This window comes from Lolium rigidum, chromosome 6, assembly GCF_022539505.1.
Source record: "Lolium rigidum isolate FL_2022 chromosome 6, APGP_CSIRO_Lrig_0.1, whole genome shotgun sequence".
Classification (NCBI taxonomy): Eukaryota; Viridiplantae; Streptophyta; class Magnoliopsida; order Poales; family Poaceae; genus Lolium; species Lolium rigidum.
Window position 1 is genome coordinate 216,251,385 of NC_061513.1, and position 72,089 is coordinate 216,323,473.

General features: G+C 44.4%; 2 protein-coding genes across 3 annotated transcripts; both read left to right on the top strand.

Annotated features, from left to right (window-relative positions):
• Window positions 1-5,052: 5,052 nt before the first annotated feature.
• Window positions 5,053-14,045, top strand: LOC124668589. The gene is made up of 4 exons (XM_047205699.1): window positions 5,053-5,157; window positions 5,239-5,319; window positions 13,155-13,396; window positions 13,608-14,045. Exons 3-4 carry the CDS (start codon window positions 13,249-13,251, stop codon window positions 13,760-13,762), a joined length of 303 nt encoding a protein of 100 aa, XP_047061655.1. The 5' UTR covers window positions 5,053-5,157; window positions 5,239-5,319; window positions 13,155-13,248; the 3' UTR covers window positions 13,763-14,045.
• Window positions 14,046-16,371: 2,326 nt separating this feature from the next.
• On the top strand, window positions 16,372-23,270 carry LOC124660544 (5'-nucleotidase domain-containing protein 4-like). Of its 2 annotated transcripts, XM_047198368.1 has the most exons (17): window positions 16,372-16,702; window positions 16,902-16,999; window positions 17,776-17,895; window positions 18,107-18,196; window positions 18,281-18,396; window positions 18,473-18,572; window positions 19,229-19,300; window positions 19,373-19,420; window positions 19,493-19,570; window positions 19,665-19,784; window positions 19,887-19,992; window positions 20,441-20,604; window positions 21,020-21,154; window positions 21,401-21,531; window positions 21,849-21,911; window positions 21,998-22,076; window positions 22,771-23,270. In XM_047198368.1, exons 1-17 carry the CDS (start codon window positions 16,387-16,389, stop codon window positions 22,810-22,812), a joined length of 1,878 nt encoding a protein of 625 aa, XP_047054324.1. In that variant the 5' UTR covers window positions 16,372-16,386; the 3' UTR covers window positions 22,813-23,270. The 2 variants fall into 2 exon arrangements, with proteins under 2 accessions (XP_047054324.1, XP_047054323.1); XM_047198367.1 differs by lacking the exon at window positions 22,771-23,270 and having other exon boundaries at window positions 21,998-22,739.
• Window positions 23,271-72,089: the final 48,819 nt, after the last annotated feature.

Here is a 72,089-nt window from a genome sequence, read left to right on the forward strand (position 1 = left end):
TTTTGGCCACAAGATGGCGAAAGGTCCTATTGACCACCAGTTGGCCGAAAGGCCTTATTGGCCACTAGTTGGCCGAAAGGTTGCATGATCAATGCAACACGGCGATGCTCAGCCTACACAGGCTCATTTTCTCATCATATCTCGCCATGCCCGTCATTTCTTGTCGCATTGAGCCTAATTCTCCCGCCATTTCTCTATGTGTTCTCTATAAAAGGAGGCGTCGATATTGTTTGTTACACAAGTGCTCATACCTTTTCTCTTCCTTCCTGTCCGCCGAGCATGATGCGCGGCAGCATGCACCGAGGGAGGTTCACCGGAAGCGCGGTACGCAAGACAATTCGGCGGGCTCTTTTGTAGACCTGAAACCCGCCTCGCCCGGGAGGGACCCCGTCAGGGCGCGCGGTGGCTATGGGCTGCCCTAGGTCGGCCTGACCGCCCCTAGCTAGGACCTCATGGATTTGCAGCCTCCAATCCTGAAGAACAACGAAGAACGAGAAAAAAAGATACAAAGGAGAGTGATAAAAGTAGATAAACACGAAAAAAAGTATTAGATGTGTTTGTTCGATTGGTGTTGCCTCAATCGGCTTGCACTCTCAAGTATATAAGGAGCGCCTAGACTTTCCGTGCAATAATGAGTGTTGGATTCACCTCCAAACCCCTAGTTTGGGTCTAACTCGGATGGTTTTGACCGATCTTTTCATAATTATTCGGTGAAAAACTTACCTGCGCCTTTCATACCATCTCTTTGAGCTAGTAAACAATGTCAAATCAAAATCTCTTAAACCACAAAGTTTTTCGTCTCAAAAAAAGAACTTTCATGTTGACCACTTCTCCATATTATTTCATATTGACTGCTTAATCAAAGTCTCAAAAATAGATCAATCCTGACCTTTAAGACTCACCTTCAGTTTTGATCACCCCTAACCTCATACACCTCTATTGTCGGGTGCCCTAGCCTCGCTAATTCGGGTTTCAGCAGTATTTTATCTCCACAAGTTGCATACTAACTCGGATAGCGATGATTCAAAATCCAAAATTGCTTGTTTCGACGAGACGCGTAACTTTTGTTTCTATCACTTCTTCAGAGGTCATCTTAAATGAGTTCTAGTGGAAACCTTCACATATCGATCCTCGAGATTACCTCTGACTGCTAGCATAATTAGCTATCAAGCCAGATCATGGCACAACTTTGCATGGTGCACATGGTGTCTCCTCAATGAGCAATAAAAACTCACCGAGTGAATCTTTCCAATCGTGTCTTATCCATTTCCATCCGTCACGGCGGAATTATTATCTTGATTATCCATCGGCCCAAAACGAGTGTCAACACATGCCCCCTTGTTTTCTGGCAGAGCTTGCGTGCCAGAAAATAACCTGCTCCATCTTTAGCTAACGATGTGAACACTCCATTGGCCATTGGTTCAAAGAGCAATAATTCTGTATCGGCCATTTCTGTTCATGTTGTCTGCTATTTTGGTAGAACTTCTTCAAATAATTTTCTTTGAGAACAACCACTTTATCTTGATGATTGATGGATACACAAATACCATCATGTACATCTCTCATAGTAACCATTGACGAACATTAAGGTTCACCCTTTTCATAAGATTTGGCATGTAAACAACAATGAGCTTCATCTGGTCTTCATCTTTACCTGCACTATATTTTTTATTAGTGGCCGAAGCAGTGGGATCCAATCCGGCCTTACATGTGTTGGCGAAACAAAATATCGGCTCTTCTAGAATATGAGATACACCATGAAAACACTAGCCAGATGTTCGTTGAGCCAACTCATTTGCTCTTCAGTTTCATGTCCAGATATATGAGCAATGATAAAGCAATTTAAGATAAGAATAACTAGACATTTATCAAGATAAACAACAAGTGATTTGTCTAAACATTGGAAAACCTTGGATTTTTATACTACTAATAACGAATTACTAGAAGCCTCAATATGTGTAGCACCTACATCAAAAAATAGTTCTAGCACGAATATCAAAGCTTCATATTTGGCCTAAGATAATCTAAGTGGCATGAGGCTTCAAAAACAGAACCATTAGGAGATAAACAAACAATACCAAAGAATTGGCTATTGCTTTCAAAAACTGAAACATCATCATACAATCTCCATGGTACTAGAGAGAATAAATAAATAAACATAGTATGCTCATAATCAATGCCAGCAATGAAATTTAGAACAATTTGTTCTTTCATGGATTTAAAGATTGCTAAATCCAAATCACAGAAGCACAAGCATAGTATTAAATTAATGCATACCTTGTCTCCTTTTCCAATAGGACTAAGGACAATGTTACCAAGCCACACTGTCCATGATTAGTTAATGCTCTTGGGTCAATAAGAGAAATATCGGCCATATGTTCGCCCCCTCAAGGGGCATGTATAATTCATCCACCAAAGTATGCATAGCCGAAAGAAGCAAAAAAAAATCTAATTACGCACTCCAAATATTTTGGCCTCTTGGATTAGCAACAAAATAACAACTAATGAAATGAATAAAGATTTGGTAATAACCTTTGGGGATATGCTACATTAGAATGGCATAACTGAGTAATGTGGATGGCGTGATGATCGAAACTTCTTACAATATGACGGAATATTCGGGGTTGATTTTATACCAGCCTCGATATTTTGTTCTTTCATCCTCGCCGCTATCCTTGCAACAAGAACTTGCACATCCTCCTTTATTTGAGGTCCTCCCTTAGGGACCCATGCCATGTTCTTTGTCTTTAGCTTCGCGACACTAAGCCGTTTCAGCTTTCTCTCTTGCCACCTTGTTAAGCCGAGTAGGCATCCCGATCGTGATTTAGTTTTGCATAGTGGCGTCGCTTCCTTGGCCTTGGGAAATTTCAAGTCTACTTGTTCATATTTGGCACATCGAGCTTCAACAATTACTTGCTTCATCTTTTTTGCCTTCAATAGCCAAGGTTAACTTGACCGGCCCTTTTTTATGTGAGATTGAATCTGAAACATCATGCTCATGGTTATTCTTTTTCACTTGGTAAACTTGCTTTACCACCTCCTTCTTCCTTGAGCTCCTGACCGATTCCTTTTTTATTAAAATGGTCTTTGACATGTGATTGTTCATCAAATGACGATCTTCTTGGAGCCGCATAATTTGGGTTCCATGATCTACAGTAAGACGGATATTATGCCATTGGGTCATACCTGTCCCATGATGGATATGGATAATAATAATCATCAGGAGGCACCCATGATAATGGTGTTGGCGGCCCAACGAAAGGATACGAAGCTGTTGCATTGAACTTCTCCCTTTGACAACAGACTTTCGACTTGGGGCGATCTTAATGACTTTGCAATACTTGGCCGATAAACACCTTTTGCTTCACTCTCATTCTTGTATTTCTCCAATAAATCTGCGATGGATTTAGTTTTCTTACCCTTGTGCTTATCGTGGCCTTTGTCTTGTTTCGTTTTGCATCCATTGATCTTTGAATTTTGTTGTTACCCCCCCCCCAATGCTTGATGTTGTTGGTGTTACTCAAGTGGAATGTCTTCCTTCAAGAATGTATTCATCATGCTCTTGAATTATATCTTCACTTGTAGGATTTATCCTCTCATCTTCAGCGTGCACCTTCTCATCATCATATGAATCAGCTAGAGGTAACCGATGCAATAGATTTCTAACATCGTTGGTCATCTATTTCTGTTCCAATAAATTTCAATCATCCTTTATCTATAGCCGATTGTACTATTTGATGGAACATGGTGCAATTCTCAATAATATGCCCAAACGAATCAGGCAACTTGCAGTACATTCGTTCTTGCAATGATGGCTTGACATTGTGATCAAGAATCATAATATAGTCATTCTTCAGCAACACATCAAAGTTATGATCACACATGCTCAAACTGAAGGTTCACCTTTTATCTTCCAGTTGATCTTGTTGTGAGAATAGATTTGGAAACCGAATGGTTCAGATTTTACATCAACACATTCAGCTATGTGTCGATTTTTACACTCTTTTTCGATGGGGTTGAATAAGTTATTATACTATCATCGGCTTTCTCACAAGGCACTAACCTTGGCTTTAAATTTTTGAAACCAAAATATTTATAACACACATGTCTCACTTGAGACCAAATGTAAGCCAAGTATGAAGCTATCCATGTAGATATAAAATTCACATGAAACAATGTGGATAGCCTTGGCTGTAATAATTTTTCACTATCGGTCTTTCTAAATAGTTCAACATGTTGACCAATATGTTGTGTAGAAATTATATTTCTAACAAACAAATTACTTCTCCTCATTGGTCTTTCAAAGTTTCTTACGAAAATCTTGATAATAGATGCATCAACAATATGGTTTTGACCAAATCGAAAAATAAGTAAATTATTCGTTGGATATACCTCTTTGAAGACGTTGGGCGAGTACGATGGTTGCATGAATTGAACAATATATTTCCCCACATTTGGATGATTCTCCAACGCCTTGTCTTCTTGTTGTTCTGGATCTCGCGCCTCTTCCCTTTGATTCTCTTCATCAACCGAACGTTGTTCGACTATATTTTATTGCTCCTTATAATCATTGGTTTATTTGGCACAGAATTCATAGGGCAACATGTAAGTTACCTTAAGTAGTGAAAAATCAAGCATGGTTGTTTCACATTCATCATGCTCTTGCTCAACGAAGCTTGCATCTTTTGATTCAATAGATTCAGCACATGATTCGGCTTTTTCAAGAACTAAATTAACCGTACTAGAAGAACCATGCTCTTGCTCAACGAAGCTCATCTCCTATTTTTTTTAAAGTTAAAATTTAAATAAATTTGGAAGATGCGTTTCTGGGTGAATTAGATGGAGTGTATCCTTTTTTTTGAGGGCAGACGGAGGGTATCTTTTGTTTTTGAGACGGAGGGTATCTTCTGGTAGTGGCCCTTTTAGAAACGGAAAAGAAGAGCCTAAACTTTGGTTTCCGCTAGTAAAAAAAAATTGCGATGCTAACACCCATAAACAGTGGGCTATGGCCCGGAAAGAGGAAGCCCAGCGGATGGCCTCCTAGTCCTTCACCTTCCCTGTCTTCTCTGCTTCGTTTGCTCCAGCAGCGCCTCCATCCAGCCGGTGACCGACGGCGACTCCGGCGACCAAGGCCGCTTGCTGCGTCGTTCCGTTGAGGTAAGACTTCTCCCTCTCCCCCTTCTCCCGCTGGTCCATATTTCTCCACCGCTCTACCCACCTCGATCCTGTCTGTCGCAGGAGGTGCGCGGCTGGGCACCACCCCCCTCCACCCGGCTGCCTTGGGCGATTCCGGCTACCAAGGCGAAGGCCGGAAGAAACGTAAATTCTTCAACCTTAATTCCATTCCTTTTGATTTCCTATTTGTATGAACCCTAGTTTTTTATGAGCCCTCTAGGTTTGTTAGGCAACATGGACCCTAATGCAAATGTCGACATCTGCGATTTATTTATGTCTCTGAATTCCAGTTTCATGTATGGAACAATCCATTTTCGCTTCCATTAGAAAATAATGTGAAAAATGGGAAGAGAACTTGATGAGAAGGGATGGAACAAAATGCTTTCAGGAGCTTAGTGAGGATTCTGTAAGCTCTGCACGTCGAGTCACTGGCGTCTGACCTCTGCCTCATTTGATGGATGGAGGCCTCCTGTACTTGTCTTTTCTTTGGGCAGTAAAGAGTCAAGTCATTTTTTTTTGTAAAGTAGGCAAATCGCAGCTTGTGTTGAAGTGTTAAGTGGTTCGGCTTTGTAAAAAAGCGAAAGCCATCAAGAGGCTAGTTCAAATGCAGGGCATCTTCTCATGAAGTTGCTCAAATTGGGTATATGACCAACAAACTTCTGTGCAAATCCTTGATTTTCCCATCAAGTGGCACAATCAGCTTTAGGGCATTTTATCACAGTGGCTCATCAAATAGGCATATGATCATAGGTTATGAACTTTAGGGCAAATCCCTCAAATTCCCCTGGTAGATTTAGACTTGTGCCTGAAGTGTGTGATGTGCATGTTGGCATCTATGCTACTGTCTTTCACATGATATCTTGTTTTAACTGGCAATGGCTGTGCTGGAGTGGCTTGCATGGTTTTTTTACTGCTGAAAGCTATGCAAGGGTTCAGTTCATTGTTTCTGTGCTTTTTTTAGGTAATGGTCGGTGTTTCATTAATTTAAGACAGATAATTCTTTACAAATGATGTCCCGAATAAGATCCGGCGATTCATTAATCTACATGGCGCCTGAGGCATGTTCGGAATCGGACGATCTGGCTAAGACATGGGCCGCCCTATAAGAATGTCTACTGACATGAACAAACAATACAGAAGCAAATCTAGAAGCTAGCTTCTTAATATTATAAACCACAGCACCAGCTGTCACTAACAGGCTTATTCAGTTTTGAAATGAGCGACAGGCAATGTGACAAAAGGAAAACAATGCCAACCCCCAGTTCCAGCGCAAAGGAAATAGCATGTTTTAACAGCTTTAGCTTCAGCCAGTTCAGGAGATGAAACCCGCTCAAAGAAAGAATGTCTTGCTGCCAAACAAACACCGCTGTGGTCTCGGATAAGAACCCCTGATCCCATAAGTTTGTATTGTGAAAAGATAGCAGCGTCCACATCAATGTTTTAAATAGAGCTATGCTTCTTAGCGGCGATATTTTTTAGGCGCTAAGGAAGCTATAGCGAAGCTAAGTCGTTTAGCGTTTTTTATAAAACAAGAAAAGTCCTAGAAAACATTAGCATCAAACATTCTTATCATCTATAAATATGATAAGAAATTCAATGATACGAAACTTGTACTCAATAATTATGATGATTTAGTAATAAAAGTAGTGCACAAATACATATTACATAAGTAGATTTAACTTTTAAATATAAATGTTAAAATATTTGATCTTAGTGGGAGAAATAACGCTATTTTTCAGCCCTATTTAGCGTTTTAGCGCGATTTAGCAAGCTATTAGCAAGAGATTCTATTTAGCGCTAAAAGTTTAGCGGGAGTGTTGTGAATCTTCTATAGCGATGCTATAGCGAAGAGATAGCGTGCTATTTAAAACTTTGGTCCACATTAATCATTGCTGTTCCCTCCGGTGGTGGAGACCACTTTGGAATTGAAAGACTGGGTCTCACATCTGTTGGAGTTTTTCAGTTCGAAGGAGTGCTGTAAAATCATATCCACATAAACCTTGATCTTCTCTGATTCTCTCTTAGGATGTAGCATTGGTTCATCAATTCCGGTTCCATGACGTGCTTCCCATATATGCAAAAAGGTGACATCAAACATAATAGTCTCAATACTCATAGCAGACAATAGCCAGTCCAAAATCCACTGTTGGAATGTATGGTAACTCTGAAGCTTCAAATTGATGCCATAAGAATTGATCTGTATTGCAATTCTTGCCCGGTTGTTAAGCAGTTTTGTGCACATCTCCATAAGTGGATCTTCATTTTGTTCAGACATTGTACCTGCCACAAGCTCTTCCGATCTTCTGCATATTACCATGATTAGATCCCCCAGCAGTGCTACTTCAAGCTTGCCAGAAGTGATCTGAGGCATTCTGAGCGAGCCAAGTTATATGCCGATCGCACTGTATAGACACCTGTACGAGAATGAGGCCAAGAAATAAAATCAGTACAACTATCAGTCTATCACTACTGATAGGTATATCAAGAATCAGGTTGGATTCCTCATCACAGAAGAAGTGTCTAATTATATCATCATCCCAATTAAGGTTTTCGGGAAGTGGACATCTGGTAGCTGTAAAACTAAGGTTAACACCAGGAATCCAGTTTTCAGACTTCAACGAAAAAAATTGCCGTTACCAGTTCACCACAGCACACCCTTTTCACCAATTGATGACCATGGAGAATGCTGCGCCAAGTATATGATGCAGATCTAGGACATGGAAAATGCTCTATAGTGTTATCCAGTGGTTCATTTCTCGTTTTGTTTGATGTCAGCTACCATATAGATTGGTATCATTTGCAGTACTGACTAAATGTTAATTTTTTTTTTTTCGAGAAAACGCAAAGGACTCTTTGCGTTTCATTTCATTGAAGAGATAGAAGTTTACAAGCCTCCTAGGAGGTGTTACAGGGGTTTATTACAGCTAGGAAATTAGTGCACATCCCAGGTCGTTGGCAGCACGTCTCTCAGTCCCTTGGCGCCAGCTGTAGCCCAGGCCGCCGCTTCGTCTTTGATGGTAGCACATAGGCTGCGGATGGAGGGCTGCTGTCCATCGAAAACGCAGCTGTTGCGGTGTTTCCAAATCATCCAGGGCACCATCAGTGTTATGGTTGCAAGTCCTTTGCGCATTGGTTTTGGGGTGTGCTGCCTTGCCACGATCCACCAATCGTTTAGGGATGCATCGTCCTGTGGCGGCCTGCAGGACATGCGCAGCCAAGATAGAGTTTCGTGCCAAATCTGCCGCGAAAAAGGGCAACCGATGAAGAGGTGGTGGATGGTCTCTGCCTCTTGGTCGCAGAGCAGGCATTTGGCATGGTGCTGCAGACCTCGCCTGGCGAGTCGATCAGCGGTCCAGCATCGATCGATGTTGGCGAGCCAATGGAAGAATTTGACTCGGTTAGGCGCCCAACTCTTCCATATGAGCTTCCAAGAAGCGCAGTTAGTGGAGCCTTGGAACGATGCGAGGTAGGCCGATTTGGCGGTATACTTGCCGCTGTTATGCCACTTCCAGATCAGGGAGTCATCGTCGGTGGTCAGCTGTGTGTGTTCGACGAGCTGCCATAGGCGTAGGTATTGGCCGAGCTCGTTGATGCCGATGATGCCATGTATATCTTGTGCCCAATGGTTCGCAGCCAAGCCATCGGCCACGGTCCTAGTCTTGCGTCGGCGCTTGGGGATGCAGGCGTAGAGGTCGGGTGCTATCTCGCGGACTGCACGGCCTCCGATCCAGCGATCCTCCCAGAATTTTGCGGTCTGGCCATTGCCGATCGTCATGCTTGTCGAGGCGAAGAAGAAGTCTGCCTCTTCGGTGGTGAATTGTAGGTCCAGACCGGACCAGGCTCGGTTGGTGTCGGTACGGCTGAGCCATTGCCATCGTGTGCGGAGAGCTAGGCTTGTCCTATGTAGGTCCTGTATTCCGAGTCCGCCATGGGAGGTGGGCCGGCAGACTCGCCGCCAATTGACATGGCAGCTGCCTCCATTTGCTGCGCTCCGCCCCTCCCAAAGGAAGCCTCTCTCGATCTTCTCCATGAGCTTGATGGTCTTCTTCACAGGCGCCAGCACCAACAGCTGGTGGATGGGGATTGCGCCAAGGACCGATTTCACCAGGGCAAGTCTGCCCGGTTTTTGCATTAGCCTTGATTTCCAAGTGGGCAGTTTGTTTGCCATGCTGTCGACAATTGGTTGCAGCTGCGCTGCTGTCGGCCGTCTGATGGTTAGCGGGATCCCAAGGTAGGAGAAGGGGAATTGCACTATGGGGCAGCCCAAGAGCTGTGTTGCCGGTGCAGCCGTCTCTTGGTCGCATCGAATTAGCGTGGCTGAGCTCTTGGCGTAGTTGACGCGCAGGCCAGAAGCGTGGCCAAACAGCGAAAGAATCTCCTTAATAGCCATGGCGTCGTTCGCGGATGGGTGACAGAAGATTATCACATCATCCGCGTACAGCGATATGGAAGGGAGCGTGCGTCTAGGGTGTAACTGCTGTAGGACCGCCATGTCCATTGCTCGTTTGATGAGTCGTCCGAGAACGTCGACGGCGAGCACGAAGAGCTGAGGGGAGAGGGGATCGCCTTGGCGCAGCCCACGGCGGTGCCAAATCGGTGGTCCGGGCTCCCCATTGAGCAGAACTCTTGTGCTTGCCGAGGCGAGTAGGATAGCGACCCAGTCGAGGAATCTGTCGCCAAAACCGAACTGCCGCAGCACCTCGAACAGGAATGGCCAGGATAAGGAGTCGAAGGCCCGTGCCAGGTCCAGTTTGAGAAGTATGCGCGGGGCTCCAAGTTGGTGTAGGAGGCGTGCTGATTGGCGAACGAGGATGAAGTTGTCGTGGACGCTCCTGCCAGTTATGAAGGCGTTTTGGACCGGGCTGACGAGGTCGTTGAGCCGTGGTCCTAGGCGCAGCGACAGGGTTTTGGCGAAGACTTTGGCCACCAGGTGGATCAGGCTTATGGGCCTGTAATCGCCGAGGCAGTGTGCATCGGCACGCTTAGGTAGCAAGGTTAGAAGGGCCTGGTTTAGCTTGCAAAACCCCCTGCCGCGAAGCTCGTATAGCTGCTGAAAGACTCTGACAAAATCCTGCTTCACAGTGTTCCAGCATGCGCGGAGGAATTCCGCGGTGAAGCCGTCAGGTCCTGGGGCTTTTCTGGCAGGGAGCCGCTTGATCGCGTTCCAAATCTCTTCAGCAGCAAAGGGCGCATCCATGGTCTCTAGGTCAGTAGGCTCAATGAGATTGCCCAGGTCCAGGGTGTGTGTGCGGTCCATATTGGTGCCCAGCAGTGCGTCAAAGTGATTGAATGCAGCTTCGGCCATGTCTCTGTGGTCGGTCAGTGTGTTTCCATCGACAGTCAGGCCCTGGATGTTGTTCTTCTGGCGCCGGTAGCTGCATTGCCGGTGGAAAAAAGAGGTGTTTGCGTCACCGTCTTTGAGTACCGCAATGCGCGCGCGTTGGCGAGCGATTGTCCGTTCCAGGGAAGCGAGCCCCATATAGGAGGTTTTGATCTGCTTGCGCAGCCAGCTCTCATCTGCGGTTAGGGTGCGATCTTCCTGGGCCTTGTCGAAGCGGAGCAGCAGCTCACGGGAGAGCGTCAACTTGTGGCGCACGTTTCCGACGGTCTTGGAGCTCCAGCTTGTGAGCGAGCGGGCGGTGGCTTGCAGCCGTAGGAGCAGCTGCTGGAAGGGGTCAGCGTCATGGATGGAGTGCCAGGCCTGCGCCACGGTGTCATGGAATCCATCCTGTCTGATCCAGTAGTCCTCGAAGTGGAATCGTTTGTGGCCGGTCGGCTGCGGGGAGCAGTCGAGGAGCAAAGGACTATGGTCCGAGACGACGGAAGCGAGGCATCGCAGGTGGCAGTCGCCATGGATTTCCTCCCAGTCAGTGGTGCATAACACTCGGTCCAGATGCACGAGCGTAGGTGGTGATTGCTCATTGGACCAGGTGTAACGGCGTCCGTTTAGGTAGACCTCCTTTAGGGCTAGATCATTGAGGACTCGACGGAAGCGCCCCATCATGCGCCTGTTGACGTGACCGTTGTTTTTATCCTCGTCACGGTAGATGAGGTTGAAATCCCCACATAGCATCCAAGGCCCGTCACAGTCAGCGCGCACATCGCGGATCTCCTGGAGGAACGCGATCTTGTCAGCGTCGTCCTGTGGGCCGTAAACTGCAGTCAGCCACCACGGCGTTACGTTGCCGGTGGGTGTGGAGATCTTGGCCGTCAGGGTGTAAGCCGTGAAGGAGGGGTCGGAAACGGTGACGTCCCTACTCTTCCAAGCGATAAGAATGCCACCACGGGTGCCGTCCGCTGGCAGGTAGACGTAGTCGTCATAGTCCGGGCCAAGCGCCTCAAGGATCGTGGAGGTGTATATGATCTCCATCTTCGTTTCCTGGAAGCATATTATCGATGCTCCGGAAGTTGCGATCAGCGAGTGTATGGCGTTGCGACGGGCACGCGCGTTCAAGCCTCGAACATTCCAGATCAATATCTTAAGTTTGCAATCCATAGACAAGATTTCGACAAGGGGTGAAACGGGCGCGTGGCTAAACCCGCACAAAAAGTTTCCATCGCTCATCAGTTGTGATGAATATAGATTGGTATCATTTGCAGTATTTGACTATTTGCCGACTCCCAAACAAATACCAACCCCCCTCTGCCTACTCCCAAGTCCAGCACCGTCTGACCTGTCTTTGCAAGAGCTGGAGATGAGTCCAAGCAGGCGTCCGTCCACCTATGCCACTCCATCTTAACTATGCAGGAACTCTTCCCTTCTCCCCTTCATCGAGTATGCAAGAGAGATATGTCCAGACCATTTTCTTCTGCTATTACTAAAGCCCTAGGTAGCTTGCTAGGATTGTTTTGAGTCGTGCTTAGTTCGATGAAATGAGCGACTGAATCCAAATATATCTTCTTTTTGAGATGTTCCAGTCGATCCAGTTTACTGCGATTTTATTGTAATTTTACTAGCAGCTTGATCTCCCATATTGCTGGGGTTCCAAAACCTCTTACCCCACTTTAAGTCCGCTCCACTTTACCTTAGTGTCTTCTGGGCAATAGGAAGAGTATCTGGTGTGCAGTTTTGGCATGTGGTAGGGGTTTGTAGTGTTCTGGTTTGCTCTGCCATTTGAGTGATCTTGGTCTACACACATCACACTGTGATAAGAGGTAAACATATAATGTCCAAAGTAAATTGGCATTGCGAAGTTATCACTGATCCTAGCTGAAATGGTGGCTATCAATAGAATTGAGAATTGCGGGTTGAACATAAAGGTCAAAATATTGCATGTATTGTTTAGTTCTGAACATGGTAACATGGCACGCTCAAGGCCAGCAGAATGTCCCCTTTAATGACAGAACGACAGAATATCTTTGATTTGCATATGGTTGTAAACTAAATATGCATTAACCAGGGCGAGTTTTGCATCATACGCCTTCATTTCTTGTATCTAAAGTTTCACAATATTGTTTCATGACTGCTAATTTTTCCTATCACCTTATTCTTGTTTGCTGTGCTTTAGCCTGTTTGCCTTGCTGCTCACTTGATCACATACAGACATATGGATGATCATAGAGTTGGTAAACAGTTTACTTTCCAGGATAGGACCTCGTTGACATATAGATTTCACTTTCTTTGAAGGCCAAAATACGCAACAGTGGGTACACACAGTTTTTAGCCACTAATTTGTTTTTTTTCTGGAGCATGGACTTTGGATATTAGTTTCTGTTGTGTTATTGTAACTCTTAATTGGTTGGATGCTCTAAATTCTCTAAGTTTTTATCTGTTTAACAAATGGTAACCATTGATCACTGAAAAATCAGAGAATAGGTCTATTTGCATTTATCTTATCAGACTGCTGATGTTAAAAAATTTAAAACATGTTCACATCTGCCAACATTCTCTGTTAGTTTTTCCATTTTACATTTCAGTCTTGAGATTGTTTGGGAAGGAAAAAGTATTTACTGCTGATGGGAACTACAAACGATTTCAGGAAGCGAAGTGCACTGAAGTCCGCAGAGCTGAACCTCTTGTCAGCTCCTGCAAACTAGCAGAGTCTTCTATCACCAAACAAGCTAAGGGCCACGATGTCGTTACGACAGCTACTTGGATGGTCAGAAGGGGACGTGATGCGGCCAGAGTCAAAGCCCTGCTCCCGTCTGATGCGTCACACTGCTGGCATCTTCTCCGTTGGTGGCGGCCTTGCTTTCTGGGTGCTCTGCCGCCTTCACTATGGTAAATTCTTTGTGATGGTCTACATTTACTCGATAACAATATTTGTTCCTGTTCATCTTTCACACATATATTTGTTAATATTATCACGAGTTTGTGAATCGGATTGTTTTCTATCATTATATGAATATGACAAATATTGTTTTGGGTGATAGTCCTTCCAACGAAACTGAAATTTTGTAACTATTTCGCTGACGTTGTGTTCATTCTGCAGGTCCAAGGATAACTGTTCCGAGGAGTCTCAGGTGGGCATCATGCGGAGCAGTCTCTTGTAGCGCGACATCGGCGGTGCTTGTGCGGCTCTTCAGCCCGGAGTGTGAACCGCAGAACATAGCAGCCTATGACAGACCTGAGCACAGGCCTGCATAGTTTCATGAAATCTCAGGGGCCAGTCTAGGAAGACCCATTTGAGCTTTGCTGATTCTGTTCAGGAGGTCGATTTATGTCTCCGTGGAATATGTTTATGAGTAATGTAGCCTGCTCTTAATCTGAAAACCTATCTCCCTCGATATTTCCTGGCTCGCCATCATTTTTTACTCTGATGATCTGGTGCATGTAGCATCAAAGTTGTTTCTCCAACGCTTGCAAATCGAGTATGGTGTACTGGAATCGAGGTGCCACATTTTCGAAATAATGTTTTTAAATTTACTTATACCGTGTGTTCTGCTTTTCCTCCCAAACGTTGTTTATTTTGTGCACTGTTATTAGAGGTAAGTTCGGTTAGGACCCGAGAGTTGATTTCCGGCTAATCCGGATTCCGTCTCAAACTCTCGATCCTTCATCCACCAAATCAAGGCCCGGATCGGACTTGGTAGCCAGTATTGCCGTAGCCCGTAGGATATATATATTTCGCTCGCGTCGAAAGTCGAAACCCAAGGAGAGTTGACGTCGCGATGGAGCTGAAGCTGTGCTACTGCTGCCCGCCGTGCACGCCGGCCCCGGAGTCACCGGGCGCGGACGCCGGCCACTACGAGGAGCTGCCGGTGTCCGTGCCGCCGCACGTGCCGCAGGGGCTGTGCAGGGACGACGCGCCGGGCCTGGACGGATGGGAGGAGGGCGCGTACGCGGAGGCGGCGGAGCAGCTGCCTGATCATGATCACCCCGACGGCGCGGGGATCACGGACAAGGGCGGCGGCGCCGGAGCAGCGTCGACACAGTGGCTGCGAGCCGCTTTCGCGTCGGTCTGCAGGATGGTGATGATGTCCGTCACGCTCTGCGGGCACTTGTGATGATGAGTAAACAAGATCGTCGTGCGTGGGCGCCGGCCGTGTGGCTCTAAGTCTCGACACTTAGCACGGGACGTCGGGACAGCAGCTAGAGCGCGCGCATCACGTCGAGTCTGGTGGCCGGCAGATGCGCCTCGACGTGCAGGGTTTTACTTGCGCCGCACATGTTGCAATCGTATATCATCGGGACGGATGCGATATGGATCTGTCTGTCGTCTCTTGATTGTTTGTTTGGGTAGCTTATCAAGCATGTCAGGATCTGTCTGTCGTCTCGGAGAAAGAAGAATCTATGCTTCAAACATAGACGACCACGAAAAGCGTGGCAAGCGCAGGCTCTGGAACTGCAAAAGTAAAGCGCTGGCGGAACTAGATTCTAGAGCACCTTGTTCGATCCATAGACTTCGCATTGCAGCATCACACCTAACATAGCTAGCACCCCTATATCATTGGTAATCAGAGTGACCTAATAGACGAGTTTACAGCATTATATCGTATTTTTGCTTCCAGGAAGTATTCCTTTGTGTGTAGTTTTTTTTATGTGTAATCAGAGTGACCTAATAGACGAGTTTACCGGCATCGAGATTCGGTAGCCTAACTGAATCAATTGTCCAAGTCCGATAATCTGCTCTCACGATCAAATGAGTACATGTATCTTTAAACCAGCGAGATCAATTTTATTATTGAGTAGTGCGAAAAAACTAGGACATCCAAAACAACAATTATTTGAAATCATTTGTTTCACATTGCAGTACGATCCACAAGTCATGACACATCAGTTCCTATGTTTTCCTGATTTCTTTTACTTTTTTCTATGTTTTTCTTATTATTATTATTATATGTTTTGTTTTAATGTGTTTCCTAGTGGGCCTTAAAGTCCTCTTAAAAACATTTGAAGTTACGTAAAACACCTTCAGCTATCAAGAAAACAGTAGGAAGCGAGTTCGATGAATCAACATACGTGTCAAAATTAGGAACGGAGAAAACCCTTGGGGGCCTTTCTTGTTTTCTCCATGAATTTTTCTCGCCTCCAACGACTCATCTAGTGCAAGGAGTTGTGACAAACACCGTGTCAACGCTTGGCATAAACGAAAATTAGTCCATATGAAATAAAATTTGTGTACCCTTTATTTGAACCCGCGTCTTGGTGCTGTTCATCAATAGACGAAATGTCGTCCAGCTCTTTGAATTGACTTGGCTGTGGGGCCTCTGGTACATTGACATGGTTTTTAGTCTGTTTGTTCCGTACAAAAGAGACGCACATTTGTCCCAACATTTTTTGTGTGCAGGAGATAGTCAATGTTTTTTTCCATATTATCTTTACATACATCCATAAAAGAGAATCCATATTTTTTTGAAGACCCGAACTTTTAAGAACCAATAGTGTAGGGCTCATCTTAAAATGTTTATAAGAGTTGTTGACAATTCAATACAGACGACAGTTTCATAATTAGCTGTTCAAGACCAAGCAAAACAGCTTAGGATTTAAAAGTATTTTGTTCTTTAATTAACAAAGGGTCACCAGGAAAAATGCAGGTCAAGGAAAGATGCATGATGCATGAATCTGGCATTCGGGAGAAAAATCTGACTTGTTGAAGTTATCTACGACGAGCTATGGACCAGTTTTTGAACTTTTTCTGAACTTTTCCACCTTCTCCCGGCGTCCCCACTCCCCACTATCTCCCACCTCCTCCTAATCCATTCCCCTGACTTGTCTCTCGCTCTCAACCAAACCACCAGCAGCCCAGAAGCAGCAGCGCGCGCGCGGCAATGGCGGACCCCGTCGAGCTCGTGCGACGCCTCCGCATCCGGTTCCCTCCGCGGACGCCGCCCCTGCAGCGCTCCAGACCGCCGCGATGCGTCGTTGGGACTCGCCTCCGCCTCCCGGGCTCTCCCCTGTCGCTCCGGTGCCGCGCGCTCGACGCCAGCAAGCCGGCGGCGGTCCAGGGGGAGCAGTGCGAGGAGGAGGACGACGACGAGGAACCCTACTTCTCAGTGACATCGTCGAGACTGTCGGAGGTCGACTACCTCGGGGAGAGCACCAAGGGGGATTTGAACGTACGGAGGAGGCACCTCGACGCGCTCGGTGAGCTCCGACCTCTGGTACTCCTTCTGTCATGATTGCCTATGATATTATTGGGGTGGCATCAGATGATCGCTAGGGATGTTTTAGACAAAACCATCAGCCATATAATCGATTCTTTTTTCGATGAACTATGCTGTAAAAATATCAGAATTATGCTAGAAAATGACTATAATTACTCGGAAATCTTCTTGAATTTTAGGTGGGAATGGAAAGTCAACGTTGCATGGTCCTATAGAGGAGATAGCTTGGAAAGAAGCCAGAGAAGCTGAAACGTTGCTCAGTGACTTGGGAATTGCAGTAATATTCTACCCCATTATATATAGCATGATTTTCACCTTCCTGGTGTTTGGTATATATGCTTCTTCTATTTCTGTCCTGCTCCCTAACATTTATTCTGTACAACTCTTAAAGATCTGTCTGCTTCCTGGCTTTCAGCATGAGCATCACCCTCAGTTTGTATCAAAAGCCTGATGACAGAACTTTCATGATTTTTCTCATTGTTGTGGCAGCACTAATATTAACCAATAAAGTAATACGAGTATCAAGAAAGAATGACACGGAAGTAATAATACAGGAAGTATTTTCATTTATATGCTATTCAATTGGAGTGTCCACAGTGGCAAAAAGGTTGTTTTTCGGAAGATCCTTAACTAAGCCCAGATGTTTCTTGAGTAATTAAATTCATACCTAATTTCAATTCACTTAAATAAATTCCTATTTCACCTCAAGTGTCTTATTTGGAAGTTGTTTGAAAGTGCCCAATATCCAGTGGAACGTTACTGCAGCAGGTACATCATAAGGGAAAAACCAAAATATTCCAAGAAATGATGAATAGATGATTGCATATAATATGTTAAAATCTGAAGTTGCACGGTCAATGCTAAAGTATAAATTCTGCAACGTAAACATAATATTTATCTGCAATTATTGTCTGACTGCTAAAGTTTGATTGTTGAACTCCCATGGCTGTTTTTTTTTTCATTTTTTCAATCATATGTATCGAGCATCATGATGATGGAGAACTAGTCAGCCTTCCAATGACACAGGAGTGCCGTCTATTTTGCTAAATGCAGGATCCTTTAACAGTAAGGAACTCTCCTCGTGGAATTTTCTGCACCAGGACGCTGAATCTCCGATCTATCAGTGTCATTGGCTATGACATGGATTATACCTTGATTCACTACAATGTGATGGTAACTTCAACACCTATTTTCTTGATTTTTCTACTCATTGTTCTGAAGCTGAGGAATGCATATGTAGAAAGTACGGGACACATTTGTTGAACTGATACTACATGCAATCCTGAAACATATTTTTAGGAGTGCTACCATGTTCTTTATGATTTTCCTTGTGCCTATTATGTTAGAGCGCATAACGTAATGAAGTCTTAGGAAATTTGTGTAGGCCTGGGAAGGACGTGCATATGACTATGGGATGGCCAACCTGAAGGGCATGGGTTTCCCTGTTGATGACCTTGAATTTGATCCTGACCTGGTAATGTACCTGTGTCTACTTCATCCATAATACCTCAAAAGACATACATTAATCTTAGAGTTATAACTGAATACTTTTCCACAGGTTATTAGGGGTCTTATTATGGATAAAGTAAAAGGAAACTTGGTAAAAGCTGACCGTTTTGGCTACATAAAGAGGGTCATGCATGGTACCCGGATGCTGCCCACTCGTGCTGTGAGGTAGACATACATGAGACTTTTTGTCAAATTTTTCACTCCAGGGAGAATTATAACTCTTATTAATGTATGTGAATAGTGAAATATATGGACGGGAATTGGTGGACCTGCGGAAAGAAAATACATGGGAGTTCCTTAATACCCTTTTCTCTGTTTCAGAAGCTGTTATGTTCATGCAGGTCACTTACCCTTTCCGATAATTTTCTTGTGTCATTTCACATGATATGGTTGACATTTGTTTTATCTCTGAAATAAACACAGTTTTTTTAGAAACAGAGTATTTGTCAATATTACTACAAAACTTGGTAAGAATTGCAATGGTGGTTTAAAATCAGGGAGAAATAGTATGCTAAGTTCTAGCCTGTTAAAGCTCTTCGTGCTAGTTATTTTCACTTTGACATATGTTACGTTATAGGCTCAATGGTGCATACATTAATTTGATGTACAGACTAATTAGAAGAAATGATACCATGTGACTGTGTGGATCCAACTACCAAGCTACCGTCAGTCTTTCGGTAGTAGTGTTGTTTGTAGCAGTAATGAATGGGACATCGGGACTACAAGGTATTTGGTTTGCAGTGGTGATTCGGTTAAGCATTTCCTAAAAAAGCTTATGTAGCTAGGTTACCCCGTGTTCACAAATTGAACAGTATGTGTTCCTACTTCATATACATTAATATGATTAGTCCTACTTTGACTAATTCAGGAATACTGAGAGTAGCAAATAAATAAACAAAAAAACAAGGTTACAACCTTGAAACTATCATACTAAACCTTTTCTCAAGTTAAAATTGAACCATATTTATATGGACATTGACATTCGTGTTTTTTTCAGATGGTTGACAGGTTGGACCAAGGATTGGTGCCTGCTGAACTTGGGCCACTGGATTACAAAGGATTGTACGATGTAAGAGCACTACTGCTTCTTTTACATGACTACCTTCGTTGTGTCATGACATTTGGAGCCTTTTGGTTTCAGGCTGTTTCCAAAGCACTTTTTCGAGCACATGTAGAAGGTCAACTCAAGGTAGTTTTTGGTCATTTATATATTACTTATGTGATACGTGTCTTAAAATTTCTTTAGCTGGTCGAAATGTAGAGCGAAATAATGGCTGAGCCAGAGCGATTTGTGGAGCCTGATCCAGAACTGCCTCTAGCTCTTCTAGATCAAAAAGAGGTTAATAACTGTCATCTTAAGAGCTTATGATCCATTTGAAATAGTCATTATACCTCTGTACTGAATGACTGATTTATCCTTTTCAACTCATTAGGCTGGAAAAAGGCTGCTTCTAATTACTAACTCAGATTACCACTATACGAACAAAATGATGAATCATGCATTCAATCGCTTTCTTCCTAATGATATGGGATGGAGAGATCTATTTGAAATGGTGAGTATTTATGTCCTAATTAGTGGTAACTATACTTGTCAGTACTTCCTTGTTATCATACTTCAGATTTCATGAAGATCAATCTATTCTTTGTTACTGTAGGTTATAGTCTCCGCGAGGAAGCCAGAGTTTTTCCAAATTTCGCATCCATTATACGAGGTTGTAACTAACGATGGATTATTGCGTCCCTGTTTTAAAGCAAATTCAGGTGAAAATCTTGACATTATTAATGATGTTATCTAACTCTTAAAAAATCTCTACTACTTGTTCTGTTGTTTTTGTACTGTATGAACATGCTGGAATTTCAGGCTGCTAATTGATATGGTAATTTGATTGTAATTCCTGTTTTTATTATTTATGAAAACATTAAATATTGAATGGAAATTACATAATTATTTGAAGACATACTTCAGATTGACCAAGTGGAATAAAAATAAATAAATTTATTCATGCTAGCATATGAATAGAAAAATATTATGCACACTATTTACCAAAAGTGTATCCTTGCCTATTTTAAGCTTATATTTCTATATCACGAAACCTTGATGTCTTGTTTGTATCATGTGCATGTGCCTTTTTTTGATGTATTGGTTTGATCGGAAGGTTTTATTTTTTCTGTGGCTGACTTATTACTCCTCTCTTAATTGGGTATTTAGGTGGCTTGTACTCTGGTGGTAGTGCTCAGATGGTTGAGAAGTCCCTAGATATTCATGGAGATGAGATATTATATGTGGGGGACCATATTTTCACAGATGTAAGCCAATCAAAAGTTCATTTACGATGGAGGACAGCATTAATATGCCGAGAATTGGAAGATGAGGTTAGGTTGCTTACTTTCGTCACCAGTTTATATAAAACCTTGTTCTGTATACGCAGCATTTAGCATTAGTATATCACATTCCAGGTATAGGAATATGAGGTAAAAAAACCTTCTGTGGAAAGTTTACCAACTCTGTCACTGGGAACTTTGCTGCAGAATTCTTTTACCATAATTGTGCTTGATTGAATAAATTGCACTAGATTCAGTACAACATGTGATGCCAAATGATGATAACTTATCTTTAAGACATTAACCATGCTTAATATTTTGTATCTCTTGATCTCTACACCTCTGAAACAAGACCCAGAAGAGGTCACATTTAGTTCTAATGTATATGTTATGTTGCTGATAAAGGTACTCCTACTATTTTTCTGTAGTGACTGACTTCTTTTATTTTGTTCTCTTGTATTTGCAGTTTAACGCACTGATCCAGAGCCATAATCAGAAAGAAAAGCTTGTCACACTTATAGAACAAAAGGAAATCGTTGGAGACCTTTTTAACCAACTGCGCCTCGCTCTACAGAGACGCACAAATTCACGTCCTGCACAGGTATTAAGAGTGAAGCTATGCCTTTGCAAGATTTAACATATTGAATTCTTTTTTCGCTTCAGAAGCTTGAGATTTACCCATTAACAACAAAATTTCAGCAACGCACTTGTGTAGCACAGAAACATCTACAACTTAAGCCAAAAGCAAAGATAGTCTCATGATTTTGTTTTGGCTTGCAGGCTGTGACTTTTTTGTTGCAAGTTCTTAAGATGCTTGTGCTAATGTATCAGTTTTACTCATTTCCAGACGCTTGCTGCAACTTGTATGAATGATCAGGAGCTTACAGAAAGTATGCAAAAGTTGCTTATTGTTATGCAGAGATTAGACGAAAAGATTGCACCATTGCTTGAATCGGATGGAGAACTTTTCAATAAAAGGTATAATGAGCACTACTGCAAAGTTCCTATGAGAATATTTTGATGTGAGAAGTAAATCAAATGTGATTTTCCTACGTGTTCCATGCAAAAGGAATACCTGCTAATTCGCAAAAAAAACCCGTTAAGTTTGGTTGCTGTAAAATCTCAGGGCATAACTTTATTTTGCTTCGTATTTATAATATACATGATTCCATTCGCTCTGGAACCAATATCCTATCTCGTTCATGTATATTTTTTTACGCTAAAGTTCACTTATCTCCTGGCGCATTGCATGCACATAGAAAGATAAACTAAGCAAATGTTATTTCCGCTTTAAGATGGGGTTGGCTGTCGCGTGCTGGCCTATGGGACAAGAGTCATCTAACCAGGCAAATTGAGAAGTGAGTGGTTATGTTTTCATAGTGATGCATATTTTACAGACCCTGAGCTTGTTTGTGATACAACTATTTTTTTTCCTTTGTTGTAGATATGCTGATATATACACATCAAGGGTTTCAAATTTTCTACACTATACTCCATTCATGTATTTCAGATCACAAGAACAGGTATATGCACAGCTCCATACAATCTGGTGTCCTCTTACCTCTGTCAATTTTGCATGATTCTCATGTTTATTGGTTAGATTTTAGAGCGCCAATTCTTTAATACGATTAGTGAAGACACATTACAGCAGTAAATAGGATGTGTGCAGTCACTCCTGCAAATTCCTTAGACTATGTGAACGGAATGGTAGACATGGTTTTAGAAAAAAGAACGGTTCTAGTGAAGTGATCTTCGTTGTCACTTGGCTTCAAATAATTATCCTTTTGCTGCTAGCTGCGCACACCTCGGCATGGAAAGCATTTTGTTCTTATTCTGCTGGTTATGCCATGAGGAGTAGGCAGAGGTGGAATGTTTCTCATGTCTCTTGTCTCGTGAATCCACCACCTCCGCAGAATTCATTTAAAAATATAGTTCACTGAATGTCTGTATTGGCATACCTGTTTTCCTCAAAAGATCTGCATACCTGGAAAGCGCAACAATAGCTGATACTAGTTCTATAAAAAAAGTAAACGTACATAGACATGAACACATTATTTGTGTATGCTAACTGTTTGGCCTCTACTTTTTTTTTGCCCATTGTTTTGAAAACAAAACTAGGATATATGAGCATTGCTTGCACTGATGAATTACTGTGTCACATCTTCCATTGTTTGTTGTTTTCACTGTAATTTTGCTAATCCTTTAAATGTATGCTAGACGCTTGCACATGATGTTCATTCCTATTCGCGCGGTCAATAACATTGGTGTCAACGGCGTGGTCGATGTTCTATTCACATGCGGTAGATTAGGTGATGGGGAAGAGAAGAGGTAAAGGAATGCAGTGAAGCTGGTTGTGACTGGCCGTGGTTGCTGGCTGCAACAGCATCTGGATACCATTGCAAAGACCGCTGACTCAGGAAATCTTGCGATGTGTAAGTAATTTATAGTCGTGTGCATGTATAAGTAATTCATTAGCTAGTTGTAAATTGTTAACACGATTAGAAACTTAGAATAAGCAACGTGGTTGATCATTTGTTTTTGTTTTGGTTTATTGAGGAATAATAACGACTAGTGTGACTTGCAGTGCATGATATAAAATGTGACAAGATGGAAGTGGAGATCCGGTGGGTCAATATGTAATATTGTCCAAATATATGTATAATGAAAAGGTTGCATCTCTGTGACCATAGATGAAATTTCACCTCTTTTTGGGGAAACTGTGAGTTTTATTACAAATTAATTATTCATATTGCGGAGACGTGATTTTGGTAAACAGTCGACCGGGCATGGTCACTGTGACCCCCTTTTTGTGAGGGGGCACCTCTTCTCCCGAAGTTACAGGGCTATTTCGCCGAGTTCCTTAGAGAGAGAGTTGTCTTGCGCCCGTAGGTATTCTCTACCTACCCACTTGTGTCGGTTTTGGGTACATGTAGCATTTTGTTTAAGGCCGTTCTTGCCTTTCCTTGGAGTATGGCATCGGTTACATACTTCAGTGCCGTAGCACCTGGTATGAGCCTTGTGGAGAAGCAATCACTTAAATTGCAAATGAACTAGTTCAAGAGTCATGCGGTGTTTCCTCTTTTCTCCCACAAATGCTTAACTAGATCATTCTGTAATTGAGTATGAACTTGTGCATCTCCAATTTCCTGATGCATGGCGAGGAAAACAGAAAACTGGCTACGTACCTTAGTCAAGTTGGGAAAGAGGTCCTTCATGATTAAATGGATGGATGGTCATCATTCACCGGTTCATCTTGCACACTATCGATGATCATGTTGTGCATGATTATACAACAATTCATCGCCTCCCACATAGTTGACTCAGGTAAGAGCAAGGTATCAAACAGTGGAAAAAAATGCTGGTAGAGCACACCAAAAGCCCGCTTAATATCCTTCCGACATGCTTCTTGGCATGTCACAAAATAAGCTCTCTTCTCTGTATCAGGGTTGGGGATTGTCTTCACAAATGTTGCATACGGTGAATAGATACCATCGGCTAAATAGTACCCCTTGTTGTATGAGTGGCCATTGATCTCATAGTTGATGGCTGAAATGTATCTCACTTAGTCTTGCAAACACCGGAGAGGGTTGCAACACGCTCGTGTCGTTGTGAGTTCCTGCCATGCCAAAGAAAGTGTCCCAAATCAAGAGGTTATAATCTGCCACAACTTCAACTATCACACTGCAGTCGTCGGTATGACCCTTGTACAACTCTTGCCAAGAAAATGGGCAATTCTTTTATCCCAGTGCATGTAGGTTATGCTCCCGATCATCCCAGAAAATCCCCTCGCTGCATTTTGCGCTAGGATCCGATATATATATTCTGCATTTTGTGATCTCAAAAAATCTAGCCAAACACTACCACAACTACTCTACACAACATGTTGACACTCTCGAAGCATGTAGACTCTAAAATGCACATATAGTCGTCTTGTGCATCTGGAGGAGCTCCATACGCTAGACACTGCGGAGTTCGTAACCAATGAGATGCCCCACAACCCGGTGCAATCTTTCTTCCACATGAAGTAATTGTCATACTCCATGATGCCGAACACAATCCACATGAAAAACTCTTTGCTCATCCTAAATCGCCGCCTAAAATCCTTGGCGATATGTCTTGCATTGTCGGCGAAGTAGTTGGAGTCAAGCAACATTGTACTGACAAGACGATGCCGGTCCTTGTTTTTCACCATCCCAACCTTCAATCCACCACGTCGAGGGCTATCGACTATCTGATGTCAAAGGCAGGCGAGGTTGGTCAAGATTAACTTTTGTTTCTTATCGGCGGTAGTAGCAGCCTCCTCTTGCATCAATATCTACATCATCCTCTTGCAACAACTTGTCCTCCGCGTTGTGCCGGCGATTCATGGCTGTCAACAAGGGGCGTCGCAGAAGGGACTACCGATGGTGTATGGTAGCGCCGGCAGGACAGGCGACATCGTCGGTAGAGGTAGCATCAACGTCTGCTCTACAACTGTTCCCAACCGGACTACGACGTGAGATGGTCAGACTTGGCGGTAGCATGGCGGCGGTGGGGATGCTGGGTGGGAGGTTGGGAGGTGAGCATGGGGATGCGATTGCGTCGGTGGAAATGGCGAACCAGCAGGGTGGGATGCGGATCAGGAAGGGAAGGGAGTGAGAAATGGACACGTGCGGATACCAGAAATGTCCAACGGACGAAATCCTACTCGAAGTGGAGGGATGAAGTTCGCAACCCAACCCTTGCGCGTAGGCCGCATGTCTTTGGGGACCCTATTGGGACCATCAGTAAGGCCATCTCCAACGGAGCGACCCAAATCAGCGCGCTGGGCCATCCGTTCGCGTCCGTTTGGGTGGGCGCACGAACAGAGGCCGGCATCAGCCCGACCGTTTGGGTCACGCGTTGTGCCCAACACTGCGGCCACCCATTTTGCCAACGTGGCCCAGATATGGTCTATTTCTTTGAGAAATATGTCATTTGGCCACAAAAATTAATAAATAACATCTAAAAAAAGATAGAATAATATCAATAAAATGTAGCATGAGTAGGAAACGAAATGCAACATAGTTTGAACAAGGAAACATAAATTAAAAATTAAGATTGTCAACTCAATTTGTGCGGTCTTGGATCTCCTTCTGCCTTTTCTCGAACCAAGGTCTCTTCACCTCGTTCATGGCGGTCAAGTCGGCGGTCATGATCATGTGGTCCTCAGCTTGGCGTTTCAGCTCAACTTCTTTCTCCTTCAACTCCACCTGTTTAGCCCTTGACGATGCAATGAGCTCCATTTTCTCTCTCTTTGAGCTCCACTTCCCTAGGCCTCGTCTTGGCATTGTCCTCATCAATTTCAAGCTTCCACTTTTGAACATCATAGTAGTTCTTCATGGCCTCTTCCTTCTCCCGGCGCTTCCTCTCTTCTCTCTTGTCCGTGGACACCTCTTTTCCAGCATACAAGTCCTTCAAGGTGCCGACAAAATGCATGGCCGAAGCATCACGCTTCATGTCGGCATTGGTTGCCTTGTGGCCTCTTGGACGGCTTGCACGAGAAGTGGAGCTTGCACAAGGCTGGCCACCATCAACGTCAATGACGGTGGCATCTTTGGCAGTCTTACTGCCAATCAAGCTCGCCATGTACACCTCGTACCCCTCGTCGAACTTGGGGGTGCCCTGGAGATCCTTCCAACAATGAGGGAAGGCAAAAGTCCTGCCTTCATTCACTGTTTTGAAGTAATCCAAAGCTTTCCACACCTAGATTAAATGAGACATACAATCGCAAATGTATGTGGAAACAACCAAAGAACAAGTTGAGGTAGAGAATCATACCAAGTCCTGTAGGGTTCGTAGCACAGAAAACAAAAAAATTATAACGCAAGGTCGAATCAAACAAGATCCAATCTAGAAAAAAGCCAAGATCTAATATATTAGATCTATGCAATGAGAGAGATCAGATCTCCATACCCTTGAAGATCTAAAGTGTTAACGAGATCAGATCTCGTGGTTGATGTAGATGTACACTTGACGAACTCCGATCCGTGTTGTAGTCCTTTCCAGTGCTGCAATCGGGCAGCACTTCCATACTCGGTCACACATACGGTGTCGATGATGACGCCCTCTCCCCATTCCAGCGGGGCAGCGGATGTAGTAGATCCCCTCGGAATTCCAGCAGCATGATAAGCACCAGAAGGCCAAGGTGTTGTATCTTTATGAATGTAAACTAGATTATTGACTCTTGTGCAAGTGGGAGACTGTTGGAGATATGCCCAAGAGGCAATAATAAAAGTGTTTATTGTTATATCTTAGTGTTCATGATAAATGTTTACATCCCATGCTATAATTGTATTAACCGGAAACATTAATACTTGTGTGTTTTGTAAACATAAAGGAGTCCCTAGTAAGCCTCTTGTTAAACTAGCTTGTTGATTAATAGATGATCATGGTTTCCTGATCATGAACATTGGATGTTATTAATAACAAAGTCATATCATTAGGTGAATGCTGTGATGGACATACACCCATAGTAAGCGTACCATATGATCAAGTCATTTAGTTCTTTATGCTTCAAGCTTTAATATGCATAGTAACTTAATCCTTTGACCATGAGATCATGTTAATCACCTACACCGGATGGATGCTTTGATGACACCAAACACTACTGCGTAAATGGGTAGTTATAAAGGTGGCATCAAGTGTTCGGAAAGTATAGGGTTGATGCACTTGTATCAATAGTGGGATTTGTCCATCCTAATGACGGATAGATATACTCTGGGCCCTCTCGGTGAAATGATATCTAATTAGCTTGCAAGCATGTGACTGGTTCACAAGGGATATCATATCACGATACGAATAAAGAGTACTTATCGGTAACGAGTTTGAACTAGGTATGGAGATACCGACGATCAAACTTCGGATAAGTAAAATATCGCGAGACAAAGGGAATTGTTATTTTATGTGAATGGTTCTTTCGATCACGAAGTCATCGTTGAATATGTGGGAGCTATTATGGATCTCCAGGTCCCGCTATTAGTTATTGATCGGAGAGAAGTCTCGATCATGTCCGCATAGTTCTCGAACCGTAGGGTGACACACTTAAGGTTTGATGTCGTTTTAAGTAGGTATGGAATATGGAATGGAGTTCGAATGTTGTTCGGAGTCTCGGATGGGATCCAGGACATCACGAGGATTTCCGGAATGGTCTGTAGAATAAGATTCATATATAGGAAGTCACTTTCCAAGTTTGGAAATGATCTGGTGCATTTATGGAAGGTGCGAGAATGTTCTAGAACCTTCCGGAAGAAATCACCATGGAAGGTGGAGTCCCGGATGGACTCCACCAACCCTAGCCAGCCAGCCAAAGGGGAAGGTGGAGTCCATGGTGGACTCCACCTCCATGGCCGACCATAGGGGAAGGAAAGGGAGGAGTCCCACTTCCCCTAGGTTTCACCCATATGGAAGTTTTTGAGTTGGACTCTTATTCGAATTTTGGGCAAACCCTTGGGGGTTCCACCTATATAAAGAGAGGGAGAGGGAGAGGGCTGGCTACACCTTGGCCGCACCACCAAGGGGCTCCCTGGCCGGCGCCCCAAGCCCCCTCTCTCCCAAACCCTAGCTACTCCCTCCTCCTTCTCCCGCAGCGCTTACGGCGAAGCCCTGCCGGAGATCTCCACCACCACTGTCACCACGCCGTCGTGCTGGCGGGATTCCGAGGAGGATCTACTACATCCGCTGCCCGCTGGATCGGGGAGAAGGACGTCGTCATCAACACCGTACGTGTGACCGAGTGCGGAGGTGCTGCCCGATTGTGGCACCGTCAAGATCTTCTACGCGCTTTTGAAAGCGGCAAGTGATCGACTACATCAACAACGAGATCTAATCTCGTAGGATTTGGAATCTTAGAGGGTTAGTCTCATGATCTTCATCTCGTTGCTACCATCTACTAGATTAGATCTTGGCTTGTTATTCGTTCTTGCGTTAGGAATTTTTTTTGTTTTCTATGCTACGAATCCCATCAGTGGTATCAGAGCAGTGTCTATGCATAGATTGGTTGCACGAGTAGAACACAATGGTTTTTGTGGGCATTGATGCTTTTGTTGTTTTTAGTTAGTGTACTTTGCATCTAGCGGCATGGTGGGATGAAGCGGCCCGAGCTAACTTTACATGACCGCGTTTCATGAGACTTGCTCCACGCTTGACATGCAACTTGTATTGCATAAGTGGCTTTGCGGGTGTCTGTCTCTCCCACCATAGTGAAGATTCAATCTACTCTTCCTATTGACAACACTAGTATCACCGTTGTGGTTCATGTTTGTAGGTAGATTGGATCTCACTCGAAAACCCAAAACCACGTAAAATATGCAAACCAAATTAGAGGCGTCTAACTTGTTTTTGCAGGGTTTGGTGATGTGATATGGCCATGATATGATGATAAATATGTATGAGATGATTATTATTGGATTGTGGCAAACGGCAGGAGCCTTATGGTTGTCTTTATATTTCATGTTGAAGTATTATTTCAAAGTAGTTGTAATAGTTGCAACATGGGAGAACAACCATGAAGAGGGCGCCATTGACATTGACGCTACACCGACGATGATGGAGATCATGCCCGTTAATGATGGAGATCATGTCTGTGCTTTGGAGATGAAGATCAAAGGCGCAAAGACTAAAGGGCCATATCATATCACATATTATGAATTGCATGTGATGTTAATCCTTAATGCATCTTATCTTGCTTAGATCGCGACGGTAGCATTATAAGATGATCCCTCACATTAATATCAAGATAATAAAGTGTTCTCCCCTCGTATGCACCGTTGCTAAAGTTCATCGTTTTGAAGCATCTCGTGATGATCGGATGTGATAGATTCTACGTTCACATACAAAGGGTGTAAGCCATGTTGCACACGCGGAAATACTTGGGTTTGCTCGACGAGCCTAGCATGTACAGAGCCTCGGAACACAGGAAACCGAAAGGTTGAACACGAGTCATATGGATGATATGATCAACATGTTGATGTTCACCATTGAAGCTACATCATCTCACGTGATGATCGGTTTTGGTGTAGTGGATATGGATCGTGTGCCACTAAACAACTATGAGGGATGTTGTATTAAGTGGGAGTTCATTAGTAATTAGATTAAAACATGAACTAATTATCATGAACATAGTCTGAATAGTATTTTGAATTAAATTTGTAGAATTGACATCCGTTATCTACCATGCGCTAGTCTTGTAATTGAGATAGAAATACTTTTAAGTCTAACAAGAAACTTTACGGACTGGTACCGTATTGTTAAAGAATCAAGAAATGATTAAGTCCTATTGCAAACTTTTAGTAAACCTCACATTGATAATTCAAAGAGCAATGGTTTCAATTAGTACCTAAAATCATCTTGTTTACATGAAACTTGAAGTTCAAATCCGTTTGAAAAGTAAGGAGCTGGAAATTTTGTTTTCAGAAATAAGCGAGGTATGAGATATATGTGATATCTAAGACCTGATTGCAAGATGATAGAATATAATCTGGTGAGACTACATAAACTCATAAGTTTTATGGGAATGTATGAAGGTTGAAGACGCTAGGCGTCCCAATCCTCCAACTAGTTGGGCACTAACGTTATTCACATAACCATGAAGTGATCGATTGTCCTTAGTATGCACCGTTGCTAAGTGACATAGGCATCCCCAATGGGCCTGCCGAAGATGGTACCCGGGGTTTATTGAAGGCCCACGACCCGAAGGATAAGGAGAATTCGGAAGCCCAACTTGCCAGTTAAGGAAAGCTAGAGTTGTATTAGGAGAGAACACTTGTAATATTACGGGAGGAGTTGGAAACCTTCCCGGACTCTGTAACTTGTACATCACGAATCCCTCGGCTCCACCTCCTATATAAGGGGGAGTCGAGGGACAAAGAAAGCATCGAATCATTGTCTCACAAAACCTAGTTTTTATATCGTCGAGTACTTTTCGGCTGAAACCTTCGAGATCTACTTGCCCTCTACATCCAATGAAACCCTAGTCTACAACTTGTAGGCATTGAAAAGTTAATCCCTTGTCAATTGGCGCCGTCTGTGGGATCTAGAGGCGACAAGGAGCTGATCTCGATGGCACGTTCAAGATCGTCGACTTCGTCAGTAGCAAGCAACATCATGGACAGAGGTAAACAGGTCGAAACTGGTCTCGTTGATTTTGTTCCTCACCCGCCCTCCCGTTTGGATGCATATGCGTATCTGGAGGAGCCCATGGAGATGACGTTTGGAAAGTTCCACTTCCGCGTCGAGAAAGAAGGAGCGTATCGTCTCGAAATTCCGATCTCGTCGGGATTATCAGCGGTCGATCCCGACTTTTTGAGCTCAGCATCATCAATCGAGTCAGGCGACGAGGAGATTTCATCGCCACGCTTCATCAGCACCAGGGTGAGCGAAAAACTCGTCAAGATCTTCAGCGACATGTCATTCGAGTCATCTGCGGACTCCTATATAAGCAATGACTCGAGCGACACCGACAGCTTCAACTTCATTGACAAATCCATCACTGTTGGAAAGGTCCTCACCAATCTCTATGATGGTGTCACCAAACTCGACAAAATTCAAAATCCAAAATATCATCAGATTTATGCAATTGGAGAGCCAAGCCGGGCAGAACCCGCAACGTCTGAGGCTTTCGATGATGCGGGAAATTCGTACGTCGATCCCGCAGATCTCGCGCGAGGTTTGGGGCCAAAATATATCGGACTAGGAACACGAGAGATGGTGCGATTTCCGCAGGCAGTATGGGATCGATTCGCAAGAGCTATTGATGGTACAGAACGAATGACCATTACGGCGACACCTGAGGAGCTACACGCGTATCAATATAGACTCGCACGTAGAGGGAGCTCGAGAAACAGAAAATCGAGTTGGATAGAAGACAGGAAGCAGCCTCTGCATCAAGCAGGCGAAGAGCGGAGTTAAGTCGACAATCAGGAACTTCGGGAGATAGTCACAGGGAAGCTCGAAGGAGAGCAAGATCTCGCCTGCAAAATATACACGAAGCGAGAGAGAAAACCTAGTTCAAAACCTCGACATGTCTTTTATGTCAATCGACACGAGAGGAAACATTATTCCTAAGACACCAGAAGCTGGGTACATGGCGACGCAAGCATTCATCCTTGCATCCAAGCCACCTCCTGGAGATCCACGAGAAGCATTGTACAATATGGCCATGGCAGGAGTCGGGGCCATGGGAACGGCATTCATAACAACGCCTCCCGAAGGTTCAGCAAGGCAAAATAGTCCACGACCCGCGGCAGCAGCGCCAGGTCCCGAGAGAACAAGTGGAGCACGAGACACAACAGTGCAAGCACGAGTGGACAGAGCACGACAAAATAGAAGAGACCATCGACACTCCCCGGAGTTAGATGATGAGGATATGTGTGGGCTGCCGTGCTTTACAAGGAGGGTCCGAAAAACTCGAGTTCCTTCAGTGTTCAAACTACCCGATAACTTCAAAAAATTCGACGGCCTGCAAGATCCAGAGGATTGGCTAGTTGATTATCTCGAGACGGTGAAGTTGATAGGAGGAACCAGAGCAACAGCCATGCAGAGCATCCAAGTACATCTGAGTGGAGCCGCAAGATCTTGGATAAAGAAGCTTCCCCCAGGATCAGCTGGGACAGTTTTGAGGACGTGTTTGTCAAGAACTTCCGATCAACCTGCAAAAAGCCTGCAAAAAGCATGATGAATCAATGAGGAAGTACATCCAAAGGTGGAACATCATTAAAAACTCGGCAGAAAATATATCTGACGAGAGAGCGATAGATGCGTTTGTAGCAGGAGTTCGACGAGGAGATTTTGTGGAGGACTTGGGAAGAACCAACCCAAGAACAATATCAGCATTAATGGAAATAGCAAACAGATGGGCAGATGGCGAAGATGTTGTACATAATAAACGACACAGGTCACCAGAGGAGGACCGCAGCCGAAATTTTCAAAATAGATGACGATTTCCTCGACAATTTTCGAGCTACGATGCCCCTGGCCAAATATCGGCTGGGTTTCAGGGAAACAATGGAGGAAACAATAGAGCTGACTATCAAATGAGTAATGAGCAGCAAGGCGACCATAGAGATGACTCTCGGAATAACAGGCAAAATAGCGGGTCAAGGTTTCAAAGACCTTTTGTAACTCCCGAAGATATGATGAACGGGCCATGCCAGATGCATTTTTATCTCGATAACAATGGGAAAAGACAGTCAGGACATCTGCAGAAGGACTGCCGCAATTTTCAAGCAATGCTGCGGGTTGCAGGGATAGCCAATGCTCAAGCAGCAAATAGAAACCCCCAGGGGCCCAGGAGTGAGATCCGCTTGCCACCTCCTCCCGCGATCACGGACGAAAATCGACATCAGCTCAGAATAGCGGCAGCACCACACCCACCTCCATATGTTGATCCTAACTCTAATGGCGCGGTCTCGATGATTCAGAAAGCTAGGCCATCTAATAGGGCTCAGAAGGTAATTTTGCGACAAGTGTTCATGGCGGAGAAGATGCCTCCACCAACGGTTGAGTACCTAAATTGGTCAGGGCAAGACATTGGCTTCACAATAGCGGATCACCCACAACAAGTTCCTCGACCAGGGCAATCAACACTTATTTTACCAGCAGTAATTGCAGGATTCGACGAATCTCGAGTGTTTATAGATGGCGGCAGCAGTTTAAACCTTATGTACGCAGACACGCTAAGGAAGATGAACATCTCCCTAGAAAATTTGAAACCAACCAACACACGTTTCCATGGCATCACACCAGAGAAGCCAAGTTACCCATTGGGGAGGATCAATCTCGACGTTCCTTTTGGGACCCGAGAAAACTACAGGATAGAAAGGTTGGAATTCGAAGTTGTGGATTTCCCGTCGCAATATCACGCTTTGTTGGGACGACCAGCATATGCCAGATTTATGGAAGTTCCACATTATACGTACTTATTATGGAGGCTACCTGGGCCTAAGGGACCAATCACAGTCAAAGGAAGCTTCGCGCTAGCCGATAAATGTGACAAGGATTTTCATCTACTGTCAGAAACTTTCGGGATGCAAGCAGAATACATGGCGTCAAGGCTTACAACTGATTATGACGTGCTGCCAGATGTAGGGAGGCCTAACAAGGAATCAACCTTCAACACCGCAAAAGATTCCAAGGAGGTGCAGATTCACCCGACAGATCCGAAGAAAACGACGTCCATCGCGACAAACATGGACCTCGCATAGGAAAGCGCGCTCGTCGAGTTCCTCCGTGAGCACTGGAAAATCTTCGCATGGTGTCCAGCTGACATGCCAGGAGTACCCAGGGAACTTGCTGAGCACCATCTAAACTTGGATCCAATAGCTAGACCAATCAAGCAACCTTTGCGGCGTTTTTCGGAGCCAAACCGCAAAGCTATGCTGTCAGAAATTGATCGACTAAGAGAAGCTGGTTTTATTAAAGAGCTGCATACAGAGGCCACATGGGTAGCAAACCCAGATCGGTCCCGAAGAAAAACACTAAAGTCCTTCGCATGTGTGTCGACTTTACGTGTCTCAATAAACACTGTCCAAAGGATCACTTTCCCCTACCAAGGATCGATCAAATCATCGACTCTACGGCAGGATGTGAACGTCTTTCCTTCTTGGATGCTTATTCTGGTTATAACCAAATGAGATTAAAAGAAGAAGACGAAGTCAAAACAGCGTTCATTACACCTTACGGCGTGTTTTGCCATAAAACAATGCCTTTTGGTCTGAAAAACGCGGGAGCAACATATCAGCGGATGATGCAGAAGTGCTTAGCAACACAGATTGGGAAAAACATACAAGTATACATTGACGATGTCGTCATAACATCAAAAAAGGGGGCAACGTTAATCGGGGACTTGAAGGAAACCTTCGACAACCTCGACAAGTTTTGTCTCAAGTTGAATCCGATGAAGTGTTCTTTCGGCGTCCCTGCAGGAGAACTTCTCGGGTTCCTAGTCTCATCAAGAGGGATCGAAGCTAATCCCGAAAAAATCCAAGCTATCGTAACAATGAGAAAGCCAACAAAGTTGAAAGAAATACAGCAGCTAACTGGGCGAGTCGCAGCTTTAAGCAGATTCGTCGCCAGACTGGGAGAAAAGGCGTTACCGTTCTACGCCCGAATCAAACAAGGAGAGAAGTTCCAGTGGAACAAAGAGGCAGATAGAGCTTTCGAGGATCTTAAACGCGCAATTTCGACACCACCAATCTTGGTGGCACCAAAAGAGAAGGAACCCCTCCTGCTATACATTGCGGCTACACCCCAGGTGGTCAGCACGGCGCTAGTTGTCGAAAGAGAAGAAGAAGAAAAACTCCATGGAGTGCAGAGGCCAGTATATTTCATTAGTGAAGTATTATCGCCTTCAAAACAAAGGTACCCACAGTACCAGAAGCTAGCATACGGAGTGTTCACAACCGCAAGAAAATTGCGGCACTATTTTTCGGCGCATCCGATAATAGTGGTCAATGAGGCGCCTTTATCCAATATACTAAACAATCCAGAATCTACAGGTCGTGTCTCCCTTTGGGGAATAGAACTTTCTCCTCGGGACATCACGTATGAAAAACGAAAAGCAATAAAGTCGCAAATTCTGCCAGACTTCATCGCAGAGTGGATGGAGCTGCAAAACACAGGACCCCCGGATCTATCGAGAACCTGGACTATGAATTTTGACGGGTCCAAGAGGTTAGAGGGAGCTGGAGCAGGCATGATACTCATATCACCTGAAGGCGACAAATTAAAATATGTCTTACGGATGACGTTCCCAAATGCGTCTAACAATGAGGCAGAATACGAAGCTCTTATACACGGGATGAAGATGGCGAAAGCCTGCGGCGCAACTCGACTAAAAATCTTTGGCGACTCACAATTGGTGGCTCAGCAAGTCATGAACCAATGTGATGCAGTCAATGATAGCATACAAAGAAGTGTACAACGAGCTCGAGAAATTATTTGATGGATGCGAGGTAAATCACATCAGCAGGCTAAGCAATGATGAAGCCGATGTTCTTGCAAACATCGGGTCGCAGTGTCTCGCGATTCCTCCGGGCGTGTTCCGGGAGGAGATAACGAGAGAGATCCACAAAGTCGAAGAAATCAAAAAAGAAGGAGAAGGATGAGAAATCCTCGGGGGCTGCGAAAGAAACATTGGAAGAAGAAGAGGAACAGGATCTAGTACTGATGGTGCAAATTCTATGGATGCAGGCGTACATATCATACATCCTAAGGAAAACAATACCCGACGATCCAGTTGAAGCAAGGCGAGTTATTAGACGATTCAAAGCTTTCACGGTGGTCAAAGGGGAGTTGTACAAGAGAAGTATTTTAGGTGTGTTACAAAGGTGCGTCACACCCGAAGAAGGAATGATAATCTTGAAAGATGTACACGAGGGAATATGTGGTCATCACGCGAGCAGTCGAGCTATCGCGGCCAAGGTTTTTCGGGCTGGATTCTACTGGTTGACCGCAATCGAGGACGCGAAGGAAATAGTACGAACTTGTGACACGTGCTAGAGATTTGCCGCAAAACCGCACTCTCCGGCAGCAGAACTGATGCCAATACCATTGTCTTGGCCCTTTGCTCAATGGGGTCTCGACATGGTGGGAAAATTACACAAGGCCTCGCCAGGAGGATACGAGTATATGCTTGTCGCTGTCAACAAATTCACCAAGTCGATAGAAGCGAAGCCGATAAATTCACCAGATGCAGCGTCAGCAATAAAATTCATGAAGAGCATTGTTTTTCAGTTTGGAGTACCTCATAGCATCATCACGGACAATGGCAGTAACTTCACATCCAAGGAATTCAAGGCATACTGCGCAGAAGTAGGCATTAAATTGCACTTCGCGTCAGTTGGGCACCCGCAAACTAATGGTCAAGTCGAGAAAGCCAACGGTATCATCTGCAACGGTATCAAGAAGCGCCTGCTAGGACCACTAGAAAAGGCTCGACATACTTGGCCAGAAGAGTTGCCAAGTGTTTTATGGAGTATTCGAACAATGCCAAATACAGCGACACAGGAAACTCCGTTCTTTCTGGTCCATGGAGCTGAGGCAGTACTACCGATCGAAATAGAGCATGATTCCCCAAGAGTCACAGAATATGATGAAGAAACTTCCAGAAGAGCATTCGAGGACGATGTAGATGCACTCGATGAAGCTCGAGATGAAGTACTATCACGGGTCACCAAGTACCAGCAGGACTTGAAAAACTACCACAGTCGACGACTGCGGCCAATGTCTTTTCAGGTCGGAGATTTAGTCCTACGGCTCAATCAACAGAATACTGAAAAACTCGAGTCGTCATGGCTTGGCCCTTACATCGTCACAGAAGTAATCGAAGGAGGAGCATACAGGATCAAGGATAAGAAGACAGGGGTTCCCGAGAAAAACCCCTGGAACGTGGCACAACTCAGGCGGTTCTACGCTTAGAGTCGAAATATAGTCCTCCTTTGTAAAAATACAATGTACTGAAACGCCCGCGAGTTTTCAGACGCACTCTTTTCCTTTTCAGGGCACCGAGTGGGGCTGGAAAGGTTTTTAATGAGGCGGGCTCGCGGTGCTGCAATATAGTAAAAGATATTGGTGACATACATCTTTTTCGTCGACAGGCTCGGGGGCTCATAACCAACGACAGCAAAATATATATATACTCTCGCAAAATAGTAAATTCATCAAGACGCAAAAATAGTATAAGCTCCGGCCAAAGGCTCGGGGGCTTCGCAATATAGATTACACTTCACAATATAGACAACTTCATTATCACAAAGAATTCGACAAAAAATACAGACACGATTTCTCGCAATATAGTACAATTCAGTTAATGCCTAATATACTATCTATGGATAGACCTTTGTTATTTGCAGCGGTTGTCGTATGTTCAGCATAGCTCCCTTTGACAAAGAATTCAGAGTCCATCCGAAGAAGTTCGTCCATCATTTCTTCGGCTACAGGAGTTACAATGTCATTGATTTTGTCGACGTTCCTTTTTCGCTTCGACTGCTTGGCCAGGCATTTGGAGACAATCGTCGTCAGGTCTAATTTTCGATAGCAGATCTGTATCATGATCATGGCGAATCTTGTTCCAGCAGATAATTGAGCTCGCACAAAGTTATGGATACGAGGAGCATCCCGAAATTTCTCCATCAAACCAAGAAGAGTGTCGGGCGCCTCGTTCCGAGGAAACATCGTCTTGTAAACCAGGGACAATGTTCTGGTGCAGAAATCAAGGAACTCGCGAACCTGACAGGCGCGGTCTTGAAACCTGACAATCTGTCGGGTCCACTCTGGAGTGGCCCAGAACAGAGAACCATGGTCAAGAGAAAGGTTAACGAGAAGATTTGTCCTTGCGTTTACCCTTTCGTTTTCAGCAGCAGCGTCGAGAAAGGAACCTATTTGGCGACGGCACAGGAATTTCAAAAAAAGGATACAGCAGGAAGAGAGAAGAAGTTTTGATTTAAAAAAGCATACCTGACATATCCACACTGGCTTCATTCATCAATTCGAGCATAAAATTCTCTCGAGTGGTTGCCTTTTCAGCTTCAGAAACGGCGGCTTCCTTGGCAGCTATGGCTTCTCGAGCTTGTTGAAGTGCAATTTTCTATTTTTCGGATGCCTTGCGAGATTGCTCCATCATCACAAGTGTTTTCTTCTTCGCATACTGAAGTTGTTGAATAAGTTCTTCCAAGTCTTGCGATAAATTCTTACTCGAGGAATCTTCACCAAGTTCAGTATTAACAAGCGCTTTCTTCGAGCGAGAAGAAGTAGGCAAAACATCGGAAGGAGCAGGAGTTGGAGTATAGTTATCGAACGTCAACTGAAAGAAAAGGCTCGACATCAATCATCAAGCAAGATAGAATTCCATTAATCTTCAGAATATTTACAAGACATTACAATGGAGAAAGCCCTAACAAACTAGTGGGGTAGGCGTCGCCAAAGATACTTTGGCGACAGCATCAAAAGAAAAAAGAAAAGAAAGAAAGGGTGGTCTACTTGACCTCCGGCTTGGATGCGCTTGGAGCAGGAGTTGGTTTAACACCAAGGAAGGAAAGGATTGGTTTTGAGGGAGGCTTGGCAGCTCTAATTAGAGATTGCCATTTCTTCGTTTCCATCTCCCCTATGTCGCCAACCTTGGTACAATCGACGTTTTACTAGCTATCAGCAATCAGCGCGATGGTGCCCTCAACGCCAATCTTCAGGCCCTCTTGGCGAAGTTTGAGCCCAAGATCTTCCGACACGTTGAAGCTTTTGGCAAGAGCAACAAAAGTGTTGGGCTCCTCTTTCTTCGGGAAGAAGTAGGGGAAAAGCTTCGACAGACCTGCCTCAGCGTCAGCAAGGCCTTCGCGTGCTTCATCCCCATGGATTTCAAGAAGGGTCAGCGCGTCGAGAAGCTCGTCGCCTTCAGGACCATCCACTTCGTATTCTTGATGAGTTCTCCCTGAAAACAAGCAAAGGGTAGCTCGTAAATAAATAATGCTCGGAAAATGTGAAGTAACCCGAGGAAATGCACAAGGATTCGAGCACTTACTAACAAAACGTCGACTCTGTGCCTCCAAGCGACTGAGGATCTTTTCTTCTCGAGCAGCTTGTTCAGTTACTTTGTCGCTCAAAGCAGTTTCTGCGTCGTGAAGCCTCTTCTGAAGATCTTCAACACCAGCAGCATCTGCCTTGGCCTTTTCAGCATCTGCCTTGGCCTTCTTGGCATCCGCTTCAGCCTACTTACGAGCCTTTTCACTTTGCTCCAATTTTTTGAGCAAGTGCATCAGCACGCTTGTTGGCTTCCGCAAGATTTTCTGCCAAAATAGTCAAAACCAGTCAAAATCACGACAAGAAAGGAGTGAGAAGTCGTGGGCCAGGAGACGCAGCAAAATATTACCTTCAGCTTTGCTAGCATATTCACGGTACCCGACGAATTGGGCACCGAAGCGGATGAATTCCTTAATCAAAGGCTAATAAAGAAGGGATTTCTATTTTCGTGCCCTCAGTTCCTTAGTTGTGCTCAGTTTTCCCCATCTCCTTAGTTTTTCCTCATTTTTCCCCAAGTGCTTGTTTGAAACCCGCAGAAGGCAGCTCAGACGGCAAGATTCCCGTTAAGTTGACCGCTCCATGCTGACGTGTGGGGCCGCGTCGTGTGGGCCCGCGTCGCGTGGGGCTGGTAGAAAGGGACCGCGTGGGACAGGAGCTGGGTTTTGTCTCTCTCGGCCATTGGCATTTCCCTTTTAACAGTACCTTTTCTGCCTCCTTCTCTCTGCCTTTTTCACCTAATTAGTATCAAATCTAGAGAAGCTTGCATTTCTGTCTTTCTTCAATTATTATTTGTGCCTTTTGGCCCTCGTTGTTTGCCCAATATGGCAGCAAATCTAGTAGGGAGCCCAATCTAGTACTCCATCTAGTCCATATGTATGTAGTTAAATCTAGAAGCAAATCTACAGGGAATATACGATAAATTCACAAGGTCATATAGTAGAATAGGGATAGATAATATAGATAATAAGCTGCATTCAGCAGCCAAACATAGTAGGGTTCGAGGTTCTTCACGACGATACAGTACCATCATACTAACAACATAACAACGAGGGATCCCTAGCTAACAACAAAGGGATCCCAACAACAAAATGGAGGAGGCAGCAACAGCACACGTCCAGGACTCCGCCTACCCCATCTGCCTCTGCCTCCACTTGTTGCTCCCCTTGGGAGCCTTGGGCTTGAGCGGAGGCATGCGTCCGCCGGAGATCTCCACCCGCTGGATGCTGCGGAGGTTCATGCCGAGCGCCAAGTGCTTGGCGCGGAAGGAGTTGGGGTTCACTGACGCGCCGACCTTGGGGTTGGTGTGGCCGATGTTCTCGGCATGCGTGAGTACGCGAGTTGAAGTCGGTGCCGCCGAGCCTCCTAGTGCGGAAGGGGCACCTGTAGACACCCTTGGCGACGTCGAGGTAGGAGACATGCTGGCCGACACTGCAGCCTCCGCAGCACTCGGCGAGTCTTGACGTCATGGTGCTCGTCGTCGCTGCCTACGTCGCCGCCGGACATGCTGATCCATATCAAACGGGAATTTATTAGTGAATGAGTTGCAAACGTGCATGATAACAAAGTTAGGAAAAACAGAGGCAGCCTCGGTTAGAGTGGACACGATTATATGTCTACGGGGACGGTGTAAGCGAACCAAAGCTCATGCACAACAGATTTGTACACGAAATGGTTCGCTGAACCCTCCACGTAAAAATCTGTGCCCACCGATTCATCATAGGCAAAGAAACAGATTTCAGATCTGAACTTGAACACATTCCAGATTATTTGCAAATTAAACGGTTGATATCTTTTGATTCGTGCATAAAATAACCGATTGAGATCCTATGATTACTTGCATAAATTAACCGATTGAGATCCCATTATTACTTGCATAAATTAACCGAACGGCCGAACCCCAAATCTTAAACGAAATCAAGGAGGGATCAAAGCAAAATGGAATAAAAGCGGCGCAAATATTAGCCCAATACTCATCCATCCACAGATCCATCTACACCAGCACAAATAGGGTTCAAAAAGGAATGGGGAATAAAAAAAGGAAGCAAACCGTAGTTACCTCGTTCCATGGGTCCTCTATGGAGGTGTCGTAGCGGTTCGGGGCGGGACGTACGGCACCGGCTCGTAGGGGTCCCATCCCGGCGGGATCCGGCCGCGGCCGGCGGCGGCGGCTCCGATGCACCGGCGGAGGCAGCGGCGACGTCCATTGAGGGGACGGCGGCGACGTCCGTTGAGGGGACGGCGTCGAAGAGGGAGGCGTCGCGCTTGGAGCCGACGGCGCCGTGGACGATGGGATTGGCATTCTCCTTGTCCATCTCGCCGGCAGAGGAGAGGGAGAGGGAGAGGGTTTTTTGCTTTGGAGAAGATGATGGGACGTGAGAGAGGCGGCGTTGCGTAGGCGAGTGAGAGTGACAGAGATAGTGGGAGGAGGCGTCTATAAAGGCAAGGGGTGGGTAATGCGACCCGCGTCCTACGCGTCCACCGCCGCACGTCCGCACGTCTTGGACTTCGCAATGCGCCACGCGTCCACGATTGCACGTCTTCGACTTACGCACCGCGACCGGCGTCTACGCGTCAACAATTGCACGTCTTTCATTTCTGCACCGCAACACGCGTCCTCGAGTCTAACCTTGGAAATTTAGATATACTCAGGTATAACCTCGAGCATTATACTAGCATTTTTTGTGTGCTCAGTTTTCCCCTTGAGTGCTAATACTGGCTAGTGCAATATGCTCAGTTTTACCCTCAAGTAGTTGGTCAACAGACAGTCAACAAATGGGATTAACTAGTTAAATGAGTCATTTAATGTGCAAAAAATTCCGAAAAATAGTGGCACATACTCATGGAGTCTTTACCACAAATTGCCAGTTCTCAAAACATAGATAAGTCATAGATAAATCAAGTTTTACCACAAATTGCCACTTCTCAAAGGCCTTCTCAAATCACCTAGTAGCTATGAAGGTGCATGGTTTTCCACAATAAGCCCTTCCCAAAACAGCTTTCCCCAAAACATACTTTGTCTAAATGAGGCCACAATTCTCACACTCATGTATATTTCTACTGCAAATAGTTTGAGATAGGCCAAGATGGGTTTTATTGTACAAAACACGCATTTTCCATTTTTTAAATCTCATATTTGAATCCCTTAGTCTGTTTTTTACATAGGTGCCCTTGGTTTCTTGATACTACTCAGTTTTGCCCTCTCCCTCCACAAATTCTCTCACACGTGCAACATTGCCCTGATTGGTCTAGCCCATGTCACGCGGATCGTGCCCGCCGACCGTTGATCGTCTGATCTAACGGGCAGGATAACCCCTCTCTCTCTCTGTCGGCGGTTACCTTCCACTCTCTAAGTATGCTAAAGGGCGGTTTTCTGTATTTATTTTCACGCGCTAAAAATTATAAACTCTTTTAGGCATTACTTTTCATGCAAAAAATGATAAACCATCACCGATTTGTTGTAGCCATAAATTTTCACGCAAAAAATGATAAACCGTCACCGATTTGTTGTAGCCATTAATTTTCACGAAAATCCCAAATGATAAACCATCACCGATTTGTTGTAGCCATTAATTTTCACGCAAAAATGATAAACCATCACCGATTTGTTGTATGCATTACTTTTCACGCAAAAATTGATAGACCATTACCGATTTCTTGTAGCCATTACTATTCATGGTAAAAATGATAAACGAACCAATCTATCTATCTCTGTATTTGAGGTTTTTACCTGAAAACAAATGGGTATTATAAAGGGAAATAAAAGTTCAAAAAAATGTAAAAACGAAACAATCTACCTATCTTTGTATAGAAGATCGTCTGTATGATTTTTGAGGTCATTTAGAGAAGGTAGAAAAAAATTCCTTTTGAGAAGGTCGAAAAAACCTAACTTGTTACAAAAGCTGGTTTCAGTGAGACCTAACCAAATTTGGCATACATTATGCCATATCTATAACAACAAGGATTATCTAAAAGGGAAAGTTTCACAAAATTTGAAATTTATGGCGAAAATGATGCCATACATGATGCTGTTTTTCGAGGTTTTGACCTGAAAATCAATTGGATATTATAAAGGGAAATAAAAAGTTCGAAAAATATAAAAACGAAACAATCTATCTATCTATGTATAGAAGATCAGCTGTATGAAATTTGAGGTCATTTAGAGGAGGTAGAATAAATCACCTTGTTAGAAAAGCTGGTTTCAGTGTGTTATCACCAGATTTTGGCTAAATCAGGAGGTGGGCCGCGATCGAGATGGGCTTGGAAGATTACACGTGGAAGATCTCTAAAGCGGCCTTGCTCGGTGAAGTTGGGCCAGATTGCCCATGTATCTTTAATTATAGTAGATTGTATTTAGATTAAAAGTTGGAGTTTATCTCGTGCACGGTTTAGTGCACGCCCACATTAGAAAGTCCGCTGGACTATAAATATGTACCTAGGGTTTATGGAATAAACAACAACCAACGTTCAACCACAAACAAATCTCGGCGCATCGCCAACTCCTTCGTCTCGAGGGTTTCTACCGGTAGCGTCATGCTGCCTAGATCGCATCTTGCGATCTAGGCAGCACAAGCCTGCCTACGTTGTTCATGCGTTGCTCGTATCGAAGCCTTTTTGATGGCGAGCAACGTAGTTATCTTAGACATGTTAGGGTTAGCATTGTTCTTCATGCTGCATGCTTTCGTAGTGCAACCCTTGCATGTCTAGCCGCCTTACACCTATCTTAGGTGTAGGGGCGGCACCCCGCTTGATCATAGTTTAGTAGATCTGATCCGTTACGATTGCTCCTTGTTCTACAAGGATTAGTTTAATATCTGCAATAGTTAGGCCTTACAAAGGGGGAGGATCCAGCGGCACGTAGGGTGTCGTTCGTTGGCCCTAAGCAGGATGTTCCGAGGATCAACCTCGTGTTGGTTTTTAGGCCTTGTTTAGGATCGGCTTACGATCACCGTGCGTGGCCGCGAGGCCCAACCTGGAGTAGGATGATCCGATTATGCGGTGAAAACCCCACATCGTCGTAGATCTCATTAGCTTTACCTTGATCAAGCAGGACCACCATATATTCGGACACCCCGTCCGAATCATGGGTGGATCGGCTCTTTGAGCCGATTCACGGGATAACCCGAGAGCCGATCGAGGCTCGTATTTAACGTTTACGTGTGTGCCCCGGCAGAAACTAAGCGAGGCATCATCCACACCTTCCCGACCAGGTATAGGTCAGGTGGCACGCCCTTGTGATAAACATCGGTGCGTGCGACCGGGAGGCTTTGCGGGCCGTCGCTCAGAGGGACTAGGGCCAGCCGCAGCCCTAGTTGTTCCCGGCTCTACGGTGTTGCCCGTCTCTACCCGTCGGTGGGTTTCTGACGTCAACACATTCTGGCACGCCCGGTGGGACAACCTTCAACATCCACCACGTCGCCATCTACATCCGAGATGGCGGAAAGCACTCCGGTCAAGTACGAGGACCTGCCTGATGACCTCAAGAAGAAGCACGATGAAATCAAGGCAGTCCTCGAAGCCGAACTCATCGGCTCCTTCCACCGAACCCGCTCCCATGGCGTCAGGTGGAAGGGTTTCACGCCTGAAGGCGCGCTCGATGGAGTGGACCTGTCCACCCCATCAGAAGAACACACCAGGTCGCTGAAGTACGAGGATCTGTCCGATGAACTCAAAAGGGAACATGACGAGATCAAGGAGACCCTCGAAGCCGAGCCCATCGGCTCCTCTGAGAAGACCCGGCCGCACGATATCAAGCTCGCTAGAGACTCAAGTCCGTCGCCTGGCGTCAACCTGGTGGATCTCAGCCATTCCATAGGCCGGCCAAAGTCCTCCTTTGGTGTCAACATGGCAGGGCTTGCAAGCCGCCACGGCAAAGACGAAGCAGAAAGCAGCCACTCCCGTGGCAACAATGAAGAGGAGGCCGATCCGCGCGACCGGCCCCAAGATGATGACAGGCGGTACCTGACAGGGGAGGGAATAAGACACGTGCGGTATCAGCATCCACTCTCCGAGCACCTCCTCCGCAAATACGAGCAGCAGCACGACCGACGTCGGCACTACGATGAAGATGATGAGAGGAATAGTCGGTCTGATGCAGAGGTTAGGAGGTACCGTCAACACGATAGAAGCGACGACGGATACAATCGTCGCGCCGAAGGAAGGTCAAGGGGGCAGGATAACATGGATAGGCACTGGAGCTGTCCGTTCTTCAAACATTGCTGGGACTCAGGAATGAGCCGATTGCCGACAATCGAGAACTGCCCAGAATGCAAGCAAAGGAAGAAGGATGCCGCTAACGTGTCCGTGTTCAAGCGCCTAGGGCCTCTCCCGCCTCGGAACGCACGCTGAGTCCGCTCGGGTAGAAGATCTCGAGGAACTAGAGGACGATGATGAAGAAGATAAGTATCATCGGCCCAGGTGGTGCCCTGATGGGCTCAGCTGTTCCCAAAAGCGAAGGGTTCAGCGTCTACGTGGGTTGGAAGAAGCTGAAAGATTGTACCTGCGCACGCTAAGGAAGGCACGGCCTGATCTGGCTGCCAAAATCCGGCGAGCCCTGGATGAAGAGGGTCGGCCACAAAGAAAAGAGTGGCGCCCCAAGCAGAGGAAAGCCGATGATGATACATCGGCCGGCACAAACATGGTCTTCATTCTTCCATCGGAGTTTAGCGCTCCAAGGTTATATGAAGCACCCGTGGCGCACTCAGATCTGCGGCCCACGGCCGGTCATCTTTGAGAAGCCAAAGGAAAGGAGTTACGGTGCATCCGAAGGCCCTGTACGTGCGAGGTTACATCAATGGGCAGCCTGTCAACAAGATGTTGGTGGACACCGGAGCGGCAGTCAACATTATGCCATACTCCATGCTACGTCGGTTAGGACGCTCTAGCTCGGATCTGATCAAGACCAATGTAACACTGAGCGATTTCAACGGCCAAGCATCTGACGCACAAGGTGTTCTGAATGTGGATCTGACCGTAGGAAGGAAAACTGTCCCTACGACGTTCTTTATCGTCGACAGCAAGAGTACCTACGCTGTCCTACTAGGGAGGGATTGGATCCACGCCAACCGTTGCATTCCATCCACGATGCACCAATGCCTGATACAGTGGGATGGAGATGAAGTGGAAGTCGTCCGTGCGGACGATTCAGTCGAGGTTTCAACAGCCGGCATGGACATTTGGGAGACATCAGGCCAAGAGCCGCTCTCAGGTATCAATTTGGACGACTGTGAACGCATCGACGTGACAAAGAACGGGGTTAGGCTGGTTTTATCCACCGGCCTGACCGTGTAACAAAAGCAAATGTCGATGGGTAAACGTGGCGAGACCGATCCTTGTGATCGGCCCCAAAAGATTTGTGAAGGGACATCACAAAAACCTTCACTGAGAAAGCAACGGGAGGCCGATTCCAGCGATCGGCCAAAATGATCCTCACCATCCATCCTGCCTGGGTTCAACATGTTATCCAACAGAGCCGATACCATCAATTCTCTTGAAAGAATCGGCTCCGGGGGGCACCCAGGTGGATAAAATACGATGGATACGCAGTGGAGGCGTCTCATCCTTTGATGATGGGTATTTGAGTATGGGGGCCGATGCACAAATCGGCCGAAAAAATTCTAAAAAATTTCAAGCATAGCCGATGTGCAGACATCGACTTAAGGATCAATGGAGCAGGGTGTTGGGCCTTCCCATTGGCAAGTCTTCAAGTTCAACGGCAAGGGCAGCTTAAAACGTGCAAGTCAGGATGGGGGTGAGCCCAACGAAGGAATATATATCTCTTCTAAGGCTGGGAGAACCGCCGATGACGAAGCCATCGGCTGCCACGTTTTGACTCAGCCATTGTCACTTCCAGGGGAGAGTCTGGAGGGCGTCAGAAATGCGAGGACGTTCTTACCGGAAGTTGCTGCAGCCTGCCGAAGATAATGAGCCGATCTGATCAGCAAGGCGCAAGGGTCGAACTGAAAAAGCTCGGGGGGAGGGCTATTCGCCCTGAAATTGCATTACGAGTTGGAAACCGAGGATGATCGACGTGATTAGCTCACTGCTATTCTCGCCCGACTGAGGCTCGGGGGGCAGCTCACCTTGAAGGCTCTCTGCTCCGGGGGGCCGATTTCGTTGGAATCGGCTAAACTCTGCACCACAACTTACCTGAAGAATGGTGCTAATGTTGCGAAATTATCATAGCCTGCTGGATCGGTTGTGTAGACTCTCGACGGAAGGAAGGTGATCGGCTGGTGGCCCTGCAGGATAGTTCTCTTGGACGAGGTTGAGCCCGCCCCGAAATATCAATAATCTGGGGACCGATTTGTTGGAATCGGTAGATGCGGCGCCACAGTTGGAAGCTGGTGATGGTCCATTCTTTATCCTCGCCTTGGCTGAGGCTCGGGGGGCAGCTCGCCCTCGAGGTTTAACCAATTTTGTCGAAATCGGCTCACTCTTCGTGACAGCTCGTTCGAAAGACGGTGATTATTGCGAAGGAAGCCGCCGGAGCTGAGCGAGCAGAATTCGGAGAGGATAATGCGGCAGAAGAATGTCTGAAATTTAAAGTTAATAAGGAGACCGGACATTATTTCAGGAGTTTTGCCGCTAAGTTTAACATGCCATCTTGAGAGATCTGCATTTACAACTCCTAGGATTTGCGCGATTATGGCTTGGCCTGGTTTGGCAAGGAGTTTGGGTCCGGGTAGATCTATCTCGAAATCTATCGTGAGAGACCGATGCGATGCCATCGGCTTGTTGGGCATTGACCAGATTGGCAATCGGCAGAATCAGAACGAAGGACAATCGGCTAAATTATCATAAAGGGAATCGGCAAAATTGAGTTGGGGAATTTCTTCATTAATAAGCCAGATTTCTTACATAGAAGAGCTGATTGCTCTCAAAAGGAAATACTAGGGGGATACATTGCCCCGTCTGCTACTGCTGGCCCTATGCTAGGACCCTATCTAGGGGCCGCTGCTGCCCTCGTCGTCGTCATCGCCGTCGTCGCCACTGCCGGCGCTGCTCCCTACCGGCTCGTCATCGCTGCTCCAGCGGCCGCCGGCAGGACCCTCGTCGTCTTCGTCCTCTTCGTCAGCGTCGTCGTCACTGTCGACGTCGCTGAGGTTCCCGGGCCAGAGGTGGCGGCGTTTGGCCGGCGGCTCGTCGGAGGAGCCGTCTTCGTCCTCCTCCTCCTCTTCCTCCTCCTTCACCTCCTCGGAAGTGGTGAAGTCTGCCCAGGAGAGGTGATCGTCATCGCTCTCCTCCTCCGGTTCCCCGACAGCAAGGAAGCGGAGGTCGCTCTCCCCGTCGGTCAGGGATTTGTCATCCTCGGACCTCACGAAGGAGTCGTGGTCCTCTTTGTCCCACTTCGTTGGGGCGAGGATGTCGTATGCTGCTTGCGTACCCCACGAGGGCGTCGACTCTCGGATGGGAGAGGACACGTGGGAAAGATCTGATGAAGAAGAAGAGGAAGAGGAAGAAGACATGGTTGCAGGGGAGGTTTTTTTGGGAGTGCTAATGCGGAAGGGGTGAAGGGGAGAACTGTTCGATGCGGTTAAATAAAAGGAGTTGGGGGTTTTAATTTTCGAGCAGTTCTCGAGGACATGGTGCCAAAACTGTCAAATCGTGCAGAGAAGTTGGGAAGGCAAGTCGTCATGATGAAGCATGCTGCGACAGTTCTGCTCTGCCGTGACACGACCCCTCGGAAAATAGAGTGGTTTTGAAATTATCATTACCAAAACCAGGGGGGCATGTGTTATCACCAGATTTTGGCTAAATCAGGAGGTGGGCCGCGATCGAGATGGGCTTGGAAGATTACACGTGGAAGATCTCTAAAGCGGCCTTGCTCGGTGAAGTTGGGCCAGATTGCCCATGTATCTTTAATTATAGTAGATTGTATTTAGATTAAAAGTTGGAGTTTATCTCGTGCACGGTTTAGTGCACGCCCACATTAGAAAGTCCGCTGGACTATAAATATGTACCTAGGGTTTATGGAATAAACAACAACCAACGTTCAACCACAAACAAATCTCGGCGCATCGCCAACTCCTTCGTCTCGAGGGTTTCTACCGGTAAGCGTCATGCTGCCTAGATCGCATCTTGCGATCTAGGCAGCACAAGCCTGCCTACGTTGTTCATGCGTTGCTCGTATCGAAGCCTTTTTGATGGCGAGCAACGTAGTTATCTTAGACATGTTAGGGTTAGCATTGTTCTTCATGCTGCATGCTTTCGTAGTGCAACCCTTGCATGTCTAGCCGCCCTTACACCTATCTTAGGTGTAGGGGCGGCACCCCGCTTGATCATAGTTTAGTAGATCTGATCCGTTACGATTGCTCCTTGTTCTACAAGGATTAGTTTAATATCTGCAATAGTTAGGCCTTACAAAGGGGGAGGATCCAGCGGCACGTAGGGTGTCGTCCGTTGGCCCTAAGCAGGATGTTCCGAGGATCAACCTCGTGTTGGTTTCTAGGCCTTGTTTAGGATCGGCTTACGATCACCGTGCGTGGCCGCGTGGCCCAACCTGGAGTAGGATGATCCGATTATGCGGTGAAAACCCCACATCGTCGTAGATCTCATTAGCTTTACCTTGATCAAGCAGGACCACCATATATTCGGACACCCCGTCCGAATCATGGGTGGATCGGCTCTTTGAGCCGATTCACGAGATAACCCGAGAGCCGATCGAGGCTCGTATTTAACGTTTACGTGTGTGCCCTGCAGGAAACTAAGCGAGGCATCATCCACACCTTCCCGACCAGGTATAGGTCAGGTGGCACGCCCTTGTGATAAACATCGGTGCGTGCGACCAGGAGGCTTTGCGGGCCGTCGCTCAGAGGGACTAGGGCCAGCCGCAGCCCTAGTTGTTCCCGGCTCTACGGTGTTGCCCGTCTCTACCCGTCGGTGGGTTTCTGACGTCAACATAGTGAGACGAAACGGCATGCGTTTAAGCAAAGTGATTTTTTCGAACATCTCCAAATGATCCCAAATTTGCCATACATGATGCCATACGTGTAACAACAAGGAACCCTATCTAAAAAGTGTCAAAAAAGTTTGCCCAACCGTATAGCTCTATCAAAAAGAACCTCACCATGGCGCTAGTATAATTTTGGGCTTAGTTACAAACTTTCGTTACCTAACCTTCAACACGAAACTTGTTTCAAATCACTTTTGGCGTACAAGAAACAAATCCCTCTTTGATTCGAGCACCACAGCCTCCAAACTTTGCCGATGCCGATATCGGCATGGTCAGAACGGCTATGCTCGACGCCACTGCTAGGTCACCGTCGGGATGCACCCTCAATCCCGTCCCCTCATTCGATCACTGACACACCAGAGATACCGCCGAGGTCAATGCCGAACGTACATGCTGATGCCAATGCCGAACATGCATCCACGCCGACGTGGGCACGGCCACGCCTCCCCGCTATGCTCGGACGCCACGGACCACCGCGAGGTCTTTCCCTTCGCCACCACACTCTTCTAGCACCCATCTATACACGCCGGAAAGGAGAGACACTAGTTTTCTCTACATTGCTCGCGTTCGTGTCGGACACGGTCAGTCAAAGTTTTGAGGTAGTCGTCGATGTCGTCGACCATTTCTTCTCTTCTTTGCATGGTTAAACGCGTCTAGTTCATATCTATATAATGCGTCTGGTCTCGCCTCATGCAGTTCTTTGTGGACGTCGATCTCATCTCGGCACCCCGCAGGCCACCTCCTCCGTGCCATCGCTGTAGAGCTCCGTTTAAAAATCTATTCCTACCCGTGTATTGCCCCTTGTATCAGCGTCATGGCCCACTTGTCATTCGATATACCGAAGCCCCACTCGTGCGTGTTTTGGTCAGGGATACAGCGATGATTACGGTCAAACAAAGATGGATGGTCTGACGTGTCTTTGCGGGCTCTACGTGGCCCCACTAGTCAGAAGATAACGGTCAACCGTCGGGCAACCGGCCGTTATAGCATCTGTGATGGTTTCAGACAAGGTCTTGGGGAAAACTGAGGAAAAACTAAGGAGCTGGGGAAAACTGAGCACAACTAAGGAACCGAGGGCACGAAAATAGAAATCCCAATAAAGAAAGATAGAGAAAGAAAGCGTCAATATAGTAAAAAGCTCGACAGCACAAAGCAAAAACGAGGCAAACAACGAAAAAAGTCGGTAGCATCGGAAAATACTTAGCACAAAAAAATAGAAGGGACTTACATCATCCAAAAGAGGAGTCGTGGAACAACCCAATTGTAAGGCAGGCTCCGTGATTGATTCAACCCTTGCCCTTTTTGGCGAAGGGACACGGGGGCTTGCAGGAGGAGTAGGCTGTTCGGTGTTTTGTTGAGGAGGCGAAGATTCTTCTCCTTCAACTTGCACTTCTGAAACAACTAAAGTACGCAACGTACTCGTTCGAGCAGTCGCGTCAATAGCTTGCGCTTATTCCTCGTCACCACTATAGTAAAATGGTGACAGTATAAGAAGCAAGATAGACAAAAAACGTCAAAGAGCAAAACAGTAAAAAGCAAGGGGTAACTTACGAACTGACGAGGGCATCATCGTATGGATTGAAAGCTGCCTTCCTATCTGAAGGACCAGCTTCTTCGGCTTTGGAGGTGCCGGAATCTTCGACTTCATCCCTCTTCCTCTTATTCCTTGGAGAAACAGCAGGAGGAAGGGAGTGTGTCGAGGCAGTGGCCTCAGACTCAGCGTCTTTTTCAGAAGAAGCCGCGGATTTGTGAGAACCCGCGACTTCACTTTCAGGGCGCGAGGTGCCTTGGTTGTCATCATCGACAACGGTACGGTCTTCAACTTCTCCACCCTCAGGAAGAGGAGGAAGAAAAGCGAGAACGGGGTGGTTCTGAGATAAAGAAAGAGTGTCGATAAAAAAGAAGTTATGCAAAAAAAGCTAGCAAGACAGTAGTCGATAAAATAGTAAAACTTGAGGAGACAATATAGCAACTAAGAGGAAAAATTACCTCGGGGAGGGGATTGGCGCCACTATATGGCGCAATGCGGCAAGAGAATGGAATTGGATCCTTCTTGTTGAGCGATGAGATTTTGCGGATAAGCTGCTCAAAATCCTTCAAAGGAAGGTCTTTTGAGAGCCTGTCGACATCTTCTTCACCAGCATACTTCCAGAGGGGATTTTTGCGAGCCTGGAGAGGCTGCACTCTAATCCTAAGGAAATAGGTAGTAATCTCAATACCCGAAAGTTCCTTTCCGCGGGTGTTCTGTAGCTTGTGGATGCGAGTCATCAGCGCTTCTGTCGCCAACTTCTCAGCTTCGGTAGCTTCAGCATCCCAGGAACGGCGGCGATGGATTTTGGCTTCTCCGTCAAAAGGGGCGATGTTGTCCTCCACTGGATTGGAGCTTTCTTCATGGATATACAACCACTTCTTCCGCCAACCTTGGACGGAGTCGGGGAATTTGACGTCGAAATATTCGACGTCAGAACGAACACAGATAACAACGCCGCCAATGTTGTAAGCGACGTTGTGGGAGCCATTACGGCGGAGGCAGAAGATATGCTTCCACAGAGCCCAATTAGGTTGGACCCCGAGGAAGCACTCACATGATGTGATAAAAATCGACACATGGAGGATGGAATTGGGCGTCAACTGATGCAGTTGAAGCCCATAGACAAACAAAAGACCCCGAAGAAACTCGTGGATTGGGGGAGAAAGACCTCGGATGAGGTTGTCAACGAAACTGACCCGATACTCGATTGGAGGCCTTGGATAGCTCTCCTCCTTGGGGAAGCGGAGCGAGTTCTCCTTCTTGCTGAACCCCATCTTCTTCAGCAGGTTGATGTCTTGGGCAGAGATCTTGGATCTCTCCCACTCGACGTTTCCCAGATCCGCCGTCGCCATCTTCGACTCTCGAGTGCTGTGCCTAGTCAAACGGATGCGAGGCGGCATCAATGAGCTTGGCGGCAAAGGGTGTGAGTGTGGTTAAGCGCTTGAAGCAATGAGAGCAATGGAGGATTTTGCAGAGGAGAAGCAGAGGTGCGGCGCGAGCGAAAGGACTAGAGGAGGAAGATGATACCTTTATATAGAGGTGCGGTGAATCGACGCGCCGTTGGATTGAGAGATTGCGGGACAGATGGTGTACACGTGGACAAGGGGTAAAAATTAATTTCATACAGACGAGAAAGCACAGGAGCTACAGTACATGCGCCAGGAAAAGCGGAGGATGTGTGTCCCCCACTGGCACGACGTGTCAATACGATGCGTAATTTGGGCCCGCAAGGCAGTGAGAGAGAACTTCTCGCGTTTTCCAGGAACAGCGGTCGTGGCTATCGTCAGCAGTGATGTCACCTTAGCAAGAGAAAATTTCGGTTCAACAGCTTCATAAAAAAGGTGACAGCAGAAGATTATGGATTATTTTGAGAGCCTTTGATCAAATACAAGTTTTTGATCAGATGCTCGGGGGCTACTTTGGAAAAATGAAAAATTCGAGAAAGACAAAATAGAAATGGCGAGAGTCTATGATCAAATACAAGTATTTGCTCATAGCCTCGGGGGCTACTCCCATCGGGAGCGTTGTTCGCACACCCGAGAGATTTGAAAAACTATGCGACAGGTGAAAAATATAGCGACATAAGGCGTGGAGCCTACACCCAAGCACAAGTCTTTGACTGTAGCCTCGGGGGCTACTCCCATCGGGAACGCTGTTCGCGTGCCCGATGAAATTATAAAAAAAAGTGAGAAAAAGAAGAAGAAAAAGTGAGCATATTTCGAGTTATATAAATAACTCTACATATACTCCCATCGGGAGAGCAATATAAGTCATCCGTTGACTCAATAAAATGTGCTATTCCAACAGCCGAATAAGCACTCGACAATATATTCTCAGAACGCCAAAGTTGCGAACAATTTCTGAATGCCGCAAAACTTTGCGAAGGTAAGACCCTGGATCCGTTCTGTGTGGCGTGGCGCCGTCTCTGACGTCGGTTTGCTACTTTTTTCCGTATCAACAGATACGAAGAAAAATCCTAACGGACGCGTTAGGTTCCCGATAAATATGACTGGGACTCGACAGAATGGTAAGACCTTAAGTGGCACCTGTCGAAGTTTACACCAGTATCCCGAGATCATGTCCAGGGACGTGATCTTGAAGTAGGTTTTTGCTGATCCGTCAGATGAACTAGCCCCAACTACCATTATCCCTGTACAATATAGAAATTCGTATGCAAAGATATGTGGTAAAGTTCAGAGTTATCGAATAAATATAAAGATGGAGATTTTCCCTGACTCTACGATTCAAGCAAAATCTCGGGGGCTACTGACATAGGCATCTCCAATGGGCCTGCCGAAGATGGTACCCGGGGTTTATTGAAGGCCCACGACCCGAAGGATAAGGAGAATTCGGAAGCCCAACTTGCTAGTTAAGGAAAGCTAGAGTTGTATTAGGAGAGAACACTTGTAATATTACGGGAGGAGTTGGAAACCTTCCCGGACTGCGTAACTTGTGTATCACGAATCCCTCGGCTCCACCTCCTATATAAGGGGAGTCGAGGGACAAAGAAAGCATCGAATCATTGTCTCACAAACCCTAGTTTTTATATCGTCGAGTACTTTTCGGCTGAAACCTTCGAGATCTACTTGCCCTCTACATCCAACGAAACCCTAGTCTACAACTTGTAGGCATTGACAAGTTAATCCCTTGTCACTAAGACTCGTCGTTTCGAAGCATCACGTGATGATCGGGTGTTATAGATTCTACGTGTGCATACAACGGGTGCAAGCCAGATTTGCACATACGAGTACTAAGGTTAAACTTTACGAGCCTAGCATGTACAGACATGGTCTCGGAAAGTCGTCATGATTTGATGGATAAAACATTATGAGTGAAATTGTTCATCACATTAAAAGGTTACTAATAGTGAAATCTGGAACACCTGTCATGTGATGATCAACTTCAAAGTAAGAACCTCAAGGTTATTAGTATTTGACCAATGTACCTAGGGGTTATTGAAGGTGAATTGTTTTCTGAAAATGAGGAAAGCTAAAAGAGAAACTACAAAAGATTTTGGTAGAAAGAAAGAAAAGACTAGAAAGTCTAGCTCAGGTGTATATAGATGATATACATGTTATGAATGTATTCCTTGTTTGGTCACACAATGAAATTCTTGGGTATTTATACCATATTGGTTGGTATGAGGTGTCATACAAAACAACGCAATACAAGAATACGATGGCCTAAATGACTGACAAAGAATATGGTAGGAATGCACGTCTGGAACAAAATAAAGTGTTATTGTGTTCGTTGTTGGCATTCTACCTAGCCCTTCAGATTTATAATAAAGAGCTTCATAATTGTTATTTTGTTCTGGTGAAATGAAAACAATGAGCTGTTCAAATTATGACAGTATTCCATATACGATGGATAAGTTATTATAAATCTTTATAGTAAAGCACATATGCATAACACTGACGCTAAAATGTCATAAGGCAAATGATGTGAATTCCACTTATTAGTGGAACCTCCATTTAGGTCATGTTAGAAAGGAACACATGAAGGAACTCCATGCAAATGGATTTTTGGAGTAATTTGATTTTTGAATCGTTTGGCGCTTGCAAATCTCTTCTAAAGGGAATGACTGAAATACCGTTCGTAGGCCAAGAGTTGAACGGGCAACTAACTTAGTGGAAACATACATGATGATGTATGTGGTTCACTGGGCATAGTTGTGTGCGGGAGATTCTTCTACTTCATGAAAACTTCCAACAATGAATTGAGTATATATATGTGGATATATTTATTTGATAAGGAAGAAGTTTGAAACATTTGATTGGATTCAAATAAATTTCAGCATGAAGTGGAAATCATCGTAATAGAAAAGTCAAATATCTATGATTGGATCATGGTGGAAATATTTGAATTACGAGTTTTAGTGAACATCTAAGAGAGTTATGAAATTTTTCTACAACTCACGTTTCTTTGAGTATCATAGTGATGATGGAGTATCCGAGAGACGTATCCAAACCTTGTTGGGTTAATGATGAGATAAAATAAAATGACGCCATTATATTTCCGTGGATTATGCTTTAGAGACTACCGCTTTTGCACTGAATAGAGCACCATCATAATCCGTTGAAATGACACCATACGAGTTATGGCATGGGTATAAACCCTAATAGTCCTTTCTTAAATTTTTGTATGCGTAGCATAAGTAAATGAGTTTACAACCAAAACCGGATGAATGTCTTTGTTGTTGTACCAGAGAAAAAATTGGGAATTCTTGCCAGTATGAAGTAAAAGACAAAAGTGTTTGTTAATGTTACTTTCTTATTTCCAAGAAATTGTTTTCTAGCGAAGTATTTGAGTGGGAGGACAATGGAACTTGATAAGGTTCATGAACCTGAGCATGATGATCAAAGTAGCGCATCATCGGAAATGGTTCCGGAAGCGGCCACGACGATCATGGCTCTCATGTCTACAAAGTGTTATAGTCATGGAGATCAAAGTACCTATTGAACCTTGTAGATGTGGTTTACTTTGCGATCAAATAAATGATTTGTGGACAAATGATTGATTTTGAACAATGATAAACCAACTACATACAAAGAAGTTATGATGGGCCCTGACTCCGTTAAAATGTCTAAATGCGCCATGAAATCCAAGATAGGTGAATACTTTTTGAAAGTAAATGGATCTATAAAATTAATGGACTTGGATGGAATGTCCTTGAAGAAGCTCGACTTGTCGAAAAATTGTTTACGACAAAGTTCAAAGAGTTGACTACGATAAGATTAGATCTTCCATAGCGATGCTTATAGTCTATGTGGATTATTCTAGTAATTTCTATATATTTCTTTTATGAGATATGATAGTAGGATGGCAGAAATACATTCCTTACCAGAAGTGTGTATAAAGGATGTATACTAGATACAAACCAAGAGTTTTGCTGGTCCGTAGAATACTAGATAGGTATACAAACTTCAATTGGATGAAGTGAGTATCGCGGAGTTGGAATCTTCACCGGATGAAATAGTCAAAGAGTTTTTGATTTCATCAGAAACGATGAAGATGCTTGCATTTGCAAGAAATTAAGTGGGAGCGCTGAGACATAGTTATAATATTATATGTGGACGACATATCTTTAAGTATAAATAGTGTAATCATCTACTTGATGTGATAATAAGGTTTCATTGAAAATTAATTTCAATGAAAGGATATGGACCAAAAACAGATTTAGCTTGAAGATCTATGAAGATAGATTGAAATGCAAAATAAGTTTAAGTCAAAGTACATAGAGTGAATATTGAAGTAGTTCAATATAAAACAGTAAGAAGGTGCTCTTTTCCATGTGAAGGTTTAACAAGACTTGAGTGTATTTGACACTCGATGAGTAAAAACACATGAGTGATTTTAGATCACGAATAATATGTACAAAATCAGATGTCCTGTGCTCTAAATTGTTATGAGCATATACCAGAATGATTCATGTAATGATCATTGGACAATCGTAAGAATATCCCCGAGTGCTTTAGAAGAACCAATGATATATATATATAGTTTTGTATGGGGTAATGACAAACAAATCGCTGTAAGGTGTTGCACCGATATTAGTTTGTTCACATATAAAAATAAAATTTCAATCTCAATTAGGCTAAGTGTTGTTTAAAAGGTAGCACAATGAGCTAGAAAAAGTCTATGCTAGATTTAGATGAATTCTAAATATTGTGACGGATTCTACAAACAAAGGCAGAGTATGTCATTGTTTTGACAATGACTGAGGATGTTTAAGTCGAGGAGTTCTTTGAGAACTTGATGTAGTTCCGATAGTGTCAAAACTTTGAAGCTATATTGCGTGTGACAATATTAGTGACATATTTCAGACTGCGGAATTAAGGTTCCACAAGAAGACTGAACATATATGATTAATGCAGACTCTTTTGGAAAATGAGTGATGCGTTGAGACACAAATGAATTGCAAAATACATACGTTTTTGATTATGTCAGATTCATGGATTGAAACCTCTCCCATAAGCAAACATGATAAGCACCAGAAGGCCAATGTGTTATATCTTTACGAATGTAAACTAGATTATTGACTCTAGGGCAAGTGGGAGACTGTTGGAGATATGCCCAAGAGGCAATAATAAAAGTGTTTATTGTTATATCTTAGTGTTCATGATAAATGTTTACATCCCATGCTATAATTGTATTAACCGGAAACATTAATACTTGTGTGTTTTGTAAACATAAATGAGTCCCCAGTAAGCCTCTTGTTAAACTAGCTTGTTGATTAATAGATGAACATGGTTTCCTAATCATGAACATTGGATGCTATTAATAACAAGGTCATATCATTAGGTGAATGATGTGATGGACATACACCCATAGTAAGCGTAGCATATGATCAAGTCATTTAGTTCTTTATGCTTCAAGCTTTAATATGCATAGTAACTTAATCCTTCGACCATGAGATCATGTTAATCACCTACACCGAATGGATGCTTTGATGACACCAAACACTACTGCGTAAATGGGTAGTTATAAATGTGGCATTAAGTGTTCGAAAAGTATAGGGTTGAGGCACTTGTATCAATAGTGGGATTTGTCCATCCTAATGACGGATAGATATACTCTGGGCCCTCTCGGTGAAATGATATATAATTATCTTGCAAGCATGTGACTGGTTCACAAGGGATATCATATCACACTACGAGTAAAGAGTACTTATCGGTAACGAGTTTGAACTAGGTATGGAGATACCGACGATCAAACTTCGGATAAGTAAAATATCGCGAACGAAGGAAAATGTTATTTTATGTGAATGGTTCTTTCGATCACGAAGTCATCGTTGAATATGTGGGAGCTATTATGGACCTCCAGGTCCCGCTATTAGTTATTGATCGGAGAGGAGTCTCGATCATGTCCGCATAGTTCTCGAACTGTAGGGTGACACACTTAAGGTTTGATGTCGTTTTAAGTAGATATGGAATATGGAATGGAGTTCGAATGTTGTTCGGAGTCTCGGATGGGATCCATGACATCGCGAGGAGTTCCGGAATGGTCCGGAGAATAAGATTCATATATAGTTAGTCACTTTCCAAGTTTGGAAATGATCTAGTGCATTTATGGAAGGCGCTAGAATATTCTAGAACCTTCCGGAAGAAATCACCATGGAAGGTGGAGTCCCAGATGGACTCCTGCAACCCTAGCCAACCAACCAAAGGGGAAGGTGGTAGACTCCACCTCCATGGCCGGCCATAGGGAATGAAAGGGAGGAGTCCCACTTCCCCTAGGTTTCACCCATATGGAAGTTTTTTAGTTGAACTCTTATTCAAATTTTGGGCAAACCCTTGGGGGTTCCACCTATATAAAGAGAGGGAGAGGGCTGGCTACACCTTGGCCGCACCACCAAGGGGCTCCCTGGCCGGCGCCCCAAGCCCCCTCTCTCCCAAACCCTAGTGTAATATCCCAGGTTTAGAGGAAGCAAAATGAGAGAACACCAAAGTGTGCATTGCATTCATGCATAGAAAATCCGGGGAATTTTCGTGCTTTCAAATAAAACTTACCACAGTAACTGAAGTTTCACTTGACTTGCTGGAATTGAAGTAGATCATCAAGTCAAGCGTTACAAACTTCACTGTGATCTTTGCTAAAACCTTGTTTTGGGTAGAGATGACTTGATCTATGGATTAGATCAAATGTAATTAGATTTACGACAACACATTCTTTAAGAATCAAACCCTAACTTATTAACACTTAAAAGTTAGCAACTACCTTTGTGTGTAATTTAATTCACTTCTAAACTTATTACCAAATAAGGTAAACCACAGGGTCTAAAGTGCATAAAAGCCACACATTCTTATTTAAATCATAACTTAATAAGTATATGGAATATCATAAAACTAAATCCATTTACATTACGATTCATAGTTCAAACTATTTGAATAAAACTAACTATGAGTATTTTGAAACTCATATGATCATGCCTTGGGGAAATCAAACACCAACTATCCAAATTTGAGGAATAACCTTCAACCTTGATCTTTTGATTAATATTATAATATAAATCCAATCCAATATGATATAGTGACTCATCCACAATATATTTAGTAACAAATGCCACTTGGCTACCCAAAAATAAATCATATGAAAGGATAATGATCTTGCCACATAGGATGAAAATATCTACATGACTTGCTCTCCAAGCTATGCCACCTCATGCTCAAAGGATTGCTATGGATGAGGGCATGACAACCAAGCACCTTACTCATCAAATCAAATCAAGAGTCACCACCTATGTGTCATGATATTAGAGCTTGCCTAAGCCTATAAATAGAGCCACACTCTTCATATCTTTGCTCATCTTGTAGCATGATACATGGGAACAAACACATAGAGCCACTCCATGTTAATTATCTAGGATCAAGGTGAAGAAGCGAGGAGGTGGAGGCATACCACAAGATGCAGGTTTATCAGATTTCCTGAAGAACAAGCTACAGAAGATACCAAGGTAGAATTCCTAGGCAAACCATATATTTAGAGGATCATATCATCATCTCTTGAGTAGGACCTTAGGATATTCCAAGACATTGATAAGTGAGAGAAGTTATAATACTAACCATAGCCATGTTAATACAAGAATATTAGAGAAGTACTAAACCTAGTTAGTCAAGTCAATATTTGATCTTGGAGGTGAGAATCCTATTCCAATAGCAATACCTTAGGAAACCAATTCCATAATCATCACAACTTGGTATTAATTATAAACCCTAAGAATCTAGGATGAGAGTGATGAGAGGAATATTAAAGAGGGATTAGTGAGGAATGAGTGGATCTTGTCTAATGCATGATTATACCTTGTAAATATAGATGATAAGTTAAACACATATGATTAATAGATCTCATCTATCACATAAAATAATAAGTATATATCTAGTAGTTAACCCCAAACCAATCCTCATGCCTTGTATGGAGGAGTAATGGCATTAAACCTAGGGATTTCTATTTTCCTGCCCTGGCTCCTTAGTTGTACTCAGTTTTCCCCAGCTCCTTAGTTTTTCCTCAGTTTTCCCCAAGCCCTTGTTTGAAACCCGCAGAAGCAGCTCAGACGGCAAGATTCCCATTTAGTTGACCGTTCTGTCACGTGTGGGGCCGCATCGTGTGGGGCCGCGTCACATGGGGCTGGTAGAAAGGGACCGCGTGGGACAGGACGAGACCGCGTTTGGTTGTACGTGAGCAGGAGCTGGGTTCTGTCTCACTCGGCCCCAAATTGGCATTATTAAGAGCACCTTTTTCCCCTCTTTCTCTCTGTCCTTTTCACCAAAATAGTATCAAATCTAGAGAAGCTTGCATTTCTGTATTTCTTCAATTATTTGTGCCTTTTGGCCCTCGTTGTTTGCCCAATATGGCAGCAAATCTAGTACTCCCTCTGGTCCATATGTATGTAGTTAAATTTAGAAGCAAATCTCCAGGGTAATGTACGATAAATTCACGATCATAGTAAATAGAGAAAACAAAGACCAACAAAATATAGTAGAATAGGGATAGATAATAGGGATCCCTCCCTAGATAATAAGCTGCATACACGGCAGCCAACATAGTAACGAGTTCGAGGTTCTTGACAAGCACCATCATATTAACAACATAACAACAAGGGATCCCTAGCTAACAACAAAGGGATCCCAACAACAAAATGGGAGGCAGCAGAAGCACACGTCCAGGACTCCGCCTACCCCATCTGGCTCTCCCTCCACTTGTTGTTGCAGCTCCCCTTGGGAGCCTTGGGCTTGAGAGGAGGCATGCGCCCGGCGGAGATCTCCACCCGCTGCATGCTGCGGAGGTGCATGCCGAGCGCCCTGTGCTTGGCGCGGAAGGAGTAGACGTTCACCGTCGTGCCGACCTTGGGGAAGGTGTTGCTGATGTTCTTGGCATGCGTGACGAGGCAGTTGAAGTCCGTGGCGCCGAGTCTCCTGGTGCAGAAGGGGCACCTGTAGACACCCTTGGCGAAGTAGGAGATGTACTGGCCGACCTGCAGCATCCGCAGCACCTGGCGAGTCTTGACGTCCTCCTCCTCGTCGTTGCTGCCGATGTCACTGCCAGACATCTGATCCATATCAAAGAGAAACTATAAGTGAATGAGTTGCAACGATGACGAACGTGCATGATAACAAAGTTAGGAAAAATAGAGTCAGCCTCAGTTAGAGTGGGCATGATTATATATCTACAGGGAAGGTGTAAGCGAACCAAAGCTCATGCACAACAGATTTGTACATAGCAATGGTTCGCTGAACCCTCCCTGTAAAAAATTGTGCCCAACGATTCATCATAGGCAAAGAAACAGATTCCAGATCTGAACTTGAACACATTCCAGATTATTTGCAAAATTAAACGGTTGATATCTTTTGATTAGTGCATAAAATAACTGATTGAGATCCCATAATTACTTGCATAAATTAACCGATTGAGATCCAATTATTACTTGCATAAATTAACCGAACGGCCGAACCCCAAATCTTAAAGGAAATCAAGAAGTGATCAAAACAAAATGGAATAAAATCGGCGCAAATATTAGCCCAATACTCATCCATCTACAGATCCATCTACACCAGCAAAAATATGGTTCAAAAAGGAATGGGGAAACAAAAAAGGAAGCAAACCGTAGTTACCTCGTTCCATGGGTCCTCCAGGAAGGTGTCGTAGGGGTTCGGGGGCCGGACGTACGGCACCGGCTCATAGGGGTCAAATCCCGGCGGGATCTGACTGCCACCGGCGGCAGCAGCCTCCGATGCACCGGCGGCGGCGGCAACGTCCGTTGAGGGGACGGCATCGAAGAGGGAGGTGTCGCGCTTGGAGCCGATGGCGCCGTCGACGATGGGATTGGCATTCTCCTTGTCCATCTCGCCGGTAGAGGAAAGGGAGAGGGAGAGGGTTTTTTGCTTGGGAGCTTTGGAGAAGATGATGGGACGTGAGAGAGGCGTCGTTGCGTGGGCGAGTGAGAGTGAGAGAGATAGTGGGAGGAGGCGTCTATAAAGGCGAGGGGTGGTTAATGCGACCCGCGTCCTACGCGTCCACCGCTGCACGTCTGCACGTCTTGGACTTCTGCAATGCGACACGCGTCCACGATTGCACGTCTTCGACTTCTGCACCGCGACCCGCGTCTACGCGTCAACAATTGCACGTCTTCCAATTCTGCACCGCAACACGCGTCCTCGAGTCTAACCCTGGAAATTTAGATATACTCAGATATAACCTCGAGTCATATACTAGCATTTTTTGTGTGCTCAGTTTTCCCCTTGAGTGCTAATACTGGCTAGTGCAATATGCTCAGTTTTACCCTCAAGTGGATGGTCAACAGACAGTCAACAAATGGGATTAACTAGTTAAATGAGTCATCTAATGTGCAAAAAATTCCGAAAAATAGTGGCACATACTCATGGAGTCTTTACCACAAATTGCCAGTTCTCAAAACATAGATAAGTCATAGATAAATCAAGTTTTACCACAAATTGCCACTTCTCAAAGGCCTTCTCAAATCACCTAGTAGCTATGAAGGTGCATGGTTTTCCACAATAAGCCCTTCCCAAAACAGCTTTCCCCAAAACATACTTTGTCTAAATGAGGCCACAATTCTCACACATGTATATTTGTATTGCAAATAGTTTGAGGTAGGTCAAGATGGGTTTCATTGTACAAAACACGCATTTTCCATTTTTTAAATCTCATATTTGAATCCCTTAGTCTGTTTATTACACAGGTGCCCTTGGTTTCTTGATACTACTCAGTTTTGCCCTCTCCCTCCACAAATTCTCGCAGACATGCAACATTGCTCTGATTGGCCTAGCCCATGTCACGCGGATCGTGCCCGCCGATCGTTGATCGTATGATCTAACGGGCAGGATAACCCCTCTCTCTCCGTCGGCGGTTACCTTACACTCTCTAAGTATGCTAAAGGGCGGTTTTCTGTATTCATTTTCACGCGCTAAAAATTATAAACTCTTTTAGGCATTACTTTTCACGCAAAAAATGATAAACCATCACCGATTTGTTGTAGCCATTAATTTTCACGAAAAAAATAATAAACCATCACCGATTTGTTGTAGCCATTAATTTCACGCAAAAAATGATAAACCATCACCGATTTGTTGTAGCCATTAATTTTCACGCAAAAAATGATAAACCATCACCGATTTGTTGTAGCCATTTATTTTCACGCAAAAAATGATAAACCATCACCGATTTGTTGTAGCCATTAATTTTCACGCAAAAAATGATAAACCATCACCGATTTGTTGTAGCCATTAATTTTCACGCAAAAAATGATAAACCATCACCGATTTGTTGTAGCCATTAATTTTCACGAAAAAAATGATAAACCATCACCGATTTGTTGTATCCATTACTTTTCACGCAAAAAAATCCCTTTTCGAAGGTCGAAAAAACCTAACTTGTTACAAAAGCTGGTTTCGATGAGACCTAACCAAATTTGGCATACATGATGCCATATCTATAACAACAAGGAATATCTAAAAGGGAAAGTTTCACAAAATTTGAAATTTAGGGCGAAAATGATACCATACATTATGCCATAACTTGTTACAAAATCTGAAAATCAATTGGGGATTATAAAGGGAAATAAAAAGTTCAAAAAATGTAAAAACGAAACAATCTATCTATCTATGTATAGAAGATCAGCTGTATGAAATTTGAGGTCATTTAGAGAATGTAGAAAAAATCACCTTGTTAGAAAAGCTGGTTTCAGTGAGACGAAGCGACATGCGTTTAAGCAAAGTGATTTTTTCGAACATCTCCAAATGACCCCAAATTTGCCATACATGATGCCATACGTGTAACAACAAGGAATCCTATCTAAAAAGTGTCAAAAAAGTTTGCCCAACCGTATAGCTCTATCAAATAGAACCTCACCATGGCGCTAGTATAATTTTGGGCTTAGTTACAAGGGTCCCTAGTTTCAAACTTTCGTTACCTAACCTTCAACACGAAACTTGTTTCAAATCACTTTTGGCGTACAAGAAACAAATCCCACCTTGATTCGAGCACCACGACCTCCAAACGATGCCGATGCCGATATCGGCATGGTCAGAACGACTATGCTCGCCGCCACTGCTAGGTCACCGTCGGGATGCACCGTCAATCCCGTCCCCTCATTCGATCACTGACACACCAGAGATACCGCCGAAGGGGCCAATGTCGAACGTACATGCTGATGCCAATGCCGAACATGCATGCACGCCGCTGTGGGCACGGCCACGCCGCCCCGCTATGCTGGACGCCACAGACCACCGCGAGGTCTTTCCCTTCGCCACCACACTCTTCTAGCACCCATCTATACACGCCGGAAAGGAGAGACACTAGTTTTCTCTACATTGCTCGCGTTCGTGTCGGACACGGTCGGTCAAAGTTTTGAGGTAGTCGTCGATGTCGTCGACCATTTCTTCTCTTCTTTGCATGGTTAAACGCGTCTAGTTCATATCTATCTAATGCGTCCGGTCTCGCCTCATGCGGTTCTTTGTGGACGTCGATCTCATCTCGGCACCCCGCAGGCCACCTCCTCCGTGCCATCGCTGTAGAGCTCCGTTTAAAAATCTATTCCTACCCGTGTATTGCCCATTGTATCAGCGCCATGGCCCACTTGTCATTCGATATACCGAAGCCCCACTCGTGCGCGTTTTGGTCGGGGATACACCGATGCTTACGGTCAAACAAAGATGGATGGTCCGACGTGTCTTTGCGGGCTCTACGTGGCCCCACTAGTCAGAAGATAACGGTCAACCGTCGGGCAACCGGCCGTTACATCACGTGTGATGGTTTCAGACAAAGGCTTGGGTAAAACTGAGGAAAAACTAATGAGCTGGGGAAAACTGAGCACAACTAAGGACCCGAGGGCACGAAAATAGAAATCCCTTAAACCTAAACCTTGTTTATACAAACACTAGAGACAATCCTAGTATTTCTTTGATACAAGATTTCTACCTAAGTGAGGAGTAACCTAGCCAATTTAGCATAACCTAGCTTATGCCCACATCCAAATATTAATTGTGTATCACATGGGTGATCACCACTAAAACCCTAGATCACATTTGCATTTCAATCCAAGTATCACTTTGGATTGTAAGTAGAACCCTGCCAAGCCTCATGCCTATTTATACTTCAACTAGGGAAGCATTACCAAAACCCTAAACCTTTTCACATGGGATCCATCACACATGAAATAACATTTTCTAACTTGTGTATCATGGATCACAAGATAAACCAAGCCATATATACCTAAAGACTAAATTCCATTTGGTGAGTAGAGTGAAACAAATAACCAATTCCACTTTGATATCCAACCACTTTGCTTAAACCCTTAGAAACAATTCTCCACATAAAATCATGAACCAACCCCATTCTCAATACCATTTAATTTAAACTTCAACCATAACTATATTATATGTGAACAATCCATATTGTTAAACCTAATGATGTGTTCCCATGAACTTGTATAAATTTTTAAATCATTTAAAATAGAATTAGTTCCTAAATTAAGAAGAGAATTGAGGTAAATACTTAAACCCATTTCTACTTTACTCAAATCTCACAAAATATAATCTAATCAAAAATTCCAATGCTTGTTTAAACAACAACATTATGCAGTGAGCATGATTATCAAATTATATTGATATCTAAATAATATAAACCCTTCAAAACAAAACAGAATTCAGTTTGAATTCAAATCACAAAATCTAAAACAGAAAATATAAAAACAGAAATTTGAAAAGAGAAAGAGAGGGAAAAACTTACCTGGACCGCAGAAGCCAAAGCCAACCCAGCAGCAGCCCAAGTCGAAGCCCAGAAGCAGCCCAGCCCACGGCCAAATACCGTTTTGTGTGCTTTAAAAATCGTGCAAGTAGAAAAGCCTTCATCGTCGTCTCCGAGCACGACAGCGCGGCGGAGCCAGTAGGCCACGACCTCGACGGCGATAAGGATGACCCCGGACACCGCAGAAGAACTCAGAACCTCGCCCTACTCTTCTCGCATCCGAGCCTATCCAAAAACACCTCGATTCATGCTCGTTTGCAGTACCAACGACACCACCACATCTCGGCCGTCGCCGACGGTGAACTTACCAATCCGACCTCGCCAAGCTCTATATAAATGCCTGGAGCTTCTCCAGGAAACCCTAGAACCTCGCCGCCCATCCATTCTCTCTCAGTCGCCCTATACCTCTCACATTCTTCCACTTTCTGTCGCCGGTGTCGATCGAGAACTCGACGGAGGAGGCCACCCCCAGCTCGATTGAGCGGTCCAGGAGAAACGCCTGGATTCAAGGATCATCAAGGTGAAGCCCATCGTCCAAGGGGAGCTCGGGATCAAGCCAATTTTGAAGTTCCCTTTCGGTGTACTGCGGAGGTATCGGCGAGGTGGAGCTCGTTGCCGTGCACTGTCTTCAACGGCGAGCATCCCTACGCATCGAGGGTGAGCTTGCGCATTGATGATGAAAGATGGACCGGGGTTCCCAGCTATCTACACTAGTGGTAACTCTCCAATAACAAGTGTTGGGTGAACAAATTACAGTTGGGCAATTGATAGGATTGAAATAGCATTAAGACAGAACATCAAGTCTATTAATCATGTAGGCAAGTTTTCCATATATAGTCATACGTGCTCGCAATGAGAAACTTGCATAACATCTTTTGTCCTACCAGCCGGTGGCAGCCGGGCCTCAAGGGAATTTACTGGTAATTAAGGTACTCCTTTTAATAGAGCACCGGAGCAAAGCATTAACACTTGGTGAAAACATGTGATCCTCATATCTAAGCCTTCCCCTCCAGTTATCCCAGTAGTTGTCACTCTGGGGCCTCGGGTTCCGGACATAGACATGTGCAAACAACTTGTAGATACAATCTAAGCAATAATTATAGAGCTTAAATCTAATATCATGCCACTCGTGCACTAGTGACAAGCATTAAACACAACAAGATTGCAGCAACAATAACTTCACAAACTTTATAGATAGACTGATCATAATGTAACAATTCATCGGATCCCAACAAACACAACACCGATTACATCAGATGGATCTCAATCATGTAAGGCAGCTCATGAGATCATTGTATTGAAGTACATGGGAGAGTGAGTACCAACTAGCTACTGCTAGAATCCGTAGTCCATGGGGGAACTACTCACGGAGCATGATGGAGGCGGTGGCGTCGATGGAGAAGACTTCCGGGGGCACTTCCCCGTCCCGGCGGCGTGCCGGAACAGAGATTCTGTCCCCCGAAACGGAGTTTCGCGATGGCGGCGGCGCCCCTGGAGTCTTTCTGGAGTATGATTGATTCGTATAGGGTTTTCGCGTCGCGAGGAATATATAGGCGAAAGGGCGGCGTCGGAGGGGTCCCGAGGGGCCCACCCCATAGTTGGGTGCGCCCCCCCTCTTGGCCGCGCCGCCAGGTGGTGTGGGCCCCCCTTGGCCCCTCTCCGTCTCTCCTTCGGTGTTCTGGGTCCGTCTCGGTAAAATAGGAGGTTTGTCTTTTGTTTCGTTGAATTCCGAGAATATTGCCCGAACAGCTTTTCTGGAACCAAAAACAGCAGAAACCAGGAACTGGCACCTTGGCATCTCGTTAATAGGTTAGTGCCGGAAAATGCATAAAATCGTTATAAAGTGTGAGCAAAACATGTAGGTATTGTCATAAAACTAGCATGGAACATCAGAAATTATAGATACGTTGGAGACGTATCAAGCATCCCCAAGCTTAGTTCCTACTCGCCCTCGAGTAGGTAAACGATAAAAAGAATAATTTCTGAAGTGACATGCTACCAACATAATCTTGATCATACTATTGTAAAGCATATGAGGTGAATGAAGTGACTCAAGGCAATGATCTATAGTTTGCTAACAAATAGATAACATATAGCAAAAAACTTTCATGAATAGTACTTTCAAGACAAGCATCAAAAAGTCTTGCATAAGAGTTAACTCATAAAGCAATAAATTCTTAATAAGAGGTTTTGAAGCAACACAAAGGAAGATTTAAGTTTCAGCAATTGCTTTCAACTTTCAACATGCATATCTCATGGATAATTGTCAACACAAAGTAATACAATAAGCAAGCATGTAAGAATCAATGCACAGTTGACACAAGTGTTTGCTTCTAAGATGGAAAGAAGTAGGTAAACTGACTCAACATAAAGTAAAAGAAAGGCCCTTCGCAGAGGGAAGCAGGGATTAAATCATGTGCAAGAGCTTTTTAAGTTTTGAAATCATATAGAGAGCATACAAATAAAGTTTTGAGAGGTGTTTGTTGTTGTCAATGAATGGTTGTGGGCACTCTAACCCCCTTGTCAAACAGACTTTCAAAGAGCGGCTCCCATGAAGGACGTTATCTCTACCAGCAAGGTAGATCATCCCTCTTCTCTTTTGTTTACACATGTATTTTAGTTTTATTTATAGATGACACTCCTCCCAACCTTTTGCTTTCACAAGCCATGGCTAACCAAATCCTCGGGTGCCTTCCAACATTTCACATACCATGAAGGAGTGTCTATTTGCAAAATTAAGTTGCTTACTGATGAATCAGGGCAAAACATGTGAAGAGAATTATTAGTGAAGGTTAATTAATTGGGGCTGGGAACCCCGTTGCCAGCTCTTTTTGCAAAATTATTGGATAAGCGGATGAGCCACTAGTCCATTGGTGAAAGCTACCCAACAAGATTGAAAGATAAAACACCACATACTTCCTCATGAGCTATAAAACATTGACACAAATAAGGAGTAATAAAGTTTTGAATTGTTTAAAGGTAGCACATGAAGTATTTACTTGGAATGGCAGAAAAATACAACATAGTAGGTATTTATGGTGGACACAAATGGCATAGGTTTTGGCTCAAGGTTTTGGATGCACGAGAAGCATTCCCTCTCAGTACAAGGTTTGGGCTAGCAAGGTTGTTTGAAGCAAACACAAGTATGAACCGGTACAGCAAAACTTACATAAGAACATATTGCAAGCATTATAAAACTCTACATTGTCTTCCTTGTTGCTCAAACACTTTACCAGAAAATATCTAGACCTTAGAGAGACCAATCATGCAAACCAAATTTCAACAAGCTCTATAGTAGTTCTCCACTAATAGGTTTAAACTACATGATGCAAGAGCTTAAACATGATCTACTTGAGAGCTCAAAACAATTGCCAAGTATCAAATTATTCAAGACAATATGAAGCATTTTCTGTTTCCAACCAAATAGCAATAAACGAAACGACTTTCAACTTTCGCCATGAATATTAAAGTAAATTAAGAACACAAGTGTTCAAATGAAAAAGCGGAGCGTGTCTCTCTCCCACACAAGGATTGCTAGGATCCGAATTTATTCAAACACAAACACAAATAAAAGCACACAGACGCTCCAAGTAAAGCACATAAGATGTGACGGAATAAAAATATAGTTTCACTAGAGGTGACCTGATAAGTTGTCGATGAAGAAGAGAATGCCTTGGGCATCCCCAAGCTTAGACGCTTGAGTCTTCTTGAAATATGCAGGGGTGACCCACGGGGGCATCCCCAAGCTTAGGCTCTTCACTCTTCTTGATCACATTATATCACCCTTCTCTCTTGACCCTTGAAAACTTCTGCCACACCAAACTTCTCATAAACTTCATTAGAGGGGTCAGTACTCAAAAACTTTAATCCACTTTAGTCCTGTAGTGACACATTGCAAGAACTCAATAAAACATTAGCTACAGCTCTCCACGTCTAGAAAGCCTTACTTAAAGTCCACAAGAGACAATGCAAAAAACAGAGACAGAACCTGTCAAAACAGAACACCCAGTAAACACGAATTTTTTAGAGGTACTTCCATTGCTCAAATCAGAAAACTCAAAACTAATGAAAGTTGCGTACATATCTGAGGAACACTCATGAAATTTTGCAGAATTTCTAGAGTCTCCTACAGAGAGATCTACTCAAATTTGTGACAGCTAAAAATATGTTTCTGCGCAGAAATCCAAATCTAGTATCAACTTTCTATTAGAGACTTTACTTGGCACAATAATGCAATAAACATGATAAGGAGAGGTTGCTACAGTAGTAACAACTTCCAAGACACAACAAAACAGTAGCAAAATAAAAACATGGGTTATCTCCCAAGAAGTGCTTTCTTTATGACCATTAAGATGGGCTCAGTAGATTTTAATGATGCTCACATGGAAAATAGAAAATGAAGCAAAAGGAGCATCAAGAAGCAAATTCAAAACACATTTAAGTCTAACCCACTTCCTATGCATAGGAATCTTGTACACAAATAAATTCATGAAGAACAAAGTGACAAGCATAGGAAGATAAAACACGAGTAACTTCAAAAGTTTCAGCATATAGAGAGGTGTTTTAGTACCATGCAAATTTCTACAACCATATTTTCCTCTCTCATAATAATTTTCAGTAGCTTCATGAATAAACTCAACAATATAACCATCACATAAAGCATGCTTTTCATGATCCACAAACACATAAATTTTATCAAGCTCAAAAATAATAGGATCAAAACTTTCAAAACCACTTTTATCAATAATATAACAAGATGATTGATCAATCTCAAAAGATATGGGACTCCTAGATAAAGTCAAGACCTCTCCAACCCCATTTTCATTAGTAGTACAATTAATATTATCAAGTAACATAGGACCATCATCTAGAGCTTTATCATAAACATTTGCTAAGCAAAACTCTTTAGTACCATGCATTTCGACATCAGGCACAAACAAAGCATTACCATAAGATTTATCAAAATAGCATGGATTATCATAGATAACAGTAGCATAATTATTCTCACAAGTTTTACTCACAGGGAATATTTCAAGCGAATCCACAGGAACATAACATTCATCCTCCTTTGGTAAGCATGGAGGACAATCAAATAGTGTAAGAGATAAAGAGTTACTCTCATTAGAAGGTTGGCTTGGGTAGCTACTCCATTCTTCCTCCTTATGTTCATCACTCTCCTCCTCTTTTTCATCCAATGAGCTTTCAGGTTCATCAATTTCTTCTTTCACAGGTTCCTACAAATTGTGAGTGCATTCTTGTGCA

Coding starts and splice junctions, on each gene's coding strand:
- LOC124668589 (XM_047205699.1), top strand. CDS start 13,249: ATGTCGTTACGACAGCTACTTGGATGGTCAGAAGGGGACGTGATGCGG. Junction 13,397..13,607: donor GCTCTGCCGCCTTCACTATG/GTAAATTCTTTG, acceptor TTCATTCTGCAG/GTCCAAGGATAACTGTTCCG.
- LOC124660544 (XM_047198367.1), top strand. CDS start 16,387: ATGGCGGACCCCGTCGAGCTCGTGCGACGCCTCCGCATCCGGTTCCCT. Junction 18,397..18,472: donor CTGCCCACTCGTGCTGTGAG/GTAGACATACAT, acceptor GTATGTGAATAG/TGAAATATATGGACGGGAAT. Junction 18,573..19,228: donor AAGCTGTTATGTTCATGCAG/GTCACTTACCCT, acceptor TGTTTTTTTCAG/ATGGTTGACAGGTTGGACCA.